This window comes from Phoxinus phoxinus (assembly GCF_949152265.1).
Source record: "Phoxinus phoxinus genome assembly, chromosome: 17".
Classification (NCBI taxonomy): domain Eukaryota; kingdom Metazoa; phylum Chordata; class Actinopteri; order Cypriniformes; family Leuciscidae; genus Phoxinus; species Phoxinus phoxinus.
In genome coordinates this window covers 27,972,733-28,044,422 of record NC_136892.1, presented here as the reverse complement: position 1 = coordinate 28,044,422, position 71,690 = coordinate 27,972,733, and the positions used below count along the sequence as shown (strand labels likewise).

At 37.0% G+C, this 71,690-nt stretch overlaps 5 protein-coding genes and 2 long non-coding RNA genes across 12 annotated transcripts in view; 5 read left to right on the top strand and 2 right to left on the bottom strand.

Moving 5' to 3' along the window:
• ppp1r26 (protein phosphatase 1, regulatory subunit 26) overlaps nucleotides 1-7,035 on the top strand; it is a 9,005-nt gene extending 1,970 nt beyond the window's left edge. The window contains exons 2-5 of one of the 2 annotated variants that reach the window (XM_079587176.1): nucleotides 120-3,620; nucleotides 6,278-6,395; nucleotides 6,646-6,695; nucleotides 6,900-7,035. In XM_079587176.1, the coding sequence (XP_079443302.1) occupies nucleotides 184-3,620; nucleotides 6,278-6,395; nucleotides 6,646-6,695; nucleotides 6,900-6,903 (3,609 nt within the window). In that variant the 5' untranslated portion in view covers nucleotides 120-183 and the 3' untranslated portion in view covers nucleotides 6,904-7,035. Of the gene's footprint in view, nucleotides 1-119; nucleotides 3,621-4,112; nucleotides 5,863-6,277; nucleotides 6,396-6,645; nucleotides 6,696-6,899 lie in introns of those variants that run through there. The other variant, XM_079587177.1, reaches the window with a different exon arrangement.
• A 162-nt stretch (nucleotides 7,036-7,197) lies between these two features.
• mrps2 (mitochondrial ribosomal protein S2) lies at nucleotides 7,198-11,308 on the top strand. Its single transcript, XM_079587178.1, has 4 exons — nucleotides 7,198-7,371; nucleotides 7,619-7,723; nucleotides 9,455-9,584; nucleotides 10,550-11,308. Exons 1-4 carry the CDS (start codon nucleotides 7,347-7,349, stop codon nucleotides 11,082-11,084), a joined length of 795 nt encoding a protein of 264 aa, XP_079443304.1. The 5' UTR covers nucleotides 7,198-7,346; the 3' UTR covers nucleotides 11,085-11,308.
• A 1,864-nt stretch (nucleotides 11,309-13,172) lies between these two features.
• LOC306985198 lies at nucleotides 13,173-16,622 on the top strand. The gene is made up of 3 exons (XR_013794761.1): nucleotides 13,173-13,242; nucleotides 13,360-13,418; nucleotides 16,152-16,622. It is a non-coding gene; the product is annotated as an uncharacterized lncRNA (long non-coding RNA).
• On the top strand, nucleotides 14,195-14,578 carry LOC306985199. The gene is made up of 2 exons (XR_013794762.1): nucleotides 14,195-14,335; nucleotides 14,467-14,578. It is a non-coding gene; the product is annotated as an uncharacterized lncRNA (long non-coding RNA).
• A 525-nt stretch (nucleotides 16,623-17,147) lies between the features above and the next one.
• On the bottom strand, nucleotides 17,148-28,514 carry dipk1b (divergent protein kinase domain 1B). The gene is made up of 5 exons (XM_079585923.1): nucleotides 27,936-28,514; nucleotides 24,041-24,175; nucleotides 22,455-22,562; nucleotides 21,897-22,073; nucleotides 17,148-19,967 (listed from the first exon to the last, which is right to left on the bottom strand). The coding sequence occupies exons 1-5, from the start codon at nucleotides 27,999-28,001 to the stop codon at nucleotides 19,155-19,157; spliced, it is 1,299 nt and encodes a 432-aa protein (XP_079442049.1). The 5' UTR covers nucleotides 28,002-28,514; the 3' UTR covers nucleotides 17,148-19,154.
• Nucleotides 28,515-32,718: 4,204 nt separating this feature from the next.
• agpat2 (1-acylglycerol-3-phosphate O-acyltransferase 2 (lysophosphatidic acid acyltransferase, beta)) lies at nucleotides 32,719-55,475 on the top strand. The gene is made up of 6 exons (XM_079585519.1): nucleotides 32,719-33,219; nucleotides 42,663-42,796; nucleotides 43,030-43,205; nucleotides 44,523-44,618; nucleotides 51,350-51,422; nucleotides 52,724-55,475. The coding sequence occupies exons 1-6, from the start codon at nucleotides 33,041-33,043 to the stop codon at nucleotides 52,879-52,881; spliced, it is 816 nt and encodes a 271-aa protein (XP_079441645.1). The 5' UTR covers nucleotides 32,719-33,040; the 3' UTR covers nucleotides 52,882-55,475.
• Nucleotides 55,476-55,790: 315 nt separating this feature from the next.
• Nucleotides 55,791-71,231, bottom strand: egfl7 (EGF-like-domain, multiple 7). Of its 5 annotated transcripts, XM_079585515.1 has the most exons (10): nucleotides 70,234-70,324; nucleotides 69,331-69,437; nucleotides 64,371-64,569; nucleotides 63,299-63,424; nucleotides 63,106-63,218; nucleotides 62,899-62,994; nucleotides 61,818-62,009; nucleotides 57,492-57,568; nucleotides 56,316-56,490; nucleotides 55,791-56,225 (listed from the first exon to the last, which is right to left on the bottom strand). In XM_079585515.1, exons 3-10 carry the CDS (start codon nucleotides 64,448-64,450, stop codon nucleotides 56,206-56,208), a joined length of 879 nt encoding a protein of 292 aa, XP_079441641.1. In that variant the 5' UTR covers nucleotides 64,451-64,569; nucleotides 69,331-69,437; nucleotides 70,234-70,324; the 3' UTR covers nucleotides 55,791-56,205. The 5 variants fall into 5 exon arrangements, with proteins under 5 accessions (XP_079441641.1, XP_079441643.1, XP_079441640.1 ...); XM_079585517.1 differs by lacking the exons at nucleotides 69,331-69,437; nucleotides 70,234-70,324 and adding an exon at nucleotides 70,780-71,231; XM_079585514.1 differs by lacking the exon at nucleotides 69,331-69,437 and having other exon boundaries at nucleotides 70,234-70,416.
• Nucleotides 71,232-71,690: the final 459 nt, after the last annotated feature.

Here is a 71,690-nt window from a genome sequence, read left to right as displayed (position 1 = left end):
TTAATATTTTTGACAAAGTTTAAAGGTGATCTTTTATATAGCACTATGCTTACATTGTCATGTTATGTTTGAAGTAAATAATGTTGTTGAAATTAAAAAATCTGTTTCTCCCATTTTAGAATGTGAAGATCACCGGTGGAGATTCCCCATGCACCTGCATCCCTTCCATTCCGACCTACTAGAATGTTCCTGAAGACGGTTCCTCCGGTGGTGGCTATTCACTCGGAATGGAGGTCCAGTAAGAGCTGCAGCCTGCCTCTCTTTTTCAATGACAGTGCGTCCGACAGCGACCTTGCCTCTGTTAGCGGCACCCCCATCCCACAGAAGATCCAGATGATTATAGAGAGCCTTCACAGCACCCAGTCTTCGGACATGAGTCAAAACGGGCAGACCGAAAAGGCTGCTCATTCCAGCCACGAGGCTGGCTATAAGGGTCAATTGCGATGTATGGACACTGGGACGAGATCCCGGCGAGCAGGGGTTGACACTAAGCTACATTCCGCCATGGTTGATACTGGCGATGATTCAGATAGTGACGATTCTGTGGACAGGGGCATTGAGGAAGCTATTCAAGAGTATTTGAAGGAGAAGGTGGACCACAAACGCAAAGGGGATCCGGTGACAAGTTCGCCCCCAGCGCCCAAACTTCCACGGAGAGAACCAACTGTCCCAGATGCTGCTAAACAACACACACATTCCAGTAGTGCCAAGGTGTTAACCGCTAGCAATCATATCCAGAAAGCCTTGAGTGGGACGCTGGCATTAAAGAAGAAAGTCATTAAGAAGAAGCTAAGCAAAGAAAATCCCTTTAAGAAAGCTGACTCAAGTAAAGTTTTGCCTGTAAAAAGTCTTCCTCTACCCAGAGCTAAGAAAGGATCTTCCTCGTCTTCCGAGATGGACAGAACTCCACCTCGTCTTGTCATTAAAGAGGAGGAGGAACTGCCCGATTCAAGCAGCGATGATGGAATCGAAGAAGAGATTCAGAGATTCCAGCAGGAGAAAAGAGAAAAACAGGAAAGTGACAAAGATGTCCAGAGACCTTCACGACAAAGGGAGGACTCTGATTCGAGCAGTGATGAAGGTATTGAGGAAGCCATCCGTCGCTTCCAGGAAGATAAACACAAGCAGAAGAAAAAGAAAAAGAAGAGTCCTCTCAAACCTCCCCAACTCCTGCCTGTGCAACGTAGCAAACCATCCGTCATTTCTCCCGAACGCATAAGCACTCAGCCACTCAAAGCGCTGTCGAAGAAGAACAACAAGAAGAAGAAATTGGCAACCAAGAAGTCTAATCTCCCTACACCATTGGCTGTAAGCCACTGTTTGAATAAGTGTACATCCCAGGGCTCTAAAGTTAAAGGGTTTACACCTCCCCCTTCAAACCCAAAACAAACCCACACAGAACATCAGATCCACTCCAGCCTGAAAGTCAACACTGCTGAGCTGATGTGTGCAGAAGCCATTCTAGACATCTCCAAAACCGTCATGCCCGAGGTGTTTGAGTCCAACTTAAGCATTGCTAACACAAATTTGCTGCAGACTCCACCATTCCCTGTTGTTGCACCATCTGAAAATAAAAGTGATGAGAGCTCCGTTGACAGTGAGGATGGAATTGAACAAGAGATAATGGAATTTTTGGAGCATAAAGCAAAAATGAACAAAGAGCTTCCGATAACAGCAGGTGCACCTCCACCAGCTTCAGGAGATCACACAGCAAGCAAGGAGCCGAAGAAGACGACGAAGGAAACCCAGCCGAATAAAGCAGCCAGGCTCTCCCTGTCAAAAAAACGCAAGTTTAAAGAGGAACAAAGCAAAGTTGACAGAGATGGTGACTTGGTATTAAATGTTAAAGAGGAGCCCCCGGGGACCCCTCTGATTCATAGTGACTCCACCAGATCTGACCTTTCTACCATTCCCACTGTGACATCACATTCAAGCAGTCTAACCACCATAAAAAATAGCAAACCGAAGCAGAACTCCCCACCTTGCAAGGATTCGGATGTTAGTGAACCCAAAGACAAAGGTTCCACTCACAGTACATCCAGCCCAAAGACTGTGATTGGCTCTGAGAGAAACGACAGCAGTGGCAAAAGCAGCTCCCTGGACAGTGATGAGGACTTGGATGCTGCAATTAAGGACTTGCTTAAGACAAAGAAAAAAGTAAAAAAGAAAGTGAGGGATATGAAGTTAAGAAAAAATGCCAGACCTTCAGAGGCATCGTCTTTGGATGTCATGAAAAAACAGAAACCTTTCACCGACCAGAAGAGTATCCCACCTGCCAAGCTTGTTAAGTCTGGCATCTTGAAAGGTGGCAAAGAAACACTGAACGTTCAGGCTAAAAACGACAAGGGATCGAAAAGCAAAGCTGTAAAAGGCAAATCAGAAGTCCAGACCATCAAACAATCTAAAAGCCCTGCACAAACCGACAAAGTGACCGGGAATGATGGGGTTCCCAAGGCCACAGATGTGGACATACCTTCTTCCAGTCCACGTGCAGAAGATAATGACAGTTCTGTTGACAGCGATGATAGCATTGAGCAAGAGATCAGGAGATTTCTAGCTGAAAGGGCCAAGGTGTCCGCACCTCTCGCCGCAAACATCAAACAGGAAGAGGCCGTAAACTCTTTGACCTCATCTGCAGATTTTGATGTTAAAACAGAAATTCAAAAGACTCTTATTGAAACTCCAGTGTCTGCTTCAACGTCAACCTCTGGTAGTAAAAGTGAACCGCAAGAAGAATCCATAGCCACACCCACAAGACCCACGGAGGCACCTGAAGAACTCAACAAGGGACCAGTCCTGACACCAGGCAGCAATTGCATTATGGGTTTCAGGAGGACTGAAAGTCAAACATTTGAGATCTCGACCCCAAGAGATCCAAAGAACGGCAGCTCCCAGACAGGAAATGACAGTCCGACAAGTCATTGCATCAAACCCAACTCCTTCACAACACCCTCTGTGAGGTCAGAAGCGCCCCCTTCATCAGGACATCAACACCAAAACTTGTTCCTGTTGAGGCCCGTTAACAGCAGTATGAGCGACGTCAAGGACCCTTCCTCGCCAGACTGTAATGACGTTCCCGTCAGCCGCCACAGTAGATCAGCCACTAGGATACCTTTAAAGGATGTCATTAGCTCTCTTTGTCCCTCACCTCTTTCGAAACCTCAAATTAGTTCCCCTGCAGATAACCCTGCGGTCATCACTGGTGACCTCTCGACCTCAGCACCCCCTGGGGGAAGGACAGAGGGACTTTACTTGCATAACCGCCTGAAAAGGGAAAGACACCTGTCCGATAGACTACACTTATCCCCCGCCACCTCACATATGTGCCAGCCCTCACCTGTACTGCAGCCCCACCTGGGCAATGAAGTAATCCAGGTGCAACGGGACCAGACTGCTTTCCCATCACTCTCAGCAAAGACAAAACTGCTGGGCATCCAAGCTGAGTCGACAGAATCCACTGCAAGTTTAGGAGAAAAACAAAGGGAGGGAGAAAGTTTTAGCAAGGAAGAGAAAAAGCAGGAAGATGAGGAAGATAAATGTGTTGATGAGACAGATGTAGAGTCAGATGAGGAAAGGAAAGATCAGAAGACAAAAGACAGGAGGAATCAGCCCACTAATCAGTGAGTACTTGTTCTCTCCAAACACACACACACACACACACATATCAGTTGAGGGAACATGGTCGCCAAAAGCCCAGTACCAATCCATGCTTTTGTTCCAGCTAAGATATATAAGACTTCATCAAATTGTTGCGGTCTTTAATTAGAAGGATTAATGAGGGTTTTGGTCATTGGTTTGGGCGGAATTATGGATCCATATCTGATCCACAGGTGTTTTGCAAGATTCCCAACCATACAGCCGAAATTTTCCTTCGGCTTTAAGCGTTAGTTGTGTTTTTTATTTTCAGCATTTAGCCTGACGGACTGCAGCGTCTCATCCTGCATTTCAACATTTTTGTCTTTTTGTACTGTATTATTTAGGTTCCAAGGACTGTTTGAGTGTACCACATCATTTTTTGTATGTTTGTACATTTATAAATATATTTAAAGGCAGACATGTCATAAAGAGAGATTAAACTTTTTTATTGTTTTTGTTGTTGTTTTTCTCTGCAGCAGCTGCAGCATTTCTGAGTGAATCCTGCTTTACAAACTTTTCTTTATACTTATTGTTTTGAAGTTGTGACTACGAAAAGTAATTGCTATGAAAAACCGAAGGTTTATGAAAAGATGAAAATATAATTGGTGAGTTTACATAAGAGTTCCACAGGTCCAAAAATTCCCCAGAAAAACATGACTAAAAGGTAAATAAAACTTCCAGTACTAAACTGTAGAAAAGGACTGCAGAATGTAGAAGCCAAGAGAATGAAACTCTTTTAGTGTGCATCAATGCATATTCTTTTGTTATACATTTGTAAATATTTTGATATGTTTCAGAGTAATTCATCCACAATAGAACAACATAATTTTGACCTCTGACCTCTGAGAGGGAAGTCTGAGTCGCCTCTAAGTAACATTAAAATGTTCCGTGAGGTTTCTTAATGAGGAAAATCTCCTCAGTGCAACAGTGAAGGACTAAAATAGGCCTCGTTTGTGAAACACAGCCTAAATTAATTTCTGTTCAAATAGTCAATGAAGCCCTACTTGTGTAAATTGTTGTATTCAGTTTAATGTGACAATCTACGCAAGAATTGTTTTACAGTTCACAAAGAAATTTGTTCTGCTTGTGTTTCTTAATGAGCCCCTTTGAGTTTACATACAATATGTATATAGAACGTGTATGAAAACAGCCATTTACTTGGTATGAAAATTTTTCAGAAAAATGGCAGTAGCATTGTATCCTTTGACGTTTGAATTACTAACTTGCCCTCAACAAATGCATTTTTCCCCTCATGAGCCCTTTTAACATTTTATTTATTTATTTAGTTAGGAATGCTTTTGTCATAACTAGGTTATTTTTGTACCACTGGACTTAAAACATTCAGAGATTTATATCAGATTGCAAATTACAAGGAGGAAACTCTCAATGTTTCAATATTCAGTAATTTTTCTCTTTTTGCACGTTTTGCATACTTATCAAAACACAATTATCAAGTCACACCTCACTCTCTTTCTCTCTCTCTCTCTCTCTCTCTCTCCCCCTCTCTCTCTCTATCTCTCTCTCCCCCATCTCTCCTCCCTCTCTCTCTCTCTCTCTTCCCCCTCGTCGCCCCACCCCCCCTCTCTCTCTCTCTCTCTCTCTCTCTCTCTCTCTCTCCGCACCTGTTTCTTAGTTCCTGTTTCTGTTGCTTATTATATGCAGGTGTTTTCCTATGTAAAAAGAATGTTATTTATTTTTGTTTATAGAAGAGAAAAAAGTAAAGACTCATGCTGACTATGCTGGGCATTGCCAGTTTTCATAAATATTTTGCAAAAAAAATAACTTTTTTGGTCCCCTGCTCTGCACAGAGAAAATAAACTCAAACTGTATCTCTGAAGATGTATAATAAAAACTGACTTTGAGACACAAGGCTGTATTGTTCTTAACTGTGTGTATGTGCAAACATGCATGAACGTGGGAGTTCCCGTACATGTTTTTAATCAGTATCTTACATAGCTTCCTCTGCTATATTAATATTAAGTAGCTTCCTTTCTCACAGATGCCCAAGGAAACTAAAGCTAATGCCAGTTTATGTGCGCACTGCACTCTTGGATAATCTGTCAATAAAAACTACAGTTTCCTTGCGATTTAAAAATAAACTAGATCTACATCGTGGAACTGACTGGTGAATATTCAATATATATATTTTTTATATTTCTGTCCTGCTGAATGTTCATGTTTTATTCTAAAGTAATGAAACACTCATCAAGACACCAAAAGGAATGAGCTGTCAATTTTTACTCACAAAAGAAGATTGGAGGATTTCGTAAGACAATTTTTATTGACCAATATTATAAATAGATAAAAAATGTAACCGTAAAGGTGCTTTCTGCTCTCTTAATGCCAATTATGTTTAAAACAGTTTGCATGTTTGTAAATTTTGATGTTTTGTTTTTACTTGAATATGTAATTCTAGATTTGTTGCTTTATCTTCTACACTGTAATGCTAAAGTAAATAAGTAAACACGCATCCAGATGTGTTTGAAAAATGCATAAATGCAGATTTGGAACTCTAAACCGAATAGTGTTTTTAAAAGAGCATGCTTTGTATTGTATAGTATCAGCAGTCAAATGTGTGATTTGCAGATGCAGAGTGGCAGTGTATATGTATGTGTAAATATGTGTCTTCTGTTTGCTCCAGGTCTCTCTCCACCTCTATAGATCCAGGGTTCTTGCTAAGCCCATATATCGCTCTGGACACGGAGGAGAGGTGTCAGAAATTCCAAACCAGACGCCTCCTCATTCAAAAGCAGCTAGAGGTACATACAAATATAAAAAATCCATGCATTTACTTGCACACACACACTGATGTAACACAGATTGAATACACTCATTGCGTGTAAGGGAATATACAGTGTAGACATATGTGATGGTTGATTTTTTTTAAGTGGTTAAGTCTGTGTGTGGTAAACCCTACGTTATGGGGACAAAATGTCTAAGCAAAGATGGCAATATTGGGCAAGACATGTTTTTATATATTTTGTGTGTGTGTGTGTATGTATGTTGTAGGACAGCAAAACAGTGAAACGAAGGCTGCAGTTTGTGGTCAGTGTGCCCAGGTAAATACACCACTTAGATAATACAGGACATATTGTTCACTAAATTACACATAAAACAACAACGGGTGGCTCACACGATAAATAGGTACATTGATGAAGTTGTTTTTGTGATTATGTGATAGGCATTCATACAGATATTATTTAGATGCTTTCTGATTGTTACGCATTAGTGGAACTTGTCCGTGATGTTTTGTTTGATTACAGATAAACTGAAGACGCTGGAAAATAATGAAAAGAAGGTTATCGTGTTCAACAGAATATTGTAATATGAAGTATATTTAAATGTAAGAAAAATATATATATTTAAAATGTGATTGTTGCAGCACATTATTTAGTTCTGGATTTATATTTGTTTTTATTTTCTTGTTTTATCTATCGTTCTGAAGTTCCATAATTTAAATTGTCCATTGTAATCAAAAATGGTTCTTTGAATTAAGAATAAATTTGATATTTGACTAAAAAACACTGGTTCTTTGAATAAAGTTTTTTTGTTGTTGTTCATTTCGAATCACGGGGCCATTGTGGCTCTTGTAGTTCATGTGTTGTGTAACGTAAACGGTTTTTATAAGACCAAAGCGTTGTTTGGAACATCACTACCCACAATCCTCTGCGCTTTTCCGCAAGCTGAGTGGGCGGAGCTCGAACGGAAACATGGCAGCGGGCGTCTTGACTAGAGGTGAAATAAAACGTGTTTTTATGAAATGTTAATTTACTTTAAGTGCATTTTAATGTGGAAACCATATTAAAATAAGAATAGTTATTTACACATAATTACTCTGTAATCTTGCTTGTGATTTGTAATGACACAATAAAGTACGTTTGAAACTACGTGACCATCGAGTTTCTGAGAAGCCATGCATGCAACATACTTTAGTTTTGAAATAAAAATCTATCATTTAATGAATTGAGTATGATGATTTCAGTAACGCAGGTTCTCCGGGGACCGCGGTTGGTCACTGCTGTGTTCTCATGTCACGGACAGACATTCAGCTCCGCAGCAGCTGCAGTCAAATCAACCAGAGACACCGGTGATTATGATTCTTATTATCATTATGAAACCCAGCGACCTAGAGATACAATTTCTGTCTGTGTATAACGTTTCAAACTGGGAGTGCTGGGGGTCGATGGAAATGTTTAGAGGAAATATACAGTGACTTTAAAAATTAATGATATTAAAATAAATTATTAGATATAAAAAATATAAATAAATAACAACAATTGATTATAATATAAAATATATTAGGTTAAAGTAAACTATTACATGTAGCTAATTTCACTATAATTTGTTTAACTATTTACATATAGCTAGCTAGCAACCTTTTAAATGTTAGGATGGTTGTCCTTTGCATGAGGAGGATGATTATATTTGGGGGTTCGTGGCATCTAAAGATTGAAAACCCTTGGTATATAACAATTTTCATAGGTTTTGCTTTGCGTTTCCCACCACAAAATTTGTCTTTTTACATCGTGTTTAACCACAATGACATAAATGAATACAGATGAGATGTATCTTGCATATAGAAGCAGCTCGATATAGAATGTAGTGCTGTGTTGAAAAAATCGATTCACCAATTCTGAATCGATTTTCATATTAATTTCTAAAGATCGATCCGTAACTCAGAGGATCGATTTAATAACAGGCCTATATTTTCCCCATAAACACACTGAGACATGGCGACCGGCAGCGCTGCTAATGCGGTCTCTCTGAATCCACCATAGACAGTATATAAGACTTGTTGACCAGAAATGAGGAAAGAGCCGTTCACATAGTGCGTTTTTTGCGCGTGCAAACTCGTTTTCCAGCCGCGCGGCCCGCGCCTCTGTTCATGGTTGCATAGCAACGGCAGACGCAAAGGGAAAGCACGCGCTTGAGTTGAGAAAGCGGTGCAAACTGCGCTCTCCATGATGACGAGGAAGTATCATCAAAAAATGTATTGATTTCTAGCCCTTGCATTAGCTTTACTACTAGATATATTCATTGAGATGAGAAATAAAAAGCCGCCCTGTACAGCTATGATCAGCTGTTCGGCCGAGCTTTCCATGTTGTTACGGAAAGGCCGCTGGTTTTTGTCACATGACCTGTTGAGATGCATTGAAGTGCTTCTCACTGAATTTGCACGCGTATAAAACGCGATATGTGAACGGCCCCTAAAGTGGTATCGTGTGCGGTTGTATCTAGTTTAAAAGGCCTTTTAAATATGAACGCAGTTTTGGATTAAATAAAAGGACAGTCAAGTCAAATAAAACACGTTTTATCTCCTGTTTAGTTGGTAACACTACATTAAGATACCATTCATTAATATTACTTAATGCCTTGTTATCTAACATCAATACATTGAGTGAACAATATATTTTTACAACATTAATGTATGTTTGTGAATGTTATTTAATACAAACACTTGATTGTTCATGAACAGTTAAAACTTTTGAAAATTTTATATTTTAAGAATATAAGATCGGATCGGATCGAATCGAATCGAATCGAATAATGATAATCGATTCAAGATCTTGAGAATCGGAATCGAATCGATTCTTGAAATTTGAATCGATACCCAGCACTAATAGAATGATTCTTCTTTAGCTAGTTTATTTGGTGTATGAACTTTAATGTAAATATGTACCTTATATGCATGCTTTTTTCTGTAAAACAATATTTTAAAGCCCTATACAAAAAAAATACAAAACAAAAAACATTAAAACTCATACAATGAGTGTGAGGTATATTTATTCATAACTAATATGCAGTCTTACATATGCAGCTGCTACAGAGAAAATCCAGAACTTCCCACTTACTCAACCAGACTACTTCCGCTTGTCTGAGCTCTTCACCATGAAGGACCTGTTTGAGGCCCGTGTCCATCTCGGACACAAGAAAGACTGCCGACACAGGTGGGTAATTCATTGATATTGATATTCTTGATATTCTTATAATTATTATAATAATACATTCAGTTTTAATGACCTATTACTTGAGGAAACTACATGGAATATTTGTGTTTATATTTATTTAAAATGTTTTTAATTAATTTGTTACACAATTCAAATATCTATCTATATAGATATCTATATTATATGTATATACACAACACATGTAAACTATATTTAATGTTTTGAAAGAAGTCTCTTATGCTCACCAAGGCTGCATTTATTTGATCAAAAATACATTAAAAAAACAGTAATATTGTTAACACTATTTTAAATAATGGTTTTCTATTTTAATATACTTTAAAATATGATTTATTTCTGTGATGCAAAGCTTAATTTTCAGCATCATTACTCCAGTGCCTTCAGAATCCTTCAGAAATTCAGCTTTGCGTGACAGAAATAAGTTATATTTTAAAGTATATTAAAATAGAATTGTAATAATATTTCACAATATTATTGTTTTTTCCGTATGTATGTGTATATATATATATATATATATATATACACACACACACACACGTCACACACAGTAATGTTTTTAATGACCCTACAAGTTCGATTAAACCATCAAAGTATGAGGAAAATGTTTTATATATTTTTTATAACAACAAAACAATAAACTTGGTTAGCAAAAAAGGCAAACTACAGTTGCAAGTTTTATTGTACTATGCAAAAAATAAATGCATAGAAAAACAAAAACCTCAGGAAAAAGCATACATTGACTACATCATAATCGGTTATTAATATTGTGTTGCTTCTCTCTTGTATTTTGCATGTGTTCATCATAATGTCTTTATGCTAACATAATCTTAACACATTTTTTATTATTTGCTGACTGGACATCACTTTTGGCCACTACTGTCAAACATATATAATGTGTCAAAATCTGACCTTTATTTGAGATCACTAAGCTACGTTTCTCTCTCTAGGCTGATGGAACCGTATGTGTTCGGCTCTCGTCTGGATGTTGACATCATAGATCTGGAGCAGACAGCAGAACACCTCCAGCAGGCGCTGAACTTCACGGCTCACGTGGCGTACCGCGGCGGGATCATCCTGTTTGTGAGCCGCAGGCGGCAGTTCGGGCACCTGGTGGAGTCCACGGCGAGGGAGTGCGGAGAATACGCTCACACACGCTACTGGAAGGGAGGACTGCTCACCAACGCCCCTATCCAGTACAGCCCCGGGGTGAGACTTCCAGACCTCATCGTCTTCTTCTCCACGCTCAATAACGTTTTCCAGCAGCACGTCGGGATCCGGGACGCTGCCAAAATGAATATTCCCACCGTCGGGATTGTGGACTCTAATTGTAACCCCAGCCTCATCACGTACCCAGTGCCAGGCAACGATGACACTCCTGTTGCGATTGAGATGTACTGCCGGCTATTCAAGATGACAGTGAACAGGGCAAAGGACAAGAGGAGACAGATGGAGCTTCTCAAGGGTATTTCAGCCTCAGGATGAGAGTCAATGAGCTTCAGCAGCGCTAATCACACTGTTCGTCCACATACAGAAAGCTCAGTTAAAATATTCAGGTTAAAAATTAACCATCCCAGAACTGAAGACGTCCAACAACTTAATTTGCCCATGTAAAATCCAGTGGCTTCGAACTGAATATTTATTGGTTTTGTTTTGATTTCCATTGCTTACTTGCTATGAACCCAATAAAGTTTCACAAATCCATAGTGCGATGTTTACCTGTCGTGCTTATTTACGTAAATGTCAGTTTGCGAATTATTTTCAGCAGGTCGAGTTTTTGAAAGAAATTCATTCATTTTAACCATCCGATTAAGGTCCATCTTGCACAGTTTGTTGCCACTCATAAGTTAAATGTCAGTACTTTAAAATATGTACGGAAAGTCCCGGTTTTTGGTGTTCTGTTCCCGTTTTACAGCTCGTTCAAAACAACCTGCAAATACATTGCAAAATACCCTGACCAACATACAGCAGCCTACTGGTTATAGGCAGATGGCACTGCGAGCTACGCTGGCTCTACTTGCTTATAAATGTACATACAGTATTTAAAAATATATATATATTATACATAAACTTTGCAGGCTTTACGATGCTGAAGGCCGTTAAAACACGTCATCACAGTCTATGAAAAGGGTCCATTATCTTCGAATAACAAAAGAAACATCTTTAGCACTTTCAAGGTAGTAACATATTTATAAAGTTAGTATATAAATGAGTTAAATTAACGTAATACTGTTTGTATGTGCTTAATAACAGGGTGCGGGATTGTTTTCCACAATTTTCATCCCCAAAAGTGCTGCAGTCATCCACACATCTTAAACATATATACTGGTATATATTTTGTGTGTGTGTGTAATTGTTTAATTTATATATAAATATATATTTAATTTTATGTATGTATATATATATATATATATATATATATATATAAACAATTACACTAGCAGCCTAAAATGCAAAATAACAAGCCAAATTAAGGATAGTAAAAGTAATTTTCAAGCACAAATGTAACAAAACATTTGAAGTTAAAAAAGTTGTAATTCTAGGCTATACAGCATAAACAGCTTGTGAAGATGAAAATATTAAATACAATTATAAAATGTTAACATATTTTTGAAATAGTTTTATTCATCATCATTTATGTTGTTTCATTTGTGTAATGTGTTTTTGTCATTATTTTGGTATAATATTGTTTTGAACTTGTATTAAAACCAGACCAAAAATCCTAATAATCAAACTAAATCATAATAATTACTAATGTTAATGATAATATAGGGAACCCACAACATAAAAACATTTAATTATTTTGACAACTCAAATAGGAAATGAAATTTCCATTTCTGAAATGAAAATACACATTCTGACTTTCTCTACCCGTTATCATTGCTGACATGCTTGAAACATATACTTATTTGTGCTTTTAAAATAACGTTCAATAAGACCCCCATCCTTTTATTTGACCCTTTTTGAGGAGGAGTTCAAGCATTAATTCGTGGCTTTGTGTAAATCCGCCTTTAGTGTCCCAGCAGGCTGCCGTAGTTCTTACTATAAACACCTGATAAATACCTTTAGCCACTCTGGACTCACTGGGACTTTTTTCATTCTGCAATGAAGGTGAGAACATCTACATATTGCCTACATATATCTTGATTTTCGCAAAACAATTTGCTCATTAGATTTTTATTATGTAGACATAGGCATTTTATGTTATTTACTATATTGTTTAAGATCTTGACTGTACATTAGATCTTGTGCATTAGAAAACTTAGTAAGGGTAATGAGTGTGGCGTCATAAAATATGTATGTAATAGTAATTAATCACATTAAATATGGTCGATTGGTATATGCAATGTTTACAGACATAACTCACCTTGCTGCTTAAAACTGGCTTAACCCGCCCACGTGTTGCATGCAAATACATTAGCCTGTAGTATAATACGAAAATATTTATCTACTGTGCAAAATCCTGGATTTTGCTGTTAAAATCTTATATTGTAACACCGTGCTGTCATGTTTTAGTACTTGGGTTATTTTTATTCTTGGACACACAGCAGCGACGCAGCGCGTGTTTCAGTTGCGTGCTTCAGTTGCGTGCGTGCTCGTGTCGGTAGGGCGCGGGAGCGCGCAAGACGTGATTTCAACTCAGGTGACACTCGCTGCTGTCAATCACAATACAAAGTACTGTAACCACACTGAACCCACACTGCTGTAAGCTCTAAAACAATGCTGCACAGTTATAAATTATGTTTTATCTCCACTACAGACCCTGAATGAAGGTCTTTTTCTTCCTGTTTGGAAACCACCATGATTTTCCAGCATCAGGTAAAGATTTACTGTCAACAATATTTGTTACCAGATATGGTTCAATTTCACTTACTAGCCTACTTCTGCCCAAATTAAATCTTAAGGAAATTTTAAAGTGATAAATAAATAGAAATTAAGAAAAATAAATAAAAATATTCTGTTATTTATAAAACACGCAGTTGACATAGTTTTTAATTTTTCTCATATTTGTTTTTAGATTACAATTTAATAAAAGTTTGAGGTCTTAGTTTAGTATTAAAGAAATTAATACTTTGATTCAGCAAGGATGCATTAAATTGATCAAAGTGACAGTAAATATTTTTATATACTATGTACTTGTATATTATTTAAATGTTTATAATGTTACAAAATATTTCTATTTTGAAATAAATGCTGAACTTTCTATTCATCAAAGAATTCTGAGTAAAAATGTAGTAATACGTTGTAATAAATGACGTAAAATATTTTCAAATAGAAAACAGTTATTTTAAATTGTAATAATATTTTGATGAATGTAATATTATTTTTGTTTTTACTGTATTTTTAAAAAAATAAATGCAGCCTTGGTGAGCAGAAGAGACTTCTTTCAAAAACCTTAAAAATATTACTGACCTCAAACTTTTGAACAGTAGTGTGAATAAACTATATGTAGCATTTGTCTAATTAAAAGTACAAGTGTTTTACATAATATATTAATTAATAACATACAACTTTTTTTTGCTGAAGTCTAGTCCATCAGTGTGTGTATCTTGTGTAAGTGTGTGTTGTTGTGTGTTTGTGTTCTCTGGGTTTTGCCCTATGAGACGTAACTCTGGCTGTGATGCCACTGTTGTGACAGAAGTGGGCAGAAAGAAACTGGCTTGTGATCGACCCTGCTGTCCTGCATGGTGGACCAGGGGCTTGGAACGAGGCCGGATAACCCAACCCAGACCCCTGTGTGTGTTAGTGCCCATTAGTCTGAATCTGTTAGTTAGTCTGTTAAACTCTTTCCAAATGCTCCATTATTCCCTTAAATTGTTTTTGTATTTGAATATTTTAGATTCTAACTCTTCTTCATGAACTCTAGACAGACACTGAAGAAGTGGAGCTGCATTTTATATGGGTTGTGACTTAAAGTGCCCCTATTATGCTTTTTTGGATATTACAGTTGTGACCAATCCCAAAAGACTGGGCCGTCTGACCAATCAGAGCAGAGTAGACCAATCACAACAGACGGGACCATCTGACCAATCAGAGCAGAGTAGACCAATCACAACAGACTGGACCATCTGACCAATCAGACCAGAGTAGACCAATCACAACAGACTGGACCATCTGAGCAATCAGAGCAGAGTAGACCAATCACAACAGACTGGACCATCTGACCAATCAGACCAGAGTAGACCAATCACAACAGACTGGGCCATCTGACCAATCAGAGCAGAGTAGACCAATCACAACAGACTGGGCCATCTGACCAATCAGAGCAGAGTAGACCAATCACAACAGACTGGGCCATCTGACCAATCAGAGTAGAGTAAACCAATCACAACAGACTGGGCCATCTGACCAATCAGAGCAGAGTAGACCAATCACAACAGACTGGACCATCTGACCAATCAGAGCAGAGTAGACCAATCACAACAGACTGGGCCATCTGACTAATCAGAGTAGAGTAGACCAATCATAACAGACTGGACCATCTGACCAATCAGAGCAGAGTAGACCAATCACAACAGACTGGACCATCTGACCAATCAGAGCAGAGTAGACCAATCACAACAGACTGGACCATCTGACCAATCAGAGCAGAGTAGACCAATCACAACAGACTGGGCCATCTGACCAATCAGAGCAGAGTAGACCAATCACAACAGACTGGACCATCTGACCAATCAGAGCAGAGTAGACCAATCACAACAGACTGGACCATCTGACCAATCAGAGCAGCGTAGACCAATCACAACAGACTGGACCATCTGACCAATCAGAGCAGCGTAGACCATATGATCAATCAGAGCAGTAAACTGTTTCAGACATTGTGAGAAAAGAGGTGATGCTGCAATGTATATTAGGAGAAAAGCCTTGAATTCAAGTAAACCTATTGTAGGAGCCTCTAAAAAATTGTAGGAACCTTTAAAAAAAGCATAATAGGGGCACTTTAACACAGTACCCTGAACAGAGGTCAAAGGTCGACTGCAGAAGGCTGGACAAGTAAGTTTTCTTCCTCCAGTAAAAATACACACACACACACACAGAGGTGTTTTTGCTCCTGGAGGCGTTGCAGCGCAGCTAGATGTGCCGTGTCTGTGTCATGAGGCAGCATAGAGCAGAAGGCCGCCATAAAAGACTTTGTACACATAATTCCACAATGCAAAGAATGAGTGCCAGCCCTTACTAACCAGCATGAGTCTCTGATTCAAGGGGGATTTGAATTCCTGTAAAGTTTAGTTGGTCCTAAAATTATCTTAAAGACCTGACAAACAGTTTGAATAATAGCCCAATCTCATTTTTTTTATTTCCAAACAACTTTGCATGACTGTCATGCTGTTATCTGCAATATGTTTAGGTTTTAATTCATTCTAATTCAGTTAATCAGATATTTTGAATTTAATTAAAAGTTGTCAAAAAAAAATCAGTAGAGCAACAACAACAAAAATGTCTCAGGATTCCTTCTGCTGATGAAACCGTATGATTTTGTGAAGTGTGTGATTGTTACTTTCTCAGAAATGGATCTTTGCTTCAATATTTATTTTGCTCTAATAATTTCAGAAACATGACAAACCAAAATGTTCATCTGCTGCGTGCCACATGTGTCTGACTCAACTGAGGTTGTTGATCTCCACCTGCTCTTTGGGCCAGCTGAACAAGATCACATGACCATCACCCACAACATACTTCATTCTGATAGGTCAACTTTTTTAACGAGCCATAAATTGTACCGTTGTTTTCACTCGCATCAATAATCCAGTATCAGTTTATTTATTTTGGAAGCTGTAATAAGAGATAATCCAGAGTGAACTGGTCATTATCACAAAATAAATCTGTATTTTTTTCTCTATAATTGATCACAAAAAAAAGTAAAAGTTTGGGGTCATGAAGATTTAAAAAATAATAATATATATATAGTTTTATTCTTCAAGGATGCATTAAATTGATCAATGTGAAGCATTGTTTTAAAACATTCTAGTTCAGATAGATGCTGTTCTTGCAAACTTTCTATTCATTAAAGTGAATAGATCTGAATGCTGAGGTCTCTATTTTCAATATTAGGAAATGTTTCTTGAGCTGCAAATCATCATATTAAAATGATTTCTGAAGGATCATGTGACACTGAAGACTGTAGTAATGATGCTGAAAACTCAGCTTTGCACAGTAGCATGTTCACATTTTAAATATGAGATGCTTTAATTACATTCATAATTATGCTAAGTAAAATATGCTAGAATTAATATCTGCATCTAGAGTAAAATTATCTTAACTTTAGACTAAAGTCTTCTGTGATCATTTTTCTGCCATAGAAATATTGAATGAAATAAATGTAAATAAATAACAGCTTGTTTGAGGTTTGTTTTGAGTTTTCAGTCTTTGTCAGTGAATTTACATGTTTTGATCCTGTTAGTAACACATCCCTTTAAAGGTGAGGTTTTGGGAGGCCTCCTTGACTAATATATGCAGATTCCTTGTTTCTTTCTAAAGGTCAGATAAAAGGATACGTGCTTTTGGGTTTGTCCTCCAAGAGCTGTAGTTTTTGTGCCAGTGCTTCACCCAAAAAACAACAACATTTAATAAAACACACGTACGCACAATTCGAGTTTCAAACATTTACTAATCGTTGAATAATAGTTGAACAGAATGATGGAGGTAAAATAAGTATTTAAGAGCCTGAACAAGGCCTGATGCTAATTGTGCTGCTCTCCATACAGAGACACAGAATCAAATAAAAAACATGACTTAATAGTACATAAAATCACTTCATTCAACAACATGAGAAGCCTAGCACACACTAGAAGACATAAGCTTGTTGTCCTTTCAAAATCAACCCTCGCATAGGTAAAGTATGTGTGTGAATCAAGTAGAAGTGTTTACAGTATGCACACACACTTTCAGGTTTATATGCAAATATGTTTAACATACCTGCACACAGTCACTAGACCGTGATTCCTCAAACTGTACTTTCTGTTCAACACCATATTGTTTCATGTTAAAGGGATAGTTCACCATTTACTTGCCCTCAAGTTGTTCCAAACCGGTATGAGTTTCTTTGTTCTGTTAAACACAAAAGATGATGTTTTAAAGCATGTTGGCAATCAAACAGTTGATGGACCCATTGACTTCCATAGTAGGAAAACAAAAATACTATGGAAGTCAATGGCTACTAACAACTGTCTGGTTACCAGCATTATTTTAAATATCCTCTATTGTGTTCAACAGAACAAAGAAACTCATACAAATTTGAAACAACATGAGGGTGAGGTTAGTAAACGATGACAAAATGCTTATTTTTGGGTGAACTATCCCTTTACTAGTAATCATTTCCCAAACACATTCATACATACACCCACATACCCTGAGAAACACAGTAAGTAATCTCACCGTTCAAGCATAGCAAATCCCATCACAAATGCTTCAGACTTCTCAGAAAAGGAATATCCTTCCAGTAAAACTACAACATGAGATAAAGCATCCTCCTAGAATACACACACACACCAACACACCATACACTCTGTAAAAAGACATATATATATAACCTATACTCATTCCTTTAACTCATACTCATTCCAGTGTTGACGTCTTGGTTGAGTTGCAGTCATGACTTAAAAGGAGGGGTGCTTCCAAACTTTGCTAAAGATCCCTCTTGTTCCATGTGTAAAGTCAAAACAGGGGTGGATGTAGTTCACCCTTCAAGAAGCAACTCACAAAAACTGTTGCAACCAAAAGTTGCGTGTCTTGCTCAAGGGTAATACAGTTGTAGAGCAAGACTGTCCTCTTGCAAACTCTTTCCTTGGGTTACTACTTAATGGAATCAACCTTTTATCTTTGTGCTTACAGCCCCAATCCTTTTAACCAAAAGTTCACCGAGCAGGACTTTATTTGGGAAGAGGTTTTGCATGGTCAAAGAAAGTCCTCCAGTTGTCTTTGTTCTTAATTAGACTCTTAACTTCACCTTGGAAATTTCGGCCAAAAGAAAGAGACAGTTCCAATAGTTTTTCGATAGCTTTAAAGGGGTTTCAGATGTATAGAGTAAAATTAAACCTAGTTAAATAGAGGGTGGGGATGTAGAGCAAGATCAATCTCTCAGAAACTCTCCTTTCCTAGGTTTACTTCTACTTGGAATTGAACCTACTATTATTGTGCTTGCAGCTCAGATCCTTAACCAAACGTTGACCAAGCAGATTCAAAGTATAATTTGGGAAGGTGTAGCATGTAACATGTCAAATTGTTTTTGTTCCTTACTGGACTGGTCTTACTTTACAACTGACAAAGGTGAACAAAAAAAGTCTTCCGAAGGCGTTTCTATAGGATTAAAGGATCTTCAATTGATTCCCTTGATGAAAATAGTAGGTGGGGATGTAGTGCATGTATGCCCTTTCTTAGCATACACTATATTCTCTCTCAAAGATGATTGATGTTCGACAGATTTTAAGTCTGTAGTAGCTGACAGAGTTCAGCTATTCTGTTGGCCCTTCAGAGGCTGCTGTCCACTTTTGCTCTCAGGAAGTCTCCAATTCTCCTGCTCTTCGTTGCCTTTCTCTTGATCATCCTATGTTGGTCTCAAGAGTACTTGGTATTCGAGATCTTCTTCCACAGTAGTGTTTTGAGGTTGTTCAGAACAAGGGAATGATGCACCTCCATCTGCGAGGCAAGCCCGCTGAGAGTCACACAGGTGCGTAGCTGTTTCTCCAGGTCTTCCCTCAGGTCTGATGGCGCTCCGAAGAGTAGGAAGTCTTGCAGTAGCGCGCACACCTTGGCCAAGTTGGGCTGCACCACCTCCACATTGCACTGTCTTGCCAATCGGTCGCACGTCGCAGTACAATCTCGCCCATAAGTGCAGTCAGCATTTGCCTCGCAAGTTCTCCCTCGCAGGAACCCCTTGACGGTTGCCTCCGATGCTACGCTCTGAAGGTCAGCCATTTTGAAGTCATAATTTGCATTGTAGCCAACCCTTCTCGGGCTTGCGTCACATATGTAGAAGCTTCCGTAAACGCCATGAAACACCTCCTCCACGAACTCTAGCAGACCGATGGTTATACGAGCCCGGCGGGGCCACGCAGGAGCGAGCCACTGGTTTAGAGCGACACCCAGCGCCTCAGGAAATACTGGCTGCAGCCAGCCAGGCACCTCCAGCCTGAAGAGGGCGCTGTGCGCTACGTGTTCGGTCACGTAAAGGTCTCCACAGAAGCCCAGCAGGTGAGGGGCATGTTCTTTATCCTGCAGTGCCACCATCAAAACAAATTCATTGATCTGAAGCAAAGCCCACACGGATTTTGCCTCTGCTAATGAAACTTTGCCATCACCGTTGACATCAGCTAGAGAAATCACACGGGTTACAAGGGTGCCAAGAGACGATTGCTCTCCAACACTGTCCTGTGAAGGAATGAGAGGAAGGAGAAAGGGAAAAAATTAGGAGCAGGGAAAGTATTCATTCTAGAGAGCATTTTATTGGGAGAAAATCTTTATATGCATTTATGAACGAGATAATTCAAAAAAATGTGGGATTGTTTTTCAGTGAAAAAAAGAGAGAAGTAATTAATTTGCCAATTTTAGGTGTACACTATTAAACAGATTAGCTACCGACTTCGGTACCAAGTCGGTAATGAAATTTAAAAAATGTGACGATACCAGCTTTTCCCTCAAGAATTTTGAGCGCTGTTGAATGGATTCATAAACACCTCTGAATGGCCATTGCGTTCACACGCTCAACATATACGTCTCTGATACAATGATAAACGCTTCAAAAACATGTCTTCACCGAGCTCTTACACGGATACACACGGGAGCATTTGAAAGCAGGCGTCTATCAGCAGATCCCTAATATCTCCACTGATAGACAGATCCGCCTGCTTTCAAACGCTCCCGTGTGTATCTGTGTAAGCGCTCGGTGAAGACATGTTTTTGAAGTGTTGTTCATTGATTGTAGCCAATCACAGACATATATGTTGAGCGTGTAAACACAAGTGCCAATCAGAGACATATGTTGAGCGCGTGAACGCAATTGCTAATCAGAGACATATATGATGAGCATGTGATTACAATGGCCAATCAAAGGCGTTTAAGAATCCGCTCAACAGTGTTAAAAATGCTAGAGGGAAATGCTGGTATCGTCACATTTTTTACATTTCAGTACCGACACTATCCTCAACATTAACAGACATGGACTATGAAAAATGTATTTCATGAGATGTTTAAATTACAGTCTTTATCAAGTACACTTGTATGCGTGTATACTGAAGTGTGCATGGCCATTTACAGCATTTGTGTGGGTTTTGTTTAAGCGTGTGTGTTTGTTGTTCTCCCCTTGTGACACAGAAAGTGAGTGTATTGTTCTGGCTGTGACCTTTTCAAGCTCCTTCAGTTATTTTTGGCTTCTCTTCCCTGTTACCCCACTCCCTCCCCTGCCCTCTCTCCATTTTCAGCCTTCTACAAGAGAATCAGGAACAGCCGAAAGCTTAGAGAGGCTTAGACTGTCTTTAGCTCAGTTTCTGCTTTGCTCTGCAGGACATGAACATCTCAAATCTCAGTCACAATTAGGGCTGGGTGATACAGCGAATATTCTTCATATATTCCTGATCATTTGAATGGTGATTTAATTTAATCAACATTGAAATTCATGGCATTACATTTTCAACTTAATTTACAAAGATGGTATTATGCCGTGTGTCCACCAAAGCGTTTTTAGCCAGCTGAAAACGCTAGGCGCTCTGCTGAAAACACCTAGCTGTGGGCGCTTGAGAGCGTTTTGGCAGCGCAGCGTTTTTTCAGTTGAGACGCTTCGTTGCTATGATACAGAATATATTCGCAGCACAGTTTTGCTTCGTTTAGCTCTGCTGGTTGATGTCGTTGTACAGAAAGAATGTTGTGACAGTTGGGCGGTGTGGTATTAGTCCCGCCTCTCCTCCACTGTGATTGGTCGGTTGGGTAAAAAGTGACAGTGATGAGCGCTGCGTTTTACCTGAAGTTGAATATCTTCGACTCTCGGCGACCTGTAAAAAAAAGCTGAGCGCTTCAGCGTGAAAAAAAACCGTTCAGCTCCCATTGGAAACAATTGAAAAAATACGCCAGCCGCGTGAAAAAAACGCTTTGGTGGACCCACGGCATTAGAGAGGTCTACACGCCTGCACCACAACAGTTCAAGTTCAAGATAAAGATGTCAAGTTCTAGAATTTAAGGAAAAGGCACTTTAGAACTCTATGAGCATAAAATTGGTTTCTTTGTAAACTGCAGGTCTGATTTACTGTGATATTTGCTTTTAATGTGAAAAATGTACAATAAAGGAGGTGTAGTAGATGAAGAGACCTTGAGGAAGGAATGCAGCATCGCTCTGAATTCATCCATGGATGTTCCGCGGGTGGGTTTGTCATAGAGGTTGTTGTCATGCAGTAGTGGAGCGTCAGGACCCGTTTCTCCTCTCATGCTTTCATCAATACCACACTTCACCAACAAGGCTTTCTCCTTCCACACAGCACTGTACACCTGCACCACACACATATATATGAACAGGTGTGAGACAGATATATATGCCTATTTAGAACCATAATACAAATATAAAAAAATCACATTGTGACAATGAAAAAAAAAATCTAATCAAATAAATTCATTTAAAAATTTAAAAATAATATAGTAACAAAAAATTACATTGCAGTATAGGAAAATCACCATTGAGGATAATGCATATTTTAAAAAAAGGTGAATATAAAGTAAACTCAAGATGTATTACTTCAATGACAATTCGGGAGAAAAATTGTTACGGAAAAATTATGGAACTTTTTTGTTATGGAAAATAAATGTGATGCAAAAACCTGGAAATTATAATTTCTTATTTATTTTCTTTAAGAATCACCCATGCGTGTTTACCTGGTGTGTTGGTGACGTTGAAAGACAGTGTTGAAAAGACAGAGTTTTCTCCTCGCAGAGAGACTTACACACTGACCCCGAGATGATGCCTCTGCGGTAATGATCACACTAACACAGGAAAAGGACAGGCATTAACCACAAATGCTACATACTGTAAATACTATATCTTGCCATCTATTCTCCATTTAACATCCTTGTTCCAGCCACTGGAGGACAGACCTGCCAGTTAGAGGACAGATGGATCATGATGTTATGATGGATTGGTGCTTGGGCAGATAATGACCCACAAATGCACAGATCACTCTAAAAGCAGCACATTTACTTCTTCTCATCTGCGCCTTCTCTTCCTTCTCACTTTCATTTCTGATATCTATCAAAGCGACTGTCAGCATGCATGTTGCAAAACAAGAGCTGAAAAGGGCTTTCCTTTCTCTGGGCCTCACCATGAAACCAGGGGTACCCAATCCTGTTCCTGCTGACCGACTGTCCTGCGCAGTTCATCTCCGACCCTAAGCAAACACACCTGAAGCAACCAATTAAGGTCTTCAGGATCACTTGAAACTTAAAGGCAGGTGTGTTTGATTAGGGTTGGAGATGAACTGTGCAGGACAGTCGATCGGCAGGATTGGGATGTACAGATGTATATATTCTAACATCACTTTGAAAGGCGTTGAAAAGACTGGAAAACTCGTTTGATACAAGAGTAAATAAGAATTTTTTTGGTCAACTATCTTTTTAAGAAAGAATATGTGAACCCGGATCACAAACCAGTCACACTGGTATATTTGTGGCAATAGCCAACAATACATTGTATGGGACAAAATGATCTATTTTTCTTTTATGCCAAAAATCATTAGGATATTAAGTGAAGATCATGTTCCATGAATATATATTTTTTAAATTTTCTACCGTAAATATAAAAAACATTTATTTTTGTGAGTGAATGCCGCATAATCGACAAATTTAAAGGAGATTTTCTCAATGTTTCGATTTTTTTGCACCCTCAGTTTCCAGATGTTCAATAGTTGTATCTCTGCCAAATATTGTCCCATCCTATGCATCAATGGAAAGCTTATTTATTCAGCTTCCACATGATGGATAAATCTCAATTTCAATAGCTGACCCATGTGACTGGTTTTGTGTTTACATTGAGTTTACATCCTGTAGCTGAATATAGAATTTGTGATTAAACTCAATCACACAGTATAATTAGCCTACTGTTACAATAAAACTGAGATTATTTAAATGAGGTTTCTATAACAGCATAATTATAAACGGCCAACTCTCTCGCTTCCTCCTTTTCATTTTCCAGTTTCAGCAGATACTTTATGTGCAATGACTTCCTGTCAGAGACAAATACCAGAGGGTAAAACAGCATAAATATACCCCATCTGTGTGCATGTGCTGTATGAGATCGCACTGAGGTGTTTGTCAATCGCCCTGGATCATCATAAGACTCTCGCTCTCTGTCTTAAGTGGCAAATCCTCTCTATTCTACGTTGATTCCACCTAAGTGGCCGGGAACGGCGCTCATGGGAAGAGATGTCCAGGTCAACGTATGCATTATGGAGGATGCAGTGACTTACGATGAGCATGGTACAGACGTGTCCTCTGCAGAGCTCTGAATAAGAGGAATACTGCATGTAAATCACCCAGCTGGCCACCAGAATCCCAAACCACGCCACCAACAGGTACTTGACCTTTACTGCAGGTAAGCGGGACTGAAAGAAACATAAATATACACTTAACAATATTTCACATGACATATATAAGCTCTTGTTTACATTACATTTTTAATTTGATCTTATTTCCAATTTCATATGTGGAAATAAATTGGATAATTATCAGAATTTTTCAATGTGCAGTGTAAAAATCATTATTATTATAATATCAATCTTAACTCAACATTTGACATAGGCTACTTTGACTATATATCATACAATCATTCATAACCATTTCTTTCTTAGAAAGTATTCTAAGAAAAAAGTATTACACAGAAAGGTAAAATATTTTTAAAATAAGCTAAATGTAATATTTCAATTAAAATTAATATTAAATGCGTTTAATAATTTAAAATATAATATTTATTGATGTACATAATGAATCTTAATTCAACTATTGTCATAATTTTATGATATACAGGCAAATTATTTCGAATATTTTTTTACACAATAACTAAATTATGTATTACACAAAAATGTGCATATAAAAATATAGGTGCAAAATGTAATATTAATTTAAATATATATTTTTTTTTAATGTATTTCAAATTCAAATGTAATATGTATTGATGTGCATTATGTCTAAAATGTTTTGCTTTGAACAGTGAAAAGAAGACTGGAAGTCCACATTTTAGTTTTTCATATAATAAAAAAAATATATTCAATTACATGTTGAAACTTGATGATGATGAATATGCCAGGGTGGTTTATGCAGGATTTGTGCCACATTTAAAAGGTCATTTGAAAAACTTTTTTGATTTGAGCAGAAGATCAGAACCGTAACTTTGCTACTTTGAGAGAGAAAGATTTTAAATGGTCATTAGCATGTGTCCTAACAAGATTAAACATCTTCTCTTGGACAGTTTTCAGGTGTAAAAGGGCACTGAATGCCGAAGGCAGCAACTGTTCTCTGTCCTCGAGTGGGAAAGTGAGTGTGTGTGACTCTGTGAAAACCCACATATCTGATTACAGCCTGTTGAAACAGACAACCGTTATTAGACACCTAAATTCACTCTGTGTGTGTGTGTGTTCTCTGAAAACAAGGCCTGAACAAGCAAAAAAAATCTTCTTTTTTTTAACATTCGTGTCATGTAAAAATGTGCACTGAATTTTTCATTGAAAATGTACTCACCCACATGTTGTTCAAAACTCATATGAACAACATTTCAATTGAAATGACATGCAAATACAACTAATGGGGCTTTAGTAGAGATGTCGTTTGCATGAACGATTCATTGTTTTGAGTCAAATCTTTTCAATGAATCTATTGATCTCAATACCAGCCTGAGAGATTTGTTCACAAATTGACAACAGACGCCCGCATTGACAAGCTCTTGTGTGAGGGGGGGTTGAGATAACCACAACTTTGGTTTAAAAGAAAACATTTTTGATCTGTCTTCAGTCATAACTTATGGAAAAAATAGGGCAGACACTTGACAAAGATGAAACTTTATAGAGCGCATGTGTTGACCGCCTGCATTTGCGCACGTTATCAAATGGAGTAGGCCTGTACTTTGCTAGCATACGCTAGCGTACGTGTAAAAAAAAAAAACTAATTTAGAATTAGGGTTTAGTTTAGGGTTAGTTGCATGTAAGTATGCATAATTTATAGTCATTACTGCAGTAACTACATGTAACAAGGGCATTTTTAAATAAAGTGTTACTAAATTAGTCAGTTCCTTACACATGCCTTCAGAAGACTTAGAATATAAGTCATCCGGATCGCTTTTATATTTTATTAAAGGGGTCATGACATGGGTTTTTTTATTTTATTATTATGTTCCCTTAGGTGCAATTATAGTATTACTATAGTTTTTTTTACAAAAAACTTTTAAAATGTAGTGATTTAGGACCTTTTCCCACCCTGTTTCTCATCCTCTGATTCAAACAGTCTGTTTTGGGGGTGTTTCCCCTTTAAGAGTTCAGTGTTAACGCCCACTGTTATGATTGGCTAACGTCAGTGCCTATGCATCAATTATTAACGCCCACAGCCAGAACATTTGCGGATTCGGCGTATTTAAAAAGTAGTTTAAAGTTTTAAATACATTACTTACAGTTTGCGTCGTCGTTGTTGAGCCCAGAATAGTCGGCACAGACTTAACTTTGAGCAACAGTTTTCTGGCAAAGGCAGCATCATTTTGGGATTTGTTCTCAAAACAGTCATCCTTCAAATGTATAGAACAAACGCTTAAACTAACCCTGCGTGACCGAGACGTCCGCAAAAAATAAAGGGCATCCATTTTCCCCTGACGACTGGATCTTTCGCAGCGTATTCAAAGATGTTGTTTGTCCACAGCCAGGAACAGCACATCTGCGTGGCCTCGTAATTTCCCTGTACACAGACCCACTCGCTGTGCGTCGACTGAACACTTGTGAGGCGCGCAGCGCGCGGGCGCGACAATGATACGAAATGAGCGTAGTTGCTTTGCGCTTAAAGCGTAGTTGTCTTGTGCTGGAGGCGGTCTATATGCAAACGCTGGTACGTCACTTCGTACCGTGACGTCACTTCTTACCATGGATCCAGAACGAGCTGTATTTAGAGCTTGTTTAAATAAATTATTCGTTTATAATGGGGAGGACGTCTTAAGCTATGAAACTTGCAGGACGTTTTAATGGTACAAAGACCTCTTATATACCAAAAGATCAAGGCAAATTTGGTTTCTCATGTCATGACCCCTTTAAGCTTTTGCATCATTCTTGAAGACTGAAAGCCTCAGTTCTCATCCATTGTAATTGCATGGAATAAAACACCAGTACAACTCTAGTGCTTTTGTTTAAGTTCAGTTTTCATTCTCTTGTACGAGAGAAAAGAAAGATGCATTTGTCATCTGTGCCATCTTCAGTGCAAGGAGTTGACCTACACCGTCTCAAACGGTCACTTCCGCTGAGTGCACTTATGAAAGAGAGATCTTAGTGCGGATCTACAGAAATACTGTCAACATACGGTGTGCATTACTAGGCATCAGTTGTGTGTATGTGTGGACTGTGAGATTAGCTAAATATGGGGAAACAGTATATTAACTGCTACATTTAAAATGTCAGATCCTCTTATGATTTATGTAACCTGTCTTTTCACAATACAGACGAAGAATGCAATGCATATAAATCAGGAGATTCAGTGATGGTATCAATGGTCATACCATGCTATATGATAGAATAGGGGTTGACTGGGGCTCGTTGTCACAAAGACTGTATTTCAGTAACTTTTAGAAGTACAATTACACAAATGTGTGTTTTTTTACTAACAGAATTTCTTGATATGTTTACATGTTGCCTTTGGCATATTTGCTGTTTCATTGATATGTGTGCAAAATATATTTAGTATATTTTCACTGTGTGTGTATATATATATATACACTGACTGCGGTTTAGATTTAGCTGAAAAGCCTAAAAGTTATTTACTGGTAGGTTCCCCTTATGAGTGGGGCATGGTGTCACAAAATGTCAACATATTTCTGGGCAAAAATGTTTAGCCTAATAGCTAACAGAAATTGACTTTCAAAATTAAACCTGCCGTGAGATACTAGAGTAAAAGTTCCCCTTATCATAGTGCTGAATGACTTCCATTTTCATGTCTCGTGGCATTTACACAGTATTGATGGTAATGCAATGCCCAGGAAACATATTACCTTGGTACCATACTCAAAAAATCTGGTGATATACCATGGTACTTTTGTGTTACGGTGTTATTTCAATTTCTTTAAAAGGTTTCCCTAGGGAAATGATTCCCACACATCGTCATTCGAGTGAAGAAAGTTACCTGTAAACCCTTAGATAAGGGACAGAAGAGCACAAGGTGCACCAGCCTGCGTAAACTCCTCGGCATCTTCACAGTAACACTGAGATGCGCAGCACAAGATTCCTCTCCAAACACGCCGTCACTTTCTCATCTCGTTTTCTCCTTTACAGGCGACACGCCAGCGGTGTTCTCCGGCACAATAAAGAGCAAAAATAATTATTTGCTCTTATTTTATAGCCCTGTGCTTTCGTTTCAAGACTCAATCGGCCGTGCGATGGAGAAACATCCCATGCTGGTGGTGCTCGACTCAAGGGCACGCGCGCACACGTATCCATTTGCACGCGCTGCATCCAGAGACGCGCGAGCTCCAGGCATCATCCTCGCGCGACGAGATACGACACGGCCAAATATGCTTTAAAACCTAGCTCTGACATTTGCAAGATATTTAGACAGATGTTTGATTCTCCTTAAGATCAGCATGAATCGTGTGGAAGAGACGGCGTGAGAATGAGAATCACTGACCATCAGCTGGAGATTCGGCCTCTCTGTGACTCCTCATAGCGCCTTAAAGGGGAAGAGACCCTGATTTACACTGCCGACAGAAAACAAACAATACTGTCCCTTTAAATACGACTGATTACAATAGTATAAAAGAAAGATAAACATCTCTTTAAATGTGATAAAATACATTTATTTCGATTACAGATAAATACCTTTAATGTCGTTTTTTTAAAATAAAAAGACAACAAGCCTACTATTCCTTAAATTTGACCACAGACAATAGGATATGATCAGCCTAAGTGAAATATCCCTTTAAATGTGCAATTTAGAATAGAAAAATATAATACAAAATTCGATTTTTAAAAAAACTATCTTTAATTTCGCTTTTTTATTTATTAAAAGACAATATAAGAATACTCCTTAAATTTGACCAAAGACAATAATGATATTGCATGGATATTAAAATCATACTAAAATAGAATGACATTTTGAATAAAATATAAATAAAATAAATAATCAACAATATTATATAGAACAGAAAATAATAGGGAATCCCTTTAATAGAATAGAATGGAATTGAATAGAACAGAAAAAGATAAATCTATCATGAAAATCAGCTATGTTTAATAATAATTCTAGAAAATTTATGAATAATAGAAAATGAAACACTTCAATTCAATCAGATTTGAGTTATTGTCAGTTAGATATATTTAAAAAGTTACATCAGCGTGCAAAAACATTCTTAAAGGTACGGCCATAGCGGTTAAAAAATGCATTTATTTTGCGGAATAATAATAATAATTTTTTAGTTGTGCCTTGGCAAAGCCAAATAGATGAATATGGCTGTAGAATGGTTATTTCTCATAACTAACAAAAGAAAGATTTAATTACCCTATTGCTCATTAAACATTCATAGGCTTAAGAGGTATAACCAATTTAGATGAGAAGGATCTCAAGCTGACTGAGGATGTTGCTGTATATCCATTAATAGGTACTTACTTGAAAATAAATTCCAGCATGTCAACCTTTCTTGCTCATTGTGAAAACTAACCTACCACACAACATGCATGTGCCAAAGTAGCCGGAGCAACTTCTCTCTATTTACGGATATGACGAGACACAAACAGGTGAGTGACGTATGAATACAATTTCCTGCGAAAACCATCCCGCTATCCCCATAAACAAGGCTTACCATCAGGGAAAGACAAAAACAAAACTGATTGATGATGTATTGACTCATTTATATTTAGTTCATTTTGAACTAAAAAAAGTTACATAACTTTAAAGTGCTCTATGCATGTGTATAAAATGTGCAGGCCACTTTCAGGTTGTTGTTGTTGATTGTGTCCCACTGGTTGTCCTTGTTTTTTATTTATTTAAAAAGAGTACATTCACTGCAATGCAAATAAAGGTGTGAGTGCATGTGCAGTGTGCTTAGTTCTTATGTGACAAATAAATTACTTAAATATTTTTTTAGTAGTATTTTATATTTTATACTAAGGAAGTTAAAGGGATAGTTCACTTTAAAATTAAAATTCTGTCATCATTTACTCACCCTCAAGTTGTTTCAAACCTGTATTAATTTATTTCTTCTGCTGAACACAAAGAAAGATATTTTGAAGAATGTCAGTAACCAAACAGTAGTCTGTACCCATTGACTTCCATAGTAGGGAAAAAAAATACTATGGAAGTCAATGGGTACAGACTACTGTTTGGTTACTGACATTCTTCAAAATATCTTTCTTTGTGTTCAGCAGAAGAAATAAATTAATACAGGTTTGAAACAACTTGAGGGTGAGTAAATGATGACAGAATTTGAATTTTAAAGTGAACTATCCCTTTAAAGGCACAATTATGTGCAATAAATTCTTGCAATTCATGTTACGGACAACAGAGTGCGGTAAAGGTTCATGGAAAATTGTGCTAAAATAAATCAGAAACAATAAGGAATGCACAAGAAATAGTACATATATATATAATAAAACAACTCATCTTGCTAAATTTCTGGATAACCTCCATTATATAATGGGCCACAGTGTCTCATCAGTGTGGCAACATCTATGGGGACAAAGTTTAGCTCAAAATTGTCACCGTAGCTGGTGATGACATGATGTGCTCCCTTGACCATTACTCTCTGACGTCTGATAGGAAGCAGAAGCTCTGCTGTGATTGGCTGTTTAGCTCAGCTGAGAAAATGTCGACACAATTATTAGTCTTTTTGTGACATCAAAAGAAAACTCTTTCCATTAATCGATAATAAATATAAAGATTGTGGTCACTTTCAAGTGAATTGTTATTGTGTTGTGGAGGTAACAATTTTCAGATTGACATCTAATAAACCATACATTGATGCAGTTATGTTGAATGAAACTACTAAAGGGACGAAATAGCCTTTGTCCGGGAATACACACACACACACACACTGGCCCAGAGCTGACTGTGGTCAGGTCACATTTAAACAGCTAAATGACTCTGTGACCACACTGAAGATCTGGTGGATCAGATTACACACCCTGATTAATCATTTAATCTTGTTAACTGCAACTCCTTTCATCGGTAATCTGCCTGTTCGCTTCTCAACACTTGGCATCATGATTTTCCCTACTAGTATTTTAAAAGAAAATTTAAAACAAAATACATTTTATGGTAAATAGTTTTAAACCGCACATTGTGCAAATCAAACTGTAGCCTACTGGCTATATAGCAGGGTTAATGTACAAAAATATCAATGACACTATAACATAACACTGTGTCTGGTCTATATTGAATGGCTCATTTTTATTTTAGTGCACATAAAGGAGACCTTTTTAATATACACCGGATTTTTTTCTCTCTTTTTTATTAGAATATTATTTTAAAATCCTATAAAATAACCACAAAGATTTAGAGGAAAAAGTATGCACAGCATCGACACCTTTTCCAATAGTAATTTACATAATCAAATCAGATGTAAATACTTTAGTTCGGTTGGATCCGTGCTCAAGACTTGTTCCAGAAACTGGTCGTCCTGTTGACAGTGCTGACCATTTTCATAAGACACATTACCCCACATCCTCAACTGTTCCAGAACGTGCCATTGCGGTATTGAAAACACACTCCAAATGTTGCCACGATCTAATATGTTGAGTAAACTGTAGTTTGCACTTTGCAACAAACACACATGACAGGGAAATACAAGCAACCAGTACCCGGAAACACACACATGGGAGGGATTCAAACTTACAGCAAGCTCTTTTGAGCGTGGGGAAGTCCGAATCATTTGAGAGAATCGGTTCGTTTCAGTGAACTGGTTCAAAGAAAATGGTTCACTGGTTCAAATCAATTTAACCGAATCATCACTCAGTAGCCTAGTGTCCTAGTAGCTATTGGTTTAGAAGCCCAGAATAATATTGTTCATACTAACAATGTGTTGTAAACATATTTAAAAAAAAATGTTTTAATTATGCCTTTTTAACACAATTAATAACGTAATATTCATTAAACTGCAACAATAAAACATTGCATTATTATTATTAGCCTATATTGCAGTTATACGTAGCCTAATTTAAGTCAGTGTCATAAAATGTCTTAAAAGAGTTTGTAATCATATTTTTATGCAAAACTATGTATTATTGCTTATTGTTAGTAGTGTTTTTTTTTGTTTGTTTTTTTGCATACAATATTGCCAAAGCATAAATATATACACAAAACAACAGAAAAAAATAAAGAGCCTGTTTTGTTAACAAATACACTTTTATTTACTTTTATACTTCTATTTAACAGTTTTATCAAGCTAACAACAGTATAATAGTTTGCAGTGTTGGGTAAGTAATTAATTACTACCATTTACATCTTCAACAGTGTAATGAGATTACTGTACTAATTATCTGCAAAAGGTATTGCATTACTAATTAATTTATAAATCCCATCAACCTCGACCAGTTGAACAATACAAGGATAGACACAAACCTGCCTTATCAATTATTTCAAATAAACAACAGGCCTACAATTGCATAAATTATTCTTGAACTGACCAAAGTGACTAAAAGGAGGTTACATTAAAACATACATTATAACATTAGGTTTTTATGTTAAATCCACTATTGTTTTATATAGAATTGTTGTAGACTATACAGTATTTAATGCAATTACATCAGAAGTAACAAATTAAATTACAGAACAATTAAGAGTAATCCCTTACTTTAATTTTTCAAGGGAGAGTAACACTCTCTGTCACTCTTTCTCTGTTGGAAAGTTGATGTTAAATGGGAGTCAGTAACAAACTCTAGACAGAATAATTTCAAAGAATCGGTTCAAAAGAACAATTCGCGAATCGAACACATCTAGTGACACACACACACACACTCCATACGGCCAAAGGTTACACTCAGAGAGGCGCTCTCAGTGGATAACCCACGCCTGGCTCTCTCCATAAACCTCCGGTTCTGGTTGACATCCCCCTCGTTCGCGTGATATTACGTAAACGACAAGCAGGAGGATCGGTAAAGTTGCTCAAGTGTGCGACTTGGACGTGGTGTCTGATGTAGACTCGGTTCTGAGTTGGTCTCGTACGGTCTTCCCTCCGCTCCACACCGCTGGCCTTGTATCATTTCTCGACAGCCGGGAAAGAGGCGCTGGTCGCGGGTATGGATGCCGTGTGGATGCTGCCTGTGCTGCTGGTGCTCCCGCTTCTGTTATGGACCAGCAGCACGTTCGTTTACTATTTCAAGAAGTGCTTCTATGTGGCGTACATGATGCTGCTGGCCATTGCCACCATACCGATGTGCATTCTGAAAAGCGGCGGCAGAGACATTGAGAATATGAGGTGAGTTGTCAACAACGCAAGTCACACAATGTTTCCTTTCTACGCTCGTGCATTGATTCAAGACACTGGGCTGCCATTATATGTGGTTATTGGATGTTACACCGAAAATCGGGCTATCATAATATAGAATAAATTGTATTTTAAGACTGGAATATATTGCTATACACATACAATCACCTTTTTTATTGTTTACACGTCCGATGCATGGGTCAAATTGCTTGTTTATGTACCCACATATGTATATTTATGGCTGAAATGTGAATGCATTTGCAAAGGAATGCATTGCATCCGTTTACCCCGGACAGATGTTCGGATCGCGGTAGTGAATCTTTAGCCAGCTCGCTAGAACAGTGTACGCGAGAACACATATAGAACAGGCCTATGTATCGTATATTTAACTCGAAATAAGAATTAATTAAGCTCTGTATGTTTTATCTACATAAGATAAGGTAAATATGCGGGTAGAGCGCGTGCATATTCCACTTGTATGTGTTTAGTGCTATCTGGTTTAGCGTCTCGCTCTCGTGCAAGCCAGAGATGGCGACCAAAGCGTGTGGTTTGTTTTCTGATGATAAGGTGTGAAACGGTTATGGGTCGCTTTGCTAGTTACATCCTCCTCTAGTTTGTCAGATACAAGACTTCCTAGTTGTATTAATGAGGCCATGATGGATTGGTTTCATGGCTCAGCTGGTGCAGAGTTCATCCTGGTCGATGGTGCTAGATTAAACCAACAGTCACACGTTTCACGCAGTGGGCAGTTGATCGATGGAATTGCGGATTCCATGCCATCAGTTTAGAATCAATGTTCGCGCCGAAAATAATTTTGAATGATTCCCGTAACGTTCTAGAAAGTCGCTGCCATGGTAACGGACGTTTTAGATAGAACATCGGATGTCTACACAGAATCTCTTAGGACCTAGGCTAGGTCCTCGTGTCAAAGTCAAGATTTAAACTGATTAACAGAAACTTTGACTGTCAATACATTAAGGGTTAACGTTAGTTTACCCAAAAATGAAAATGATCCCATAATTTACTCGCCCCCTAAAGCCATCCTTGGTGTATATGACTTTCTTCTTTCAGACAAACACTATCTGAGCTATATCAAAAAAAATATCCTGGCTCTTTCAAGCTTTATAATGGGAGTGAATGGTAGGCCTACCTGATATTTTGAAGAAAAATATCCATATTTATAACTTTATAAACTGTAATCACTGGCTTTCGGTAATACCCGTTCCGTCCGCACGTTCACAAGAGAGTCGAGTTCCGCCTCTCATTGTTTAAACAAATAGGCTTGGGCAATAAACTAATATCTTCTGACATTTCTCTTTAAGAATTCTTGTTTTAGAGTTTGTGACCAGTGTTTTGTTTTGCTGTCCCCTTAGAGTTGTCTATCCTCTGCGCTTCCGCGTTCGTCAATGCGCCATGAGTCGGTTCAGCGGTCACTATTCGGCTGGAAATCAACTCGTGTATGGCCGTTACCGGACTGTCATTATAGTTTATCATTATAGTTTATAAAGTTATAAATATGGATACTTTTCTTACAAAAACGCATAGTTTCCCTTCAGAAGTCCTTTATTAACCCCCTGGACCCGTATGGATTACTTTTATGATGGATGGATGCACTTTTTTGGGTTTTAAAAACAAGGTACCATTCACTCCTATTATAAAGCATGGAAGAGCTATTATATTTTTAAATATAACTTAAAGAAAAGATAACTTAAAGAAAGTCATATACAGATACACCTAGGATGGCTTGAGGGTGAATAGGCCTTAAATATGGGATCTTTTTCATTTTTGGGTGAACCAATCCTTTAAAATTAATTGTGATTGTGTGATTATGTGTTTGTAGTTTAGTTCAAAATTAATACAGAAATAGAATAAAGAAAATACCTAAAACATTTTTTATTTTAGTGGTTTTCTTGTTGATTACGTGACCGCAGAAGTGATTTTTATCTATTTTACTTGATTTAATTGTATTAATAATTATTTTTCTATAGCATGGCCATCCTATTTGGGAGCCACTGTTCTAGAATGCAACCGTGGAATGTATTAGTAACTCTAATTTACATCTCATTGAATATTTTGATTATAGTTATATTTGGCCTCCCATAGACATTATTCACTGCTGCGCCATCTTTGATTTTTTTTTTAACGTTGATGAATTGAAAGCGAGGCTGTCAGGGATAGACATACATTACTAAAGTGGGTTGTAGCCTACTTTTATTTAATGTGTTTTTGGATTGTTCTGCTAATGAAACAAACACTGCAAAAATATCTTTCCAAGAGATTTCAGTTAAAAAAATAAAAATAAAAATCAGACAACATGAGCTGTGGAAAATTATAAGTGATTTAGGAGCTTTATACTGCTTTTTAACTTTCCAGAATGCCTTGTCCTGTAGACTTCCATTGTAAGTCAAAATGATTGTGTATAATGAATATCAAGATGCTAAATTGCAATTGAAATGAATGTTTTCAGGAAATTTTATATAAACCTGCATGAGTGCAAACTTTTTAAAAGTAAAAATATTCTATGTCTCAATTAGGAGGCCATAAAATCTGCATGCATGCTAATGATTAAAAATAATAGCAAAAAGCTGTTTTAAATGGAGTATGCCTTGTCACACACCATATGCCGTGTCAAGTTTATGTCAACTGCACACACATAATAGTCACTTTTATTTATATAGTAATATACTTTCAGTAAATACTGAAATACAGTATTCAGTGAATATAAAAACACTGTATTGTATTTATACAATAGCAGATTGTTCCAAAGCAGCTTTACAGTGATAAACAGGAAAATCAATATGCAAACATAATTCAACTCTGCTGTAAAGCAGCTCTAAAAACACAAGAGTGTCATTGTTCATCTGAGGTCAATTCAGTCATTGTTAATTCTGTTCAATAACTGTGTAAAGACTAAAGAGCATCAAATAAAAAAAAGATACATGATTTAAATTCAGCTATAAAGCAGCTCTGTAGAAAACACAGTGATGTCATCATCCTGCTCAGTTCAGTCCTCGTCCAATAGTGTCAGTGCAGTCAAATCTGTAAAATCGCTGAATATTAAGTGTCCCCAACTAAGCCAGCCACACTGGCACAGACAGGATCTCTTGTGTGATATGAAAAGCAGCCTTGTGTGTGTTTGTGGCCTTCACTAATAGTGTGCATGGGATATGAAAATCAGAGACCTGAGGTCCGACATATAAGTTCCCATCAGCGCCTGTCCCGATGTTCTGCCGCTTTTAAATGTGTTTGAAAGAGACTATTCGCATGTTCACTAAAAACTGCTTCTGCTCTTCGGTTCATGAACACACTGGGTACAATGAACACACTGGGCGCCATAGAATAACAGACATCCTTTAATTGCGGTCATTAATGCAATCATCTTTCCCAAGTGGAAGTTCACTGATATTTTATACTGCCCGTTTAGTGACGCAAGCTATCAGTGCCATGTGTAGGGTTTATAGTTCCCCAGGTGAACCGGTTCAAATGAGCAGGTCTGTTCAGGACAGTGTTTGAATGTGGGGGTGCGACGTTACTCGGTAATTACGCCAGGAGAGGGGGAGCTCGTGTGTCAAGGCTGGTGTTGACTTACCTTACCTCGACTACCGAGTATTGACGTGGTGTCATGCGTGCAGAACACTGAACAGAATCTGATCATGGCAAATATGTGGAAACTAATTTATGCAAGCTTAAGTGTTTTGGTCATGGCAATTAAGGGTTTAACAGGATGACCTAACACCCTTATTCTCTCTCTCTCTCTTTATCAGTGTGATAGGAAAGAGTGATTGAGCCACATGGGGAGATGATGCAAGGATTCTGAACTTATTGGGTGAAAGGGGAGAGCTGACAAGGCTAATAGAGATAGAGTCAGTAGAGCAGTTTCCCAATCACTGTGACCGGTTGTCAGGTGTGCCGTGGAGAATTATCAAAAAAGAAGAAGAAAAATATCAATGAAAATAAATTTGCTGTCGGGCGGAAACCTTGTATCTATATTCCGTCGTTTTTGTTTTATTTTAAGAATCAATGCTACTGGTCATCCTTTACGCCTGTATGTGGGTTTTTACAAATAATTAACCAATGAAAAGTATTAAAGGGGTGGTTTATTATGATTTCATTTTTCTAACTTTAGTTGGTGTGTAATGTTGCTGTTTGAGCATAAACAACATCTGCAAAGTTACAACGCTCAAAGTTCAAAGCAAAGGGAGATATTTGCTTTTAAATAAATCGTTTAATAAGGACTACAACAAACGGCTGGTAGAGACTACACGACATTCCTCCCGGGATAGTGAAATCACCAACCTTAGAATTTACATAAACCCCGCCCCCTGAACACAATTTATAGATTATCATGACAGAATATGCTAATCAATGACTAGAAGATAGTTAACTCCACATCAGCTACATAAATTCTTCAACTAACCATTCAGAAATGTCCTGTTGCTTCTACATGTTGTCATTTCTTCTTGAGTCTCTCCATCATTGTCTGACTCCGGTTTGAACATAAAAGGCTAAACTTTTTTCAAATTTTCAGTGTGTGTTTGTGTGAGGAAAAAGGACACGAGCTCTTGAAGCTCCGCCCCCTGTGCCGGGATTAGCAGCTCATTTGCATTTAAAGGGACAGACACAAAAACGGTGCGTTTTTATTCACCCTCAAAAAGGGACAATTTTAACATGCTATATAAAAATATCTGTGGGGTTTTTTCAGCTAAAACTTCACATACACACTCTGGGGACATCAAAGACATATTTTACATCTTGTGAAAAGGGCATTATAACACCCCTTTAAAAGGAGCTTGTGACTAAACGAAGTAGGCTAACTCCATTGGATCCTCAAACTGTTAGTCAAACCTCATAACTCCACCTACATCTGTCATGAATGAAGTGCTGCACGCAGGCTGGAGATATAGACCGCTTCTTGTTTGCAATGCAAAGTTAAACAGAACTGATGTTTGAAAAAGTACAGCGTTTTCTTTACTCAAGAAACTGGCTATACTTCTATACTTATACTGTCTATAAAGGCTAATGTATTTAAAGAATGGAGAAGAGTCTTTGCTGGTGTAGCCAATATATTGTGTTAAATATCCTGTGCATAGCGCTTCATCTTTTATATCATAATATTTTGTCCAAAGTATTCAACAAGAAAAACTGAGCGCCCACATATCAACAATAAACTTTATAAACCTGTGAGTTGATGAAAACCTAATGTGATGCATTTACTGCTTCAGATGCGGCCATTCTAATGATGGACGAAACGCATATCTCTGTCATTCGCTGGTCAAAAACCTCATAATAACTCCATTTGATCTTAAATTTCATAAAATGTTAATATAATGACAAGTGCAAGTGTCTGGCCATACACAAAACCAACTTTGACAACACAGTGTTAAATTATTTAAAGAATACGAGGTTTCCGCCCTTCAGCGACAATATGAAAATGTGTTGTTTTATCATCACCAACAACACCATCTAGAGACAATTAGTTTCTTCTTTTATGTGCTTTCAGTAAATGTGGATTGGAAATTTAAAACTTCAAAATGCACACAAAACATTATGTTCCATGTTGTATGAAGTCATGGGATGAGGAACAATTTTTATTTGTTATTCACTGATTATTTTCCCCCTAGTGAGTGGTTAGAAACGCTGCGACCAGATCATTTTAGTTATTTTTATTGAATAGTTTTGCAAGTTGTTCGTCGAGTCAGTGAGTTTGAGAACCAAATGAGTTTGATTTATGACTGTGATAGAATAATTGGAAAGATCTGACTCAAAAAGCACTATTACAAAAGTCATCATTTTATAACTTCGGAAGACTTGGAATATGTTGTAGGCCTTCATGTTGTATTCTAATACTTCAGTGATTTTAAGCTTCAGTCCCCATTCATCGTAATTAATTATTTTGAATAAATATTTACCTTAGTATCATTAAGATACTATTACAGTTTTTTATTTATTTAAAATATTTAGATTCTTCTTTTTTTTCGTTTTAGTAATTTTGTTGGGTTTTTATAATTTTAATTAGTTATTATTTTAATTAGCTTGAGTTATTTTAGTACAGTAGTTAAACTAAATGAAAATGAAAAATGTTGCAGCTTTTTGATGTAAAATAAGTTAAAAGATTTTTTATATTTTAGTTAACATTTATTTTATTTCAAACAAGAAGATGATTTTTATGGTTTTAGCTAACTGTAATAACCCTGGCCGGTGCATTATTCAGAATATCCCCTTTAATGTCTCACAATAGAAGTACAGGTTTGAAATAACATGAGGGTGAATAAAGACAAAATAAACCTCTCAAAAAGACTGTAGTAACCTTCAATTGGAGTTGTTGTGTGTACTTGATAAGCTACTTGTTAAGTTTAACATCTATGATAACAGCCAAGCTTGGCAGGGGTTAAACTCTTGTTCTTTTGAGCTTGTGTATTAGGGTCACATGGCAGAGCACAGGTTGACATTTATGATAACAGAGTTTATTTAGGATGTGTGTAGTAACAAATAAAATATGTGTGTGTGCTGTTCCATATCTGGTGGTAATAGAGTGTGGGGTTGATCATGAGAGTGCAGGGATGTTGATTTTTATAGACCAAAACCTAGAAACAAGTACCGGTAAGCATTTTAGCACTTTCTTGTTCCATCGTCCTGAAGTCAATGTGTTTTTGGAACGAGTTTTTTATTTGGTTAAATGCTTGAAATAAAGTATGTGGTGTAAGGCTGAACGCTATTGGGAAAAAAATGACATTGCGATATTTAGTTTTTCTGTATATTGTGATATGAAAACGGTTTCAGCACTTTTCAATTTGAAAAGTTCTAGTGTCACTGTCTTTGTTTTAAAGGTGTTAAATAAAACACACCTTGGCTTGTATTTGATTGTCTTTCTTTACAATGGTCACAGTGAACCGTCAATATCCCACTGTGACACAATGGATCATTCAGTTTGACTTTTTCTCATTAGACCAAAACGCACTTTAGGGTGGATTTAAGTTCCACCTCTTCTTATCTCTAGGAAAGCAATAAAAAAGCAATAAAAAAGGAAAAGTTTTTGCGGCAAACAGTAAGTAGCTCACTAAGTGCAATCAGTTGACGTCATCGACGCAGAATGCATTGCGCACCTAAAATGGCGCCCCCCATTGTCCAAAATATGTATAAAACGATGTGGATTTTTTAAAATATCGTAAATCTTCCATGGGTATTCTACTACATACTTCAGTAAGAGACATCATTTAAGTTATATTATTAAGCCACACAAGTCTTAATACCCGGGGTTTCCTTTATGGCCCCGATATACTGACGTTGGTTTTTTCATTCTTCGTTTAGGCATAAAACGGAATTTGAAATGCGTGACCAGGGATACACTGTTCAAATCAATCAAATCACAATACAAATCATTGTAGTGATTGATTGTGATATTCATATACTATGCTATTTACATGGTACACTACCGTTCAAATGACTGGCATCAGTAAGTTATTTTCTTTTAAGAAATTAATACTTTTATTCAGCAAGGATGCATTAAATTGATCAAAAGTGAATGTTTGTAATGTTACATAATGTTAAAGGGTGAAAATTCAGCTTTGTCATAACATAAATAAATTACATTTTAACATATATATTAAAATAGAAAACTGTTATTTAAAATTGTAATAATATTTAATAATTATCCTGTTTTTTTATCAAATAAATACAGCCTGAGTGAGCAGAAGAGACTCAAAAACATTAAAAAATCTTACCGACCCCAAACGTTTGAATGGAAGAAATGTAATTATTTTTCTTCTTGTTCTTTATACAGTCACATTTATACAGTTCCAATGACAGAGAAATTTTCTCTATATATATATTTTTAAATTCTGTGTAATGATGTGGTAGATTGTTAAGCTAAACGAATTCAAACAATTCAAGTAAACTTACAGTAAAAATATCAGTCCAGATTGATATCAGAACAGGCTCAGAATCTTGTTACAGAACGCACATGCAGCGACTGCTAAGAGCGAGATCAGGGAGTGTGCAGGGAGTTGTTGTTTACCATTCACAACATGTCAAAACTCAAACCCTCAGGGTCATTTCACAACCATCAGCAATGAGGAAACATGTAATGAGCACAAAGATTCATGTCAAAAGCATTCCTGAAACTAATGCCTGTGTAAACTAAGGAAAAAGACATGCATTTTTTTGCATTATTGAACCAGAGCTAAATCAAATCAAATGAACAGTATTTAGTGTTTGGTAAATTTAGCATCGCTTTACTATTGCTCATACTTTGGGTGAAGTGTTGTGCTAAACCACTAACCCTAAGTATTGAACACGATTCATTGTATCATCTTTCAGGATCCTGAAATGTGTGAATGAATGAGTTTTGTTGACTCTCTTCAGCTGCGGTGTTGCATAACCGCAGATGTATTTTGCCCACATTTGCTCCACTTATTCACATTACTGATATGAAGCTCTTATGTGTTCAAAGGTCTCCCAGATACGGCATCTGTAATCTCTCTGTTCTATCGTGCAACATCACAGTAAACATCAAATAACTCAGTAGATTATAGAATAGTACCTAGTATTATTTAGAATTAGGACTATTTATTTTTTTTACTCAGTTTTACTTTTAATTTGTATTTATGTGCAATTAGTCATTTTAGTTCTTCAGTGTCAACTTAACATAATTTCAGTTAGTTGCCAAGGCGACGTCTAATTTTCATGTAAAGTTTTTCATCTTATATTTTATTTAAAGGAACACTCCACCGTTTTATGAAATAGGGCTTATTCACCGTCTTTCCTACATTTAGATAGGTGGGCATTGTTTTAGTTTGGCAGGGTCGCTGCTAGCTTAGCTTAGCATAATGAATGGAATCCTTTGTTGCCAGCTAGCATGTCCTGAGTAAAAGTGATAAAAAACACCTAATTACTTCTTGTGGCCTGCGTATTCACAACGAGTACAAATAGCGATGGCGATTTCCTAGGCAGATATTGATTGGGACTATATTAGGGCGAAGCACAGGCGAAGCACTGCTACTTGGGCGCAGAGATATCACGCAACACCATTATTCCATTCATTATCCCTGCCAAACTAAAACAAGAGATTAAAACTAACTTTTTTACCAAACCATTTTGGAATGTAGAAAATCTGTATAATTAATTACCGGTACATGGTGCTTGGTGGATATTATTAGTGTTGTAGTCTTCTTAATGCTTGTACTTGAAGCTAGTTATTCGAAAAACAAGTTACGGACATGATCAATATCTCAAAATGTGCATTTTTGATAGGCTGTGTTACGATTAAAATCGAGAAAACAATATACTACTAAATGTTTGATTTCTGCCTGGTGAATGATAAAATGGTGGGAAAATTCCTTGCCTTGAAAGAGGTATAGAAACCATATTTGTGAAAATGGATTGAGTGACTGTTATCAGACACGTTCTGGATTGTAATGTCTGTTTACTTCCTGCAGGGTAATCCGGTTCATGGTTCGTCATGTGAAGTATTTCCTGGGTCTGCGCTATCAGGTCAGCGGTTGGGAGCATCTGCAGACAGAAGGACCATACGTCATCATCTCCAACCACCAATCATCACTCGACGTGCTAGGTGAACCAATACTCACAACCAATCAACACTTAATGTGTCCGGTATTACCATGATTACCATCTCTTGCCTTTTAAAACAAAAAAAAAGCTCTGGGTCAAAACCCTGTTTAAAGAGCTCTGCCAACATGACCAGACCTGCGTGAATTCGCTTCTTTCTACATGCACACCCAGATGTCACATGATCATGCTTGTGCAACCAGGCTTTCTGTACTTATTCTCTGCTCATCTCTGCAGGCATGATGGAGATACTGCCGGACCGCTGCACGATGATCGCTAAGAAGGAGCTGGTGTGGGCCGGGACGGTGGGCATGATTTGCTGGCTGGGAGGAATCGTCTTCATCAACCGCCAAAAGACCAGAGACGCCAAGAATGTCATGAGTGAAGCTGCTAAAACCATGTTAGCCGACCAGGTCTGTCTTTACTGAGTCTCCCTGACAATTCATTCAGCTCAAACCATGTCAATTAATGATATATGCTGCTATTGAAGTGTAGTTTCCTTTTAGATAAAAAAAGGTATAATTTATGTATAAATATATACATGCAAATAGTTCTTAAATATATATGCGGATGCAGATATCATGCAGATATCATGTGACCTGCCAGCATAAGTTGCGCCGCTTCACTGCCATCCACAAATCCTCTTTGTTTTTTTAAATCCATATTAAGAAAATGACTAGGAAAAATACTTCTGTTGATTTCTGAATACCAAACATTCTAACAACAGCAATGATGTCATTGTAATATTTTGCTTACTAAATTGTGGTTTGGTACTTTGTTGCATCTACTTATCCATCTATATGTTAATTGTTAGTCATTTTCAGTGAGTACGGCAAAGAATCAGAGATGCACCGATTGATCAGCTGGTGACCGGAATTGGCCGATTTTCACGTGATCGGCCATGATTGGCGGCCGGCCGATCAGTCTGACATTTGCCGATTTAATTGCCGGTCAAATGCACTCGGGCGCCGCATGATTAACATCGCGCAACATCAGCATCACGCGTGAACACAAAACGCACATGTAGGAAACCTCGTGAATTACGCCCGTTTCACATCGCAAGTGTGAGCGGCGCTTGAATAGCGCGTAGTTTTTCCGCCGTGCATGTTAATCAATGAGTGCATTCACACCGCGAGCAGGAGCAGTGAAGCGGCGCCGAGTCTATTTTTGCTGCGCTGCTCACGCTCAATTAAAGTGAAAGCACACTTTTGATGAACAAAATAAATATGATTTCACACAAAAAGTGCCCAAAATGCACATCATTTGCATGTCTTGTGTGAAGAACTGGAGTAGGCTATGTCAGAAAAGAAAATTAATATTTCTAGACGCACAAATATTTATGGAAAATGTACCCATTTAAACTTGTTTTTATTATTCAGTTTGTGTAAAAGTATATGGTGTTTTGTAAAAAAAAAAAAAAAAAAAAAAAAACGAGTAAACTAGTCAAAATATACAGTATAAGCTTTCTTTTAGTTTATTTTTAATAAACTGTTAATTTCCCACACCAGGAGTAATTTATATAGTTCTATTTTATAGCAATTATCTGTTCACTAAATGTTCTATTAAAGAAAAGATAGAAAATAAATATTTGTGTGTGCTGTAAAGTGGTTAGAAAAAATGAAATCGGCATCGGCAGGTCAAACTCAATGACAAATCGGAATCAGCCAAGAAAATTGTAATCGATGCATCTCTACAAAAAAATCTCATTTTGTGTTTTAAACTTTCTGTAGATCCGATTGTGGGTGTTTCCAGAAGGCACGCGGAATCAGAACGGCGGGCTTCTTCCGTTTAAAAAGGGAGCGTTTCATCTGGCCATTCAAGCACAGGTGAGTGTTACTCCAGAACACCTGTGCTTAAAGACCCCTGTGCTGAAAATCTAGTTTTTAATGTTGTTTATATGTCTGTTCGGTGTTTCAAAATACACTTTAAGACAAACCATGTGCAAATTAACCAGTCGACAACATCGCAGAGTATTTTCTCCTTAAAACTGCAGTGAACTCAAAAACATGGTTTGAAACGCCCCTGTTTCCTGCAGTTACAAACATGTAACCAATCCCGTCAACATGAGGGGCTGGATTTTAGATAGCAGTGCTCTGACTCTGAGATGGTGAACGGGAACATGGTTTGTGCAACAACACACTATTAGACGTTTAATAACATAGACGAGGCGAAGGCTACGGTAATCATATTAATTACCGTTATGCGTCACGTTGTAAGAGCAATACACACAGTAAAGCGCATTCCCATTCTAATACATCGACTTGTAGACGAGCCTGTATAATTCCCTCTTCCTCTTCTTCTGAATCAGTTTCTGGTTCAAACATACATTATCTGGCTGAACTAAACCAGTATTTCCACTTGCCATTGTTTAACGTTTATCACAGTGGATCAGGTATTCTGAGCTTGTGTGAGTGTGTGGAGGCAGGGCTAATTTGCATATTCCTTTTTCCGCGTATACTAAATGAGGCAAGGGTGTAGAGTAGGGCTGAACGATATTCGATTTTAACATCGGCATCGCGATGTGCGAGTGAGCGATAGTCACATCGCCGGAACATGCGATATGACGGGTAGCACAGTAGCACCAGCGGGAGATATTACGCGCTTCATGAGGCACGCGCGCGGTCTCTTGCTCTCTTCTCCCTCTCTGCCGTGCACGTGCTGCGCGGTTTGGAGCACAGTCTCTGTCTCGCGGGCGCGCTCGCTCTAGATTCCGGAGATTTTAACTAATTTGCGGGCATCAGTGAGCCGCTATCAATATGCGGGAGACTTGGGATGTCTGTATCTATAATAATATCGGCATTAGAATTATTGATTTTTCATTAGGCTATTTTTTTGGTGGCCTCAGCTCTTGATGCGCGTGGTGGGAGCGGCGACGCTGACAAAGGCGGTAAAGCTGCTGTTTAAATGTGTTCGGCTTTTCTGTTTACAGAAACATGTTTTCTAATCTGTTTAGAAGATTTAATACAAAATATATTAAAGTTTTATATCATTTTGTTTATTTCATATGATTATGATGACCAACACCACTGTTTTACTTTGGCACTTTGGCTAAGAAAAGTTGACTTAAAAGATTGTGAACCAAAATGCTTAAGTTATAAAAAATATATTTATTTTAAGTTAGGCTATATTGTTGTAAACCAATCAGGGGGTTGGTGTAAAGCTGCTGTTTTATTTAAAAATGTGTTCTGCTTTTGTGTTTACAGAAATGTTCTAATTTTGGAATAAAATATTAAGTGACCTTTTTGTCACTTGTAATGAAGCTTGCTTATTAGTGAAATTATTAATATCATGGAATGGTAATTATTGTCTTTAGCCTGGAGTTATGGCTCTCAATATCGCAATATATATCGTTGGGGAAAAAAATATCGCAATGTAATTTTTTTCCAATATCGTGCAGCCCTAGTGTAGAGTTACTGTCAAGTGAATGTAAGGCATGAAGAAGTTGTTTTCACAGGAAAGACTTTTAAACGTCATTTTGATAATCAAAGATGAGTTTTAAGGGATACAACTGATGACCTGATGTAACCTGACGTGTAGGTGCAAAGTACAAAGCTTAAGTCGCTTACCAGCTTGAGCTCAAAGGTCCCTCGTCAACCCATGAAACCTGTCACGGGTCAGAGGTCGTAAGGGAGACTGGCTTTACCCTTGTAGTGTTGCGTGTTATCTTCACCAACAGAGGGAGCCGTTGTTTCTTATATTCGCTCCTGTTCTAGTGCAGCCACTTTGAAACTTTAACTCTTATGCAATTGATTTGCACAAGCTCATTTCCAAAGCCACATGAAACATTCCTTCAGCGTTTCTTCCTTTGTTGAAGCTTGTGGAAAAAGTTGAAGTCCATTGGATTATATTTGTATTGGACTTCTGAAACTCACGGCGGTTTGGTCACTTATACTACTTCCTGTTTCACTTTATAGGCTTTATTGTGCGTGTGTGTGTGTGTGTTTATGTATTCTGTATGGTCTTTATATTAATTAATAATTAAGATTTTTAATGTTTTTGGAAAATGTATCTTACTTGCTAGTTAGCTATGCAGTTCTATAAACAGAGCAATTGGCATATATTTTATTTGTTAACAAAGAATCTGTTATTTGTACAAAGGTTTTTTTTTAACATTCCCACTGAGTTACTACTTTATAGACCCCATGAAATGGTTTTAAAGCAAGTTTTCTTCCTGTTTTTTTATTTATTTATTTCGAAACAGGAAGTTAGGCTAGTCATGTTAACAAAATCCTTCTCTTATTTTTTTTATTTTTATTTTTATAGCTAAACTACTTTGTGTTGTCAATCTACAGGAGCATTTGGTTGAACCAATTTTTTTTACATGCCTCTAAACACAAAAAATGATCAATATTTTTTATTATTTTCTCAGAAGCGGAAGACTGTACATTTTAAATGTATTCTGTATAGGGTTGGTCAACGATTAAATGTGATTAATCGCATCCAAAAATAATTTTTTGTGTTTAAATAATATATGTATGTGTATTGTGTATAATTCTTTTGTATATATAAATACACACATATGCATATATATATTTAAGAACTATTTGCATGTATATATTTATACATAATTTATATTATATATAAATATTTTATATATAAATAAATAAAAAATCTTAAATATATACATGCGTATGTGTATTTATATATACAAAATAATTATACACAATACACATACATATATTATTTAAAAACAAACTTTTATTTTTGATGCGATTAATCGTTGCCCATCCCTAATTCTTTATATCTGCTAAAATGCTATTTTGTCCATTTTTAGGAGGGAACTAGTATATACAGTGCTATGCATAAGTTTAGACACCCATGCTAAAGTTGCCTAAAAAGAGGAATAAAAAATCATCTTTTGGAAATTTATCTTAATGCCTTAATTTAAAAAATGAGGAAAACTCCAACCTTTAAGGACACCAATTTTCTTTGTGAATGAATAATGTATCGTAAAAAAATAAATGTTCTTCCTTAAAATACAGGGTGCATAAGTTTGGACACCCCTATGTTAAATTCCCATAGAGGCCGGCAGATTTTTATTTTTAAAGGCCAGTTATTTCATGGATCCAGGATACTATACATCCCGATAAAGTTCCCTTGGCCTTTGGAACCTAGATATTGGCATGGGGTACTTTCCATAAGATCATATCTCAATGCAAATTAAACCAGCTTTTAGGCTAACTGAAATGAAACCATGTCAATCTCTAGGTATGGTGAAGGGTATGTGATGATGTGGGGATATTTTAATTCCAAAGGCCAAGGGAACTTTATCAGGATGCAGAGTATCCTGGATCCATGAAGTAACTGGCCTTTAAAAATAAAAATCTGCCTGCCTCTATGGGAATTTAACATAGGGGTGTCCAGACTTATGCACCCTGTATTTTAAGGAAGAACATTTATTTTTTTACGATACATTATTCATTCACAAAGAAAATTGGTGTCCTTAAAGGTTGGAGTTTTCCTCATTTTTTAAATTAAGGCATTAAGTTCAATTTCCAAAAGATGATTTTTTATTCCTCTTTTTAGGCAACTTTAGCATGGGTGTCTAAACTTATGCATAGCACTGTATATTAGGCTCAATGCTAACAAAGCCTTAAAGGAGAACTCCGGTCAATTTTAACATTGAGCTCAATTTTTAGTAAATTTGGAGTGCTGTCAATACAGAGAACAACGACAAAAAACGGTGTTGCCTACACTGTGTTATCCTATTTTTTAAATTTGCACCCTATTGACTTGAATGGGGCAAGTTTTAAACCTGCTTTTTTCCTCTTAACATATTTGATGTGTCACTACAAGTGCCCAGCCATGTTGAGTGATTCCTTAAGAGTGAACACGAGTGAATCTGACTGCAGTAGATGTGAAAAATATGAATAAAAATGATGTTATATCAGCCAGCGCACATACCTGTATTTAGTTCCTGTTTTCGGTGGAAGTCCAAAGTAGTCGATTGTCGAGTTCACGCGCGTGATCATAGTAACTAAACCTATGCGCGTGAACTCGACAATCGACTACTTTGGATTTCCACCGAAAACAGGAACTAAATACAGGTATGTGCGCTGGCTGATATAACATCATTTTTATTCATATTTTTCACATCTACTGCAGTCAGATTCACTCGTGTTCACTCTTAAGGAATCACTCAACATGGCTGGGCACTTGTAGTGACACATCAAATATGTTAAGAGGAAAAAAGCAGGTTTAAAACTTGCCCCATTCAAGTCAATAGGGTGCAAATTTTAAAAATAGGATAACACAGTGTAGGCAACACTGATTTTTGTCGTTGTTCTCTGTATTGACAGCACTCCAAATTTACTAAAAATTGAGCTCAATGTTAAAATTGACCGGAGTTCTCCTTTAAGGCTAATAATAAAACTACATTTGTATGGCCACATAAAAGTATTTTGGATAAATGCTGTGATGTTGAGACTGAGACCAACCTATCAATAGCTGAATATTTGAGACTGGCTTTGGGCTGGAAAGGGTTCATGTCCGCACTTTCCCCTCAGAGTTGTTGTTGGTGTAAAGAGGTTTTAGAATAAGCAGGTGGAATCAATTAGAAACGTGAAATTATTCTAAACGCAACGAGTTCATGTGAGGTAACATTAATTGCGCAAGTAGACAAATATTTTAGAAAGCGTGTATGTATATGTGGCTGTGAGTCTGTGTAGTTGTAATTAATAGTCATTTTACTTTATTCTGAACTTAAAGTCACTACATGTGTGTACATTTGTGTGATGATGCATACTGATATCAAAATGGCAGGCTGACATAATCAAAACCAGATGAGCATGTGAGTTAAGGCGGACAGACATCACTTAATCTAGACCAGAGTAATGGAGCCCTGATGGTTCTCATTAGTTAAGGCAAAATATGTGAACAGTCTATGCTTTTCTTCTCTTTATCTGTGTTTAACATCTTGGCATCAAGCAGCTACGCCACGTGTGACCTGACGGTGTGTCATACCTGCTCTAGACTTTGAGATGTTTCGTAGAAATTTGGGGTTTCAGCAAAAAAAATTCATTAATATGTGAAATACATGCAAAATATTGCTAACCATTTAAAAAATGCTTTTAAATGTTTAATTTATTGTTATTTGACAACAGGTTTATAAATGGAGTAAAACATTTTAAATACTTATTTGCCAATGTGTTTCTTTTATATTTATTTAGCATTTTGAATCAATTGGTTGATTCATATTATTTCATTTATGTATTATACGTGTATATTTGTAAAATATAAAAATATATACAAAAAAGTTTAACCTCTCAAAATGCTATTTAATATAATATTTTTTATATAGTTGTTACATTTAGCTACATTTTAAACATGTATTTTAAAATTTATATGTATTTTTCTTTCATATTATAAATATGTATGTATGTATGTATATATATATATATATATATATATATATATATATATATATATATATACAGTGCTATGCATAAGTTTAGACACCCATGCTAAAGTTGACTAAAAAGAGGAATAAAAAAATCATCTTTTGGAAATTGAACTTAATGCCTTAATTTAAAAAAATAGGAAAAATCCAACCTTTAAGGACACCAATTTTCTTTGTGAATGAATAATGTATCGTAAATAAATAAATGTTCTTCCTTAAATCACAGGGTGCATAAGTTTGGACACCCCTATGTTAAATTCCCATAGAGGCAGGCAGATTTTTATTTTTAAAGGCCAGTTACTTCATGGATCCAGGATACTCTGCATCCTGATAAAGTTCCCTTGGCCTTTGGGATTTAAAAAGCCCCACATCATCACACACCCTTCACCATACCTAGAGATTGGCATGGAGTACTTTCCATAAGATCATATCTCAATGCAAATTAAACCAGCTTTTAGGCTAACTGAAATAAAACCATGCCAATCTCCAGGTATGGTGAAGAGTGTGTGAGGATGTGGGGATATTTAAATCCCAAAGGCCAAGGGAACTTTATCAGGATGCAGAGTATCCTGGATCCATATAGTAACTGGCCTTTAAAAATAAAAATCTGCCTGCCTCTATGGGAATTTAACATAGGGGTGTCCAGACTTATGCACCCTGTATTTTAAGGAAGAACATTTATTTATTTACGATACATTATTCATTCACAAAGAAAATTGGTGTCCTTAAAGGTTGGATTTTTCCTATTTTTTTAAATTAAGGCATTAAGTTCAATTTCCAAAAGATGATTTTTTATTCCTCTTTTTAGTCAACTTTAGCATGGGTGTCTAAACTTATGCATAGCACTGTATATATATATATATATATATATATTAATATTTATTTGTCATTTTATAAATACATTTATATTTTATATAAATTAGTAGTTAATTCTTTCACTATCAGACACCCGTTTACAAACACACACACACGCACACACACACACACACACACACACTGTCCAGCTGTGTCGTCATGAGAACCGACCGTTTCTCTGCATCTATTATCAGTCTGGGAGGATAGTTGAGTCTGTGTCTGATCATATTTTTGTGTGTGAGAGCGTTTCTAATCCCTGCTGATTTACTGCCTTTTTTAAGTTCTGCCTTTTCTCTCTCTCAGGCTCCCATCATACCCATCGTGTTCTCGTCCTACAGTAACTTCTACCTACGAAAACAGAAAGAGTTCAATTCAGGTAATGCACATTACAAATGTATGTTACAGAGAAACACAGGGTTCCTGCGCAGTATGGACAAGTATGGATGTGGTTTAAGTCATTTCCAGTTCTGGATAAGTATTTGAAATTATTTGTGTTTCCAGGCTATTGCCCCTATTCTGATTTATAGACTCTTAAAATGTGAATTTCTAAAAACAAATGTATTGGACAAGCAGAGTGTTTAACACGACATTACACACATTAATAATAATAAATAATTTCATCAGTAAATTAATAGAAGAGCAAACATTATTACTCTGGCATATCCTGCATTAATGTAATCAGTGCTAATATTATTTTAAAACTTATGAGTAAATGTAACATATGTTATTACATTTATTTATAATATATGCTGTCATTGAATCAATATTATTTTATTATTATTTTTACAATATTATTTTATAACTTTAATTTACAATATTAAATTTAGAATAAATTCAGTGAATCCTGTATTTTAGCATTGCAGTTTTAATAAAATGCTGCGCATACTGCCCACCAATTATTTGGCAACGTAATAGAATACATTTTCTGAATTTAACATACATGTTAACAGTTGGATTTTAAAACCATTTATCAGATGTTAAATATAGTCTAAAAAATTTTAGTCTGAAAAAGTATGGAATTTTGAAATGAAAAATCCCTGGAAACAGTAAAGCCCTTTTCTTGTAGATTAAATAAATAGTTCACAAAAAAATAATTTACTCATCTTCCTGTCGTTCTAACCCGTATGCTCATGAAAAAGCATAAAAATAGTAGTCCATATGACTGGTGCACTTTATTCCACGTCCTCTGAAAGCTAAAATATCAATTGTTGTTGTTATTATTTAGTGAATTATTATTTTAAAGAACTAGTCATTGAAATGCATTGTGGGACGTGTTTATGAGTGATGATAATGATGGAGATTATGGCTGACATTTAGAAATGACTTAATTTAGGGTTTTAGAAAAATTATTTCTAAAATATTTATTTAAATATGTGAAATATAGAAAACTATTTGTAACCTTTCAAACGGCATTTTATAGTCATTGCTGATATATATATATATATATATATCAATTAAAAATAAATTCAAGTGTTAAAATGTATTTGAAAGGTTATAAATATTTTTCATTTATTTCACATATTTCAATATTTTACAAATATTACGCAGAGACTGCAAATTAAGCAATTTCTAAATGGTAATTACAGCCATAATCGCCGCCATTTCTACATTTTAAAACCTGAATTAAAACATTTGGCAATTAATGACTAATGAACTTTTCCACATTGTTTCTAACAGGAACCATCACTCTGAAAATCCTTCCAAAGATCGAGACAAAGGGACTGACGGCAGATGATGTCACAGCGCTCTCCGACCAATCATTCGGCGTCATGCATTCGGCCTTCCTGGAGATTTCCAGCCAAGCCCCCCAGTGCAACGGGCCGTCCAGCCACTGAGCGCTGCCGCCGCGCCCTTTCTTTCGCTCCGACGACAAGGATGGCTCGAGACTACGTCGTTGCCGTGGTGACGGTAACCACGACAACCAGGCGCTTTAGTATCCTCTCCGACGGCCCCGTGAAGCAGGAACACATGTCCATACAAACAAAAACACACAAGCATTCACGTTGACTACATACAGATGTCATTTTAGCCGAGTTTTGATCCCCCGTTGGACTCCAGGGGGCGCTAAGCAGCGGAACAGTGTTTTTTTTTTTTTTCACCTGGCCTGGTGCGACGCTTTGTTCTGTGTCCTTTTCGACGCCGGACTGCTTATGTCGGCGACGGGTTGAGTTTTGGAGCGACGCCCTGAGAACGTCGTGGATGTGCGTTCGACATGCATGCCTTTTTTGACTTTCTATGTTTCTCTTCCTTTCACTGATCTACAAGGACTCGTTTCGTTGGTTCGTGCAGGTCGCTTTTTCTCGAGGTACTCTGCTTGCATTGTGGGAAATCGGTGACAAATATCTGTTTTTTTGTTTGTTTTTTGTTCGTATGCAAGTCTTATTGGTTGCCAGAGTTTTTGTTGGGTGAGCTCTCAAAGATGCCCTTTATTGTTTTAGATAATTGATTTCAAGGAAAATTGCTGACCAAAAAGTGAATTCGGAAATGTCCAATACACTCCAGAGTAAAGCTTTTTGCCAAGAGATCGTTCGCTGCTTTAAAGGTTAGTTCATAACGAAGCTTTATCAAATGCGGCTTCTTCCTGTGCCATGTGTCCAAAGTGTCTCAGCCGCTGGCTGCGTAATGCTAGAATATTGTGAGAAACACTATTGATTATTGATCTGTGATCAGGATGTTTGATTAGCGGTTAGGGATAGAAACATGTTCCGGTTTGGCTTAAGTTCATTGCTTTGCTCGTCTCTTTTGTTTTTGTTTATTTTCAGGCTACGAAATATCATATTTTCATTCATACAGATGTATTTAACATTGTTCAATCCTATTGTTTTAAGTAGAAACCATTTACAAGTGAACTATTATTATAATAACTGATCGAATAAGTATTATCTAACACATAGACTGTGGCGCAAGGAGCCAACTTAACTATAATGTGTTTGAGTCATTATTATTCAGACTTTTGATGGACGAAATCGAAAATCAGAATTTATTTTACATATGTTAGCAGATGGTAGCATCAAAACCTGGATTGTTCTTCCAACACCTCTTATAATATGATACCAAGAAACGATTATAATGTAAATCACTGAGGTTTGTAATATTTTAAGTGGATATTGACATATAGAAAAATGATGCCGCTAAATTGCACTCTAGAAATGAACCATATTCGCAGATCATTCTTAGATCAGATATTAAACTTTATTTTAAATTTTACCAAGGAAGTCCATATGAAAAATTAAGAAATATATTTGAAATTTTTTTCACAATTTAATCTCGAAATGACCAATTATTTAACATCTATTTATTAAACCGGACTGTATCACCAGCTTATGGCAGGATAATAATATAAATATTTGTAATTATTTCAAAGACGTTTCTAATCACGCTGCATTTTTGAATCTTATATTTAATGCTTGATGTTGCGGTTCTTATTGTTTAAGAATGTATAACATCCTTGATATAATATGTACAATGTTATTTAAGAGGACTGGACTGTACGCATTACATTATAATGGCTCGTTGAGCAGAACTTGATTTGAACGAATGTTTGAGTTGGTTATTGCTAAATGTCCAAATAAGACCCAGTGATGATTATTATTATTATTCCCACCAGTTGTACAAATTTAAATACTGATGCAATTATTGAACCCTTTTATGTTGTGTATTAGGTCACAGATTTTATAAGGCCTTTTCCTTTGTTTTCAGTGTAATTTTTGCCCTTCTGACTGAAAACCGTGCTGCGTACACGAATCAATGTACGAAAGTGTGTACAAGGTGTTGTGTGATTTTCACCAAAGCTATTAAGGATGTATAACAGGGGAAGCTTGTAAAAGCTCTGATTCTAAGATCCGTTAGACAAACCTGTCAGACATTTCACGGGCAGCCTTGTGTACGTTTGTGTATGAATGTGTGTGTGTGTGTGGTCTATTGTGTGTGCTGAATGTGTTTGTATGGTGACCAGACACACAAATGAGCTAAAGCCCATTGTAAAATCTGTAAAGTCATATAAGACGATGATTATATATATATAAAAATGTTGATTGTGGTAGAATCTGGATGCGAACTGTGTTAAGAACATCTAAGACAAAGAGTTAATAAAATCGTCTGTTTTTCCAATATAAATGTTAGGATTTGTTGATTTGTTCTTGATGTGTGTGTATCTTTTTATGTTTTTCTTTATCGTTTCACACACAGGTTTCCGTGTTTTATGGGGACTTTCCATAGACATGGTTTTTATATTGTACAATATATATTTTATATATAGTAAATAATTTTCCAAAATGCACGTAAAGTATGAAGCTAAAATGGTCACAAAATTAATGCATTTACAAAATGTGATTTACAAATGTGTAAGCTAATTCACATAAAAAGTTTATATATCTGCAAACATCAATTCACAAACTTATTACCTAATGCAAATAAATATGTTGAATGTAAGTTTGGTTGTGCATGTGCAAACATGAATTAACTTACTAACAAAATATGATTAACAAATGCTAAATTCATATTCACAAAAAAAATTTTTTTGCATACCGTATGTATGTATATATATACACACACAGACATATATAATATATATATATAGATAACTGTATTTTTTAATTACTGTTTGCATATTTTTTTTATTTTGTCATTCATTGAGACTATTGTAGCTCCATAGTAAAAAGCAAAAAAAAAAAATCCAAACAATATAAAGTAAAACAAAAATAACTAATTGTAAACTTTGTGAACAACAAACTCTAGAAACATTCAATGTTTAAGCAATTTTATTTTAAAAAAATGTAAACATAATAATGATATAAAAAAATTTTTTGTAGTTTTTCCCCCCAATAGAAATTCTAAGGAGAAGAACATGGAATTATAAATATATAAATTTACATATCACCTGACCCAAACCTACACATGGAGAGACCCATACAGCTGCACTTACACCAAGATTAAATGAGAGAAATACGTTGAAAAACATTACGAAACAATCAAAGCACCCGGTCATCCACCATAAAACTCAAAGAGAATTTAGTTTGTTTGACGTTGCGCTTCCACATATGCTCTTTATTGGATTGAACATGTTTACACGGTTCAGACCCTTTGATCAGTGCTGCAGTTGTTCATTTAGACATCAGATATTGGCTTCACTTGGATTAAGCCCATCTTTGAGTGATCATCTAGTTTTCCTGGCAGGCACCTGATAAAGACACACGTAAGATGTTTTTGTTATTTTATCTATTGAAACGGATTGTACAGATAAGTTTCATACACATACATATATGCTTACAGGCTCCGATACGCTCCTCCAGGAACCCGACCTGCTCGCTGAGCGAGTCGATACGGTCTAGTTGCTGCATGGAATGCGACAGGAAGTTGGTCCTCTCGGACAGGAAGCTGTTACCGTCTCCCACGCCATCCAACGGGAAGAGCGTGGTGAAGGGAGCCAGAACCATCTCTAGTTTCTACAGAGAGAGAGAGGAAGGTATTCTTACATTTAAAAACACTAAAAAGATGTCTTTATTAAAGTTTTTTTATTTTTTTTTTAAGTGAGACTAAAACGGAAAATATGAAAGCCAATCGATCCGTTTGTTCTACCAACATAACCTTTATTATTTCCGTCCCGAACCGGCTCAACTCAGTGCATTGCACCATGGGAATTGTCCTAGCCCTCCTCCTTCCCCAGCACCACCTGCCTAAATCTGAGAGGTGCTCCCTACTTTCCTTGCAGCGGCTCGCTACCTATTCATTATTCACCCTTCATATTCACAGTATTTATGTTCATGTCTTCACTCATGCATACTGTCTATATTTTATTATCAAAATATATTATTATTATTATTATAAAATATAATATAATATAGAAAACTGCTTGTCACCGAATGAGGAATATGAAATTGAATATTCATACTACTGTTTTATCCTTAAATAATGCATACCCTTAATCACATACTGTTATTAAATTTAAATGTTTGTGTTTTACTGTACACACTCTAGAGTATGTGAATATTGTTTTGTTTATATTTTAATTGAGCGAGGTTAATGAGTGCTAACTTATTTATTAACATTTTCAATAACTTTAAATTATACATAAACCTTTTGGAAGTGGTGAAAAACTTTTTTTGGGCAACTAATGTTGTTATGTAATAATGTGACTATGCAATACCTCCTGTTCCTGTGGTATTGACTGAAAAACAAACAAACTATTATCTACTGGAAATATCTGCCAAACACGCTCTCTTCCTGACGAACAACGGCAGTTAAAACCTGTATCTGTGTTTTATGTTTCAGAACCTGTGATGTGTGAGGTCGACTACTGCTTTTAATTAAACCATTAGCAAGGCTTTGAACCAATAACCTCTCTTGGCAAACGCGCTACGGTTTCCTGTCTTTTGAAGTAGGATGTCTCCTGAGGGTGTGTTTGTGTGTGTGTGTGTGTGTGTGTGTGTGTGTGTGTGTTTCTGACCTGCTCGAGGAGCTCCACTCTGTTTTTAAGCATCTGAACTTCTTCAGTAACGTTCTCCACCAATCCCAAACCTCCACCTTTAAGAACAAAAGAAATACACACATAAATTAGAGACGGACCACACACACACACACTGACATTCAGCCTTCGTTAAAACCCAGAACGCAGTGCACAACTCTATTTTTGATGTTTTAAGACCCAGGCTTTGAACATAAATAACGCTTTTATTCAGACAACATGCAAACACACAAACTGACTTTTGTAAGACTTCCAATAGCAGTGTTTTACGTTATATTTGTGCATGTTCTGATTGCATTAATCTCTGATTAATATCCAAAGCGCTCCCAGAGCAGACCAGAGATCACAGAAGAATAGAAAGACAGACAGAAATAGAAACAGAAAGAGAGAGAATGAGTGTAGGGGGTAAGACAAAGGAGGAAAGTTTGAGGTTTGGCAAGAATATGATGCAAATACTTTGATATGAACTCGGGTCCAAAAGTCTGAGACAACTAGAGAAAATAGAGTGTGTGTGTGTGTGTGTGTGTGTGTGTGTGTGTGTGTGTGTGTGTGTGTGTGTGTGTGTGTGTGTGTGTGTGTGTGTGTGTGTGTGTGTGTGTGTGTGTGAGAGAGTAAAAGTTTTAACTTAAATATATATATATATATTAATTTAAGTATTTTATTTTAAATAATTATGTATTTAATAAATCAATAATTTTATCAATAAACAAATAAATAGTGTATTTTATTTATTTGCCATTTATTTATTTGTTATTTTATTAACTTATTTAAAATTATTTATTTGCTGTTTGCTGTAAATAATGTATTTTATTTATTAAATTATTTATTTATTTGCTATTTATTTGTTTTTAATAATAAATTATTTTTTTATAATTTATTGATTTTTATTGCTATTTGTATGTCCCTTTTGCTGACAGCAGCACTCAGATCTGATGATCAAAATATAATTTTTCAGCATGATTGTGTCCAAAAGAGCGAAAGCGGGAACATCTGACAGCTTTTGCAAAGAGTCACATGTCACTAATTGGTTTATTGTGACCTAGAAAGAGTGCAGAATCTGAAACATTTCTTCATGTTACATCATATCTCTTTGCTTAAAATGATTTTCTTTAAACTACAACTTTGTTCATGTCCAGGTTAAAATGAAGAAATCCCAGTGTTTTGAGACTTTTGCACTCCACAGTAAATGAAATCAGGTCATATTTAACCACGAGCTTCAGTAAAAGTGAACCAATCACTGTGATTGGTTGTTTTGTAAATGGACGCGATTAAGACCCAATCATATCAGAGCTCAGCCCAGTAAGTCCCGCCCGTTGGCTGTTTTTCTGAATGTTTTAGGTTATGAGCTCTGTCAGTCTTAAAACGAGTCAATGGGTCGCGCACACACATTTTTTTTTTTCTCAGCGTTTGATTTGGCAGTTTCCACAGACGCGCATACTGAAGCTCAGTCAATCTGTCCCAGATGTGTGTGTTATGAAGACACGTGGGAGAGAGCGAGAGCGCGAGAGAAGATTTGTGTGAGGGAAAACAGTGACCCCCAGCAGTCTGAGTTTGATAGATATGGAATGCGAGCCACGGATTGAGCCAAAAAGAAAACGGGAACAGCAGCTACAAATCGTGTCCGGCAGTGGCCTCTTTAAAAGCGAAATCACCATCATCCTACAGCTAAACATTCAGCTTCCTGTTCTTCTATCTGATGACACTAATGGAGTTTTAAACTGGGAACTCGGGGACGTTGAGCCCCATAAACTCAACAAAGTAGTTGAGGTCAAAATGACATTTAACTGTAGCAAGTAAGATATTTGGTGTAAACTGTGTTTACTATGGTACGTGTTTGTAAGGGAACTACTCTTGCTGGTCAGTGAGGCTGATGACAGGTTTAGAGTAAACTGAGCTTCTGCACCTCCAGTCTCAGGGGACGTCCCACCAGACAGATGTGGCACAGGGTCAAACTCAACAACACTGAGGTCTGACTAGTGTGGGAACAGAGAAACTAGTGTGTGGGGTCACTCAAAGGTTCACTTTGAAATATTTTTCCTTTGAAATCGAAAAATGAAGAAGCTATAGCATATCCTATAGAAACAAGGTTATCAACAAACGGTTTAACTTGCTACTAGCTTTCAACTGCCTGGGTTTATACACTAATTGCTGAGATTTTTAAATCTCTTGTACTTTCTAGTAAGCAAACTCCAGGAATGCGTGTTCGAGCTCCAGCCAACCATCAGAACGAGTGGCGATTATTTTAGCCTGTCGCTAGGAAACGGAGAACATGACTATTTAGGGCCAGAGGAGATTCTGTTCATGCTGTTATTTTTATATCGTAGACAGATATGAAATAGTTTAGGGAAAGAAAACAGAGGAGAGGAGTGTGAGGAGCACTGCCAACAGGCTTAAAGACACAAGATAGTTTTGGCATAACTTAGAGACAGACAAAGGGAGAGTATAATGTTCAGTAGCTACAAGAACTCAAACTTTAACAAAGACTTTAGATGTACAACGACGGTGCACTCATCTTAATATGAATAAGAGAAAGTGCAACTCGCAATATGGCGGAATAAATCCCGCCTTCAAAATATAAGAGCCAATCGGCAATTGGTAAAGTTGCATCACTGGCGCATTGACAGCTCCGGTCTGAAAAATGCAGTTTTTTGTCATGATTTGAGCATTTGGAAACCAAATTTATTAGACAGTTGTGGTCGGATTGCATTTGTGATTTCAAATATGAAATTTAATCGTAGGTCTGAAGAGCAGCTGTAGAAATTTTGGCTGCCGAGTGAAATTACTTTCCTTAAAGGGACTTTGAGTTTAATGACATCATTGCTGGTACAAAAACAGCATTATTTATTATCATTAAAACTACTAAAACCTTTTTTTTTTTGTTAATTTAAATAAAACTGAAATAAAATAAAATGTATGAAATATTAAAATTAAATATTACATGAAAAACTTCTTGTTAAAAAAGGCAACTAACTGATATATATATTTAAATAAACAAATTTTTTACTAAAACTAAAGAAAAATATGAATCCTACATGGTAATATTTAAAAAGTAAATAAACTAAATAAAAATGACAAAAGCAAAATAACAAAATTACTCAAATTTAAACTAAAATTGAAAGGTATAAAATAAAAGCTAATCCAAAATCTTCATAAACAAAACAATGATAGTATATAAACAATGCAAACATAACAAAATGAGTCACTAGGATGGAAATTATAAGCAAATCAGTAATGTTTCGTTTATAAATAAACTAGTTTAGTTGTCATAGAGTTACATTATATTTAATAAATATTCGTTTTTTTATTTGATTAAAATTTTGATAATTCATTAAAACTTAAATATAAATGACATTAAATATATAATATTTATAAAAAGGGTAGGTAAAAATGTGGGGGAAAAATCCTTATTGTCAATATCTGTTAAAGAAATAAAAGACAACATACTGTATCTTTGGAATGATATTATGCTCTAAACAAAGAAGGTCAATGAAACCATCAGATACTGGTTGTTCAGGTGCTCTGTTATCGCTGTTTGGAGGCTGACGGATGTGGTCCAGGTTATGTTGTCGCTGTGGTCACCAGTCACAGTGCACTATTACTCACGGTACGAGTTGAGAGTGGCATAGCGCGTACCAAAAGTAATAATGAACCGTGAGACTGGTCAGGCTTCCACCTGCAGGGGGCGCTAGAGAGGAAACACACATATATACTGCGCTATAATCGCCCACACTTACCCATTATGACACATTTCCACACACTGTAATTGCATTACCACTTAAGCCCATTACTTGTTTTGCTTTCGAAATGCTTTTCTGTACTATTCTTCCTAAATAGTATGCGGGTCTACAATAAATGTGTCTCTATTCATAGTATTTTTGCAAGCAGTATGTCAAAAGTGAGTTTTTCAAGTGGATTTGTGAAGTATGCATCTGTTCATGCTTTTTTGGTTAAGATTTTGCCCACAACCCCTTGTGCAATGGAAATGGGGAATCTGAGACCGGTCTCTTCCCACATTTTCAGTTGCAGAAAAGTGGTCAGGAATGTGAGACCAAAACTGCCACAGTAGTTTATAAATGTATGAACTTATAATGAATAATGAATTTAGATGGATGCGAACAGGGATCTGTGGTATTGCAATGCAATTTTTAAGATATAGTGGTGTGTTCCAATGTTTCTATACTCAAAAGTGTGCAGTTTGTCATCGTGTGTGTGTGTGTATGGAGATTTATGGTTCTTGTATCTTGAGTGCTGATGATGAGTATCTACATCAGTCTGTCTGTGGATGATTATAATGTATATATATCTTACCAGCATCACTACCGGATGAGCGATCGTCTGGTTTTGGAGGAGCGGTGGGCGGGGGGGAGGGGGTAGGACTTCTTGAACACGTTATTTCATCTTCAGCCAGACTGAATCCCTCCTGACACACACACCGATAACTCCCCAGCGTATTCACACACTTCTGTGAGCAGCGATGGCCTTCCTTACACTCATCCACATCTGAGAGAGAAAGACGTCTTTTAAAAGAACCACTCTTTTTCCCATGAAGCCCATTTATATTGTTAGTAAAGCTGTCGTGCACCAATAACATTAAAATTAAGTATCTCGTGACCACTTTCCACCCTTAAACCATTTTACAAATATATTCTAAATATATAATTTTAAGGAGCAGTGAAATGATTTTTCAAGAGCCCTTTAAAATAAGTGTACGAAGCAAATACTTTCCACCCATAATCCACCTTTTCACTACTTTCTATTATTATATATTTTAGAATATAATTAGCAAAATTAAGTAATTTAAATTATTTTTATATTTATATAAAAACAGAAAAACAGGACTTTCCTTGCCCTTTATTTATTAAAATTAAAATAATATAAATATTTATACTTTTTTTCCATATGAGCCCTTTAAAATAAGGGCATATATATATATATATATATATAAAAAGGGGAATATCAGCATTTGAAAGCTGATTATGATATATTGGCTGATAAATCTAAATCCAAATTTTTCTATCATTTTTAAGAGCCCAATTATAAAAGCAAAAGTCTCACTATTAAAAGCCATGTCCCAAGCACACAATTATAATGTTCTCATTATCATTTTATGTAGTCTATATGACAGACTTGTGGTGCACATGTTGCACTTATTAACTGTATTTTCCTTTTTTTAAGTGATTCCCATCAATAATTCATAATTCCAGCTATTCAAAACCATCATGTTGAACAGTGCGCATCTAAAATGTCTCAGCTGAAGGAAATAATACATTATTTATCAGCTTTAATTGACCAAATTTTCCTATCTGTCCGATAATAATAACATTAAAAACGACCATATATCGGCCGATACTGATACGGGGGCCGATGTATTGTGTGTGTTTGTGAGTACCTATTTGACAGTATCGTCCCGTCCATCCTCTCGAACATGAACAGTGATTCGGCCTTATACACGACCCTCCATTTACACACGTCTTCTCACACACCGCTACAGAGAGAGACATATGGAAATACACACACATATGCGTGTATGAATTCAAATGTGAAAACACTATTCAGAGCTAACGGTAACCAATATGACTTGTAGACCTCCGGTTACCTTGGTTACAGTCGTGTGAATGTATGCGTCGCCACCCCGGACAGCATTCTGGGTAAATGTGTAGATTTGGAGCCGCTCTGCTCACCTGCCTGTAGGAAACCCTGTAGATTGTCCTGTAAAACACACAGTCCAGTGAAATGCTGGTACTTTATGCAGTGTAATATATATTTCTTGTGTGTTTGTGTGATCTCACTTGTATGTGCTACACATGCGGTGGTTTTGGCACATGGTGATGTAGGGTTTGTGTACGGGCTGAAGGAACGACTCTGTGCTGTAGGACACACGACGACTCCACGCGTCTCCGACACACACTCTCCTCCTGAAACACACACGGACACACAGCTATAAACAAACACACTCCTCCTACACACAAATATTACTTATATTTACAATACCGGTCAAAAGTTTGGGCTAGGTAAGATTTTTTTTTAAACTATTTTTAATAAGAAGTCTCTTCTGCTCACCAAGGCTACATTTAATTTATCAAAAAAAGAGTAAAAAATATATAGTTTATATTATTATTACAATTTAAAATAATATAGAAAAAAATGTAATTCATTCCTGTGACACAATAGCATCATCACTCCAGTCTTCAGTCACATGAATTTATATTGCTCAATAGTTTTGTGGAAACTGATACATCTCTATCAAAAAACAATATTTTGCAACATTATAAATACCTTTACTGTCAAATAAATGAGTATTTGCCAAATAAAAATATGAATTTAATTATATTATATTATATGTATTTCAAATTGTGTGTTAAATATGACGCTTGGAAAGACATTATATTGTCGTTCGTGTGTCAAAAGCTTGCTGTCCATCAGTTCTAACGGGACGTGGCTGATTGATGTAATTAACTGCTATTATATGCGTTGACCTTTAACCTTATAGTGACCCATGATGACCTCATGAGGCCCAAGAGCATGTGAATACACACCTTGCTGACACTAACGCTGCATCTGAGTATATACTGTAGGTACTACATTTGAATTTGACTGTCATGTGACCTACCAGCATCAGTTATGATGCTTCACTGCCATTCATAAATCCCCTCCTGTGGCCTCATGGGATAGGAAAGTGTCAGCGAATGAGCACTTCAGAATCTCGGCAGAAGAAGTAGGTCATCCGGTACTTTTCACCTACTCTTTGTATTCGGATACACTACTCTTTTGGCTTTCTGTTTTTCACATATATACAATATATATACAATTTTGGATGCAGCGTACAGTCTCTACTGTGTGTGTATTTATGTGAGCCATTACCCGTGGTGACCATGAATCTGAGGCGTGCAGGTCACATGCAGGAGAAACAGAGAAGAGGAGAGCAGGACCGCTGTGTACATCTCTCTCTCTCCCTCTCTCTCCGTCTATCTGTCTCTCTCTCTCAGGTGTGTCTGACAGCAGGAAGAGAGACTTTCAGGAGTGTCTGTCCCCCTCAGGTACACCCAGGTCAATCAGCTACCTGAGAGAGAGAGGGAGAGGGAGAGAGAGGGAGAGAGAGAGAGAGAGAGAGGGAGAGAGAAAGAGAGAGAGAGAGAGAGAGGGAGAGAGAGAGAGGGAGAGAGAGAGAGAGAGGGAGAGAGAAAGAGAGAGAGAGAGAGAGAGGGAGAGAGAGAGGGAGAGAGAGAGAGAGAGGAGAGAGAGAGAGGGAGAGGGGGAGAGAGAGAGAGAGAGAGGGAGAGGGGGAGAGAGAGAGAGAGAGAGGGGGGGGGGGGAGAGAAAGAGAGAGAATTATACAATAGTACCTAATAATGATCGATACAGGGACAACAGTATTTATCACAAATATTCCTCTTGACACCACATCCGATTCTTTGTATATAGAAGGTTTAAATGGCAAACTTTCTCACTTTCGCAAATGCTGATAATGTTTACTGGACTGAATTCTGGGTTGGTGAAAACACTGTATAGGCACGGTATTTGGTGTTGACATTTTGAAAGACTTAGAAGCAGATGTTTATTTTATATATATAAATTATATTATTATTATTATATATGATAAATATTATTATTATTATATTATTATTTTTTTGGGGGGGATCCACCCCCTTCAGTAATAATAAAAAATAAAGTTTTTTTTTTTTTATAAAAAATTGGACGCTTTAATAATCTATTTTAAGAAGAATGTAACCCTCTTTAAAGTAACTTGAGAAATGTATTTTTCCCTGGGGTTGTTGTGTTGGGATGGGAATTTGGGGATAGAAAAAGTAAAAAGTAATGCCTTTCAAAGTGTTTTTGTCACCGAATATATTGTCTTGTCTTTACCTCAGATCTAAGATCGTTGCCCAGAGACCACTGAACTATCTTTATGAAATGTTATTTCTGCTATACTTCCTTACTGAACAGCTGGATCCCATCATACTGTACATACAACACACAGAACAGACATTAAGAATAAAAAAAACATGCAATTTGTAACCATTTCCCATAAGCACACAGTTATGACCCGTTTCATGTTCAAACGAGAGAGAGTTAATGCACTTTTAAAGGCAGAAAATTCGAGAAAATTAATCATCATTAACAAGTGCATTTGTTACAAATCACAGCGGATTGAATCAAACATGGTTCTAAGAAATGTGTGTTTTCATAAGAACACACATATTCATTGCTGACGATTTAATATCAGATCATAACTCATATCACATGTTAAAGTGGTTTCAGTTTCATCTAGGTGTAATGAAGATACATTTCTGTGTAACATGGAGATTTCAGGTTATACAGGTTTTAAATATAACTTTAATAAGAACATGTTATTAAAAACATGGCTTGGATTACTGAAACCGCATTTAGCATGTCGTCCCGCCACACACACACACGCATGAACAAACCTCAGCTTCAGATGAACACACACACACACACACGCATGAACAAACCTCAGCTTCAGATGAAAACGAGACTTTGCAAAGTCAACTATATTAAAAGTCATTTCTCTTCTTGAAGTTCATTTTAACTTGTATGCACACGGACACACACACACACACACACACACACACACACACACACACCACACACACACACGTGTTCTCTCATCTTGAACAGCTTACAGTAATCATTAGGTTATGGCTGGTTTAATGAGTTCAGGTTTAAAGCGCGGTGTAAAACAGGTCTCAGTTTTCCCTAGAGAGCTTTTGACAACAGCTTTTATACCACACCTGTGTGTGTGTGTGTGTGTGTGTGTGTGTGTGTGTGTGTGTGTGTGTGTGTGTGTGTGTGTGTGTGTGTGTGTGTGTGTGTGTGTGTGTGTGTGTGTGTGTGTGTGTGTGTGTGTGTGTGTGTGTGTGTGTGTGTGTGTGTGTGTGTGTGTCTATAAATGAGAGAGCCAAATTATGAAACATTATTGTATTATACACACACCGACAAGTGAGGACATTTTACTGGTCCTCACTAGTTAAAAAGGCTCATAAATCAGCAAAACATGTTTTTATTTAAATCTAGGGGGTAGGGCTTAGGCCATAGGAAATATAATTAACCTGTTATAAAATCAGGAAGTCTATGCAATGTCCTCCCCATATTCACAGTAAAACAAGAGGCTGTGAATATGAGTGTGTTTGTGTAAGAAGCACTTTAAACGAGGTCTGTCATGTTTTCAGGAGATTAATGACACATTTTACCCCTGATCTGTGCTTAATGATTTTGACCTGTGTGTGTGTAGGCTGGTAAAATCTGGATCTGGTACTAAATGTTTTTTGTGTTTTTTTTACTTCAGTGACAGAGCAAGTTAGCGAGCAAAACTTAATGAGTATATTTTTGGATTTAAAGATACTGTCCAAATGTGACTAACAAGATTACACCCAATTAGAGTTACATAATTTGTTAGACACCACCGCTCTTGGTGTAAAGTGTGTTTCAGATGAAATTGAAGATACTACATTTTGACCAAATACTAAGGCGGAATCACATAATTCACAGATAAAACAATCCCATAATGCAAGGCAAGAAAAGCTCAGTGAAGCTCAGCTCTAGTGTGTTATCCAATGTTACATTTAAAGTAAATATATGATTTACTAAAGTGCAACTTAATCATTGCAAATGTGTAATTACAAACATATTTAAATATGTTTGTAATTACACACAAGTAATTACAGTTTGTAATAACATACAAGTGTCAATATTACATCAAATTTTAGTTTCCCAGTATATTTGTCTCTAACCATATTTCAAAGACAATATAATTAATTATGAAATACGAATAAAGATGTACTTAAGTCCGTCTTATATGCCAAAAAAATTCTTAAATTCAACTAGTTGCATTGAATCTCTTCCAAATGACAGTAGTTGTTCAGGAGGAACTGTAAAAGGCGTCTGCTGTTTCGGTTGTGCTGCTCGCTGACTGACGTCTGTCTAACTCTGCATAGCATGAAACGCGCGGGTGACGTGTGATGTCTGCGCGAGACATACGCTGACAGGCAGGTAGGACATCGTATCATTGCATTCGGACCGAATTCAATAATTGGACAAACATTTTATGGTCCTACGCCTTCCTTCCACAGACGATTATATAAAATACATTTAGAATAACTTAGTGATTGCAATAAGGATGTGGACACTTTCAACCAGCATAACAAAAAAAAATTCTGGATCTGAGCATTGTGGTGTTAGCTTAGCAACATTCTCACAGAAATTAATTAAAAAATGTATTGAGTTTGGTGTTCCTGCCAGTACTGAGGTGTGTGCAACTGGCCAATCATGTGCGATTCCTCATCTCAGGTGTGTTACTGTTGTTAGGTTGTTAATATGGGATTTGTTAAGATAACAACACTCTCCACAGCGCTGAGCGCCTCTACCGCAGCTGGCGAGCTTTGAAATCTCCACATAAGGGTTGTGGGATAGTGTAGTTTTCACATGTCTGCAGTTTGAGTCGGACGACCCACCGCAGAACGTCTGACACCACAATGAGGCGGTAAAGTGGTTTAAGGATGACTTTCACACTGATCTCCTGCCAAACACTTAATGGTTCCTACAGGTCCATACCTGCAGGCTGTGTGAGTTACAGAAACTGTATATGTGTGTGTCTCTCACAATTCATCTGATTGCCGTCATATGTAAACACTTGCCACGTGTCTTATATAGCCTAAACGCTGCCAGATCTCGGACTCACTTTCTCTGAGCAGCCGCGCGCGTAACACATCAAAAATAAACTTTCGTTTACTTGCTAGTGATGTGGCATGAAGATAATTATCCATTAGTTATGGTTAAGGACGATAAAAAGAATAAGAGAAAGGATATTAGTGTTGCAAACTTTCAGCACTTTCTGCCAAACAATAATCATTGAATCACAAAGCAACGCGTACGTGCAAAGTGTACATTTAAACACAAATGCTAAACCAAAGAAAAGCCTCTATAATGAATGTAAAACTCTGTATATAAACACACTGACATTTAGATCCACATCACTGCATATAATCACAATAATGGCACTAATTAGAAACGGAAGCAGTTAAGACTAATGGAGGACCAGCCTTTAGTGTGTGTGTGTGTGTGTGTGTGTGTGTTTATATTTGGAATGGAATGCTAGCTTACTGCTTAGTGTGCAGTATATACTGCATACTATTGCTAAAAAAAGTAGTATGTGAAACAATGTGCAATATCATGCAATACGCTATGCATTTATAAAAGTAGTTTGCTACATTGTTATCACTACAATGAAATGCCTATGTTCAATTCAGTAAGTGATGTCTAGTGATCATAAATGTGGCATATTTATTTACTTTAAAACTGTGTCTGTGTGTGTGTGTGGGTTGGGGGGGGGGGGGGTTAAGTGTTGGAGCTTAAAAACAAAACAAAAAAAAACTTACTGAGCAGTATTCATAGTAAACTAGTTCCATTACATCACACTGGAAAATTAAGATCAAGCATTTTGGATAAGTACCTATAGGTTATCCGAGTATTGTATGCACATTATGCACTTTAAGCATGCTAAATAGTTCAGATACAGTATGCTATTCTGAACATTGTGTGTACTAAGTATAGTGTGCAGTTTGGCCGCTTTAACGGCAGACGACCAGCAGGCGGCGCTGTTTTCATACAACATTATTTGCAACCATTCACAGATTCCAGTGTCGATCCAGTTCAGTATAATCTAATGACAATTATAGTAATACACACACACATAATGACCTGTACCAAACTGTTGCACGAGCAAATATATAATAATGAAATGCATGATGCATGCTGCATGAATTTACAAAAACTATTTGAAATATATATTTGTTCAATGACTCACTGGATAACTCCTGTTCACGAGATTAACCGCTCGTGCGTGGATGCAAAAGAGGAAAGAAAGAGAGTGGTCCCCCAGCGGTTCCCAAAAACGAAGTTTCCCACCAAACTCTGAGGACAGACGTGGAATAATTTTAAAAATAGTCCAAAAACACACATGTGCCCAAATTTGCACTGGCACGAAACTCCTGCGCGCGCTTCCCGTAGCTCAGCTCTCCGTGTTTAGTGGTCTTTTTTTTTTTTTTTGCACACTCAGTTGAGTTCCCTCACAACTGTCAAAGCGTTCAGGGGGGTAACCACACCACTACTGCCCCTCCTTCACCGGGACGTCCCGAGAGAAACACTCACGCAAGACAAGAGCTCGCTCGCTCCCTCCGCGTGACGTCATCGCTGCAGGAATTCACGCGCAGAAGCTCAGTTTACCGGGTCACACGTAAAGCACAGAAATAAAGGGAAACATGAAAGAACGAAAGATGCTATAGAATATGCTATAGAAATCCTATGAAGCTAAACCCTGTCGGTTTAACGCGCAGTAGCCTAGTTCAAATTAAAATCACACCCTGATCCAAATATTATTTACTGTGTTAATAAATCAGTAGCTAGGCTACATTACTACCAGTAAAAAGGCTGGAAACACTTGATCGTTTTGTCGTGAATTTAAACATTATTTATATACAATTAATTATTATAAAGTTTTGCCAGAAAGACAGAAAACGCACTGCACCTTCATTTTTTACCCATTTTTTTATTTTACATCATCCATACATCGTTCACAAAATGTCAATCAATTTGAATGCCCTCATTTGATTGTGAGTGAAATACTCTGTATATAATGTTCAGTGGCTTATTACCTAAGTGTAACCAAAGAAAATCGCCATGCCAATGTAAGTAATGTCCTCACACTCACCCAGTTGATAAAATCACGTGATCTCGCGCTGAGCTCGAGGCCATTCGATCCACCTGTCGCGCGCTCTGACGCGCCTCTCCATCGCCAGCATTTCTTATAAACTCTTCTTCTCTCTCTGATAAAGAGCGGCGCGTGGTCAACGGTCTCGATGCTCCCCGTGAACCGACTGGCGAGGAATGAGATGCTTTTGGGCGTTTTTCTCCTGCTTTTTATTCTGTGCTTCCTGTGGAACTCAGGAATTGGATGGACAATCCCAAACCGGAAATCCTGCAAGTGTTTGGAGCTGATAAACCCCTCTGGCCTGCACAAACACTCCCCTCGTGCCCCTCAAGTCCCAATACGGGTAATCACGTCTCTATCTAGGACCGCAAACACACTGTGATGAACTGTTGAAACAGCGCGAGTTTGGCCCTGTGATTTCAACTAGGCTCCTAATATTAGAAATATATACAAGATTGTTTACCCAAAAATGGAAAGTGAAACGGTGCAGTGTACCTTAAAGGGATAGTTCACCCAAAAATATACATTCTGTCATCATTTACTCACCTCATGTCCTTCCAACCCCGTAAAGACTTTTGTTCTTCAGAATTAAAATGAAGATCTTTTTGTTGACATCTGAGAGCTTTAATCCCTCCATTGACAGCTATGCAACTATCACTTCTACGCTTCAAAAAGTTCATAAAGATATCGTAAAAAACGAATATGAATTGAGTGGTTTAGTCCAAATTTTCTGACTCGAACGCTTCGTGTGCTGAACAGATACAGCTTTCCAAAAATCTTCGCTTCTTACACAAAGCTATTGTATGGCTTCAGAGAATAATGCAAGTCTTTTAGACTGTTTTATGATGCTATTTTGTCTTCTTTTTTTCTTGACCACATCATCCCCCGCAAAGTCCCCATGATTCTGCTCAATTTCTTCTTTTGTGTTCCAAAGAAGAAAGAAAGTCATACCGACCTGAAGGAGTGAGTAATGGATGACAGCATTTCCATTTTTGTGCGAGCTATTCTTTTCAGGCTGTTTAATGGATGTGGGTGGGGGTTATGAGTTATGGGTTGGTGATTTGAACCATCAGATTAAACCAGACCAGAAAAGAGGTCTAGTAGACGTTGCATTCATGCTTCCAGTCCTGACATATTGACATTGTAGTGCACTGTTTGTGAAGTGTGTGTTTTGATTCACACACACAAAGTTAGTATTTGTGTGTGACAACATTAGACTGTATTAAAAAGATTTCAGCTTTTATTTGATCCACATTATGTGCGAGTAAGTGCGTGTTAGAGAACGAAAGACTGATTGTGAATATATTAGTCCAAATAAGTTGAGGAAATGGCTCTGCACAGCACTTCCTGTGAATCAGGAAGCAGGAAGTGTGTGGAAGAGGAAGATTGTGCTTTGGGTCACTGGGAACAATGAGAGTGAGAACTTAAAGGAAAGAGTCATGCGTCAACGTGAGAGC

Bases quoted from the DNA above. Each gene is read 5' to 3' on its own strand.
- mrps2 (XM_079587178.1), top strand. From the start codon at position 7,347: ATGGCAGCGGGCGTCTTGACTAGAG. The intron at 7,372-7,618 runs GTGAAATAAAAC...TGATGATTTCAG, and splicing joins AGCGGGCGTCTTGACTAGAG to TAACGCAGGTTCTCCGGGGA. The intron at 7,724-9,454 runs GTGATTATGATT...TTACATATGCAG, and splicing joins CAAATCAACCAGAGACACCG to CTGCTACAGAGAAAATCCAG.
- dipk1b (XM_079585923.1), bottom strand. From the start codon at position 28,001: ATGCCGAGGAGTTTACGCAGGCTGGTGCACCTTGTGCTCTTCTGTCCC. The intron at 22,563-24,040 runs GTAAGTCACTGC...TTCCTGTGTTAG, and splicing joins ACGTCTGTACCATGCTCATC to TGTGATCATTACCGCAGAGG. The intron at 19,968-21,896 runs GTCTCTTCATCT...ATTCCTTCACAG, and splicing joins TGCTGCATTCCTTCCTCAAG to GACAGTGTTGGAGAGCAATC.
- egfl7 (XM_079585517.1), bottom strand. From the start codon at position 64,450: ATGTACACAGCGGTCCTGCTCTCCTCTTCTCTGTTTCTCCTGCATGTG. The intron at 63,219-63,298 runs GTGAGATCACAC...TGTGTTTTACAG, and splicing joins CGCATGTGTAGCACATACAA to GACAATCTACAGGGTTTCCT. The intron at 56,226-56,315 runs GTAAGCATATAT...TGTCTTTATCAG, and splicing joins GGAGGAGCGTATCGGAGCCT to GTGCCTGCCAGGAAAACTAG.
- agpat2 (XM_079585519.1), top strand. From the start codon at position 33,041: ATGGATGCCGTGTGGATGCTGCCTGTGCTGCTGGTGCTCCCGCTTCTG. The intron at 42,797-43,029 runs GTGAACCAATAC...TCATCTCTGCAG, and splicing joins ATCATCACTCGACGTGCTAG to GCATGATGGAGATACTGCCG. The intron at 44,619-51,349 runs GTGAGTGTTACT...TCTCTCTCTCAG, and splicing joins ATCTGGCCATTCAAGCACAG to GCTCCCATCATACCCATCGT.